Here is a 56,173-nt window from a genome sequence, read left to right on the forward strand (position 1 = left end):
AATTGTTAATATCTAACTAACTTCTATTCAAGTCATATTTCTGGGACTTCCTGGGATAATTATTTCTATTTTTTATTCACTCGTCCAAATTCACACTTCACAAAGTTCTCATCAGGTGAGTGGAAGTTAGAATGGTGGTCATTTCAGATGTTTTTGCCAGCACTTCATAAAACTCTCATAGTTTGATTATTAAATTATTTGTAGGATATTGCTTGTTCACAACTTGAGCTGTGTATGCAAAGACACAGAGTTCAGAGTTCACACATTTTAGATAAAATATACTTTTGGGACTCCCTGCTAATACTTTTGGGAATGCTAAAGTCTTTATTAATATTATTTCATTTGAGCTACATTTTACATGGCATGATGGCAATATAAACACAGCTAACAATGGTATTAAATTGCAGTAGCCTATGATTAAATGTAATGGAATATTCAACTAATGGCCTCCTTACACCAAACAACTTTGAAAAGATTTGGGAAAGATTCTTGAAAGATTGGAGTCTTTTCAGTAAAGCTTGAATGGGGGGCATTAGTTAAAAGACTACAATCTTTCATGAATCTTTCCCAAATCTTGTCAAAGTTGTTTGGTGTAAGGTGGCCATAAGGTAGACTGTTGTTGTTCACAGCACTAAGCTATTTATGTCACAGGTCTAGAGGAACACTAGTGCAGGAGACAGAAGATACATGTTCACAGGTAGTATTTATTTCGTCAGCACGGGTCTGCAGAATCACACAAAAACTTCCAGTACAGGACACAACTCAAGTCTCACAGGTGAACTGGTCTTCCGTAATAAACACAAGCAATCATCACGGGTAAATAAATCAGATCTTAGGAATTCATCACAGGTAAGTTTCACAGGTAAACTGGTCTTCCATAAACACAGGCAATCATCACAGGTAAGTAAATCAGATCTTCGGCATCAAATGCAAGAACCCAAACAGTCTTAGCAGTCAACAATAATTAGGTAACTCAGTCCTTCCACAGGCATTCCGAAAACTCCATAACTGAGGAAACAAGAGTTCGTACAGACCCAGTGCCGGGGCAATCCAAAAATAGTCAGAGGACAGCGTCAGGGATAATTCCGCAAGGGCAAGGGCAGAGACAGCAAGGAATATAGTCCACGAGAATCCACCATGACCGAGCACAGAAGCACAGCAAGCATGGGCTTAAGAAGGGCACACAATGAGCTGCAGGTGATCTCCTTGATCACCTGCCACAGGGTTTCCCAGAGTGTTAGGCAGGGGCTTGCCCTGCCCTGAGCGACTGGGGTTCCCCAGGCTGGCCCCCAGGGGCTTGGTGGACCTGGCGGCCTCTCCTGGCCAACCGAGGCAAGACAATTTAAGGTTACTGATATACTCCGAGTCTCTGGCCCTCTCTTAGAGCCAGGCATAGTGAGCTGGCCCTCGGAAGAAAAAGTTTGGGGACCACTGCTCTAGACTCAGAGATGGTTGATAAACTAACCTAACATTTTTTGCTAGAACTAGTAGACTACCACAAAGTTGCTGAACGTATGTTATTTCAGGTTTGTTTGCAACAATATATAAGTTTAACCAAAGTTCTTAGCTGCTAGCTAGCTAGCGAACATTACCATTCACTTTACGTTTACTGTGCTAACATTAGCTAGCTAGCTAGCTAGCTCGGTTAACGGGGCAAAATGAAATTATTCATTTCGTGTCTGAAAGAGTGTTTCATTGGCATCACACACAAACAATGACTGTAAAATAGTATACAAAATTATATTTATATGTTATTATTACTTATTCAGAGAAAAGTTTATGTTTTGACACGCCTATTTAGGAGTCCGGAACTAGTGCCATTTCGTTCCATTGGCGAATCGTCTTATGATTCATCTTAGAATCTTTGTTACCACCTTAATCAACCGGAAGTCCCGCCCACCTGTCACTTTTTAATTTAATTGAGAGTTAAAGAAAGGTGTGTGCTCTTCTCTCTGACAGCCTAGGCTCCAAAAATATTGAAGGCATTGAATTTGAATTTGAATTGAATTACTCGCAAACCCGTGATCGCATAGATATGGCATATCAGATGAAAGAGGAGACACGGCTATACATTGGTACCATGAATATCGACTCTTTTGGCTTATAAAAACAGACGAAGTAACTGAAAAATAATAACGTCAACGCTGCACACCCATTACTCTCGTTTGAATTACTCGCGGACCCGTGATCGGATAGATATGCCACGCACGTCAGATGAAAGAGGAGACACAGAGCTATCATTTGATATCAAGTACATCCTTCTGGGTTATAAAACAGACGAAGTGACAGCAAAATAATAACTTCATATAGCTGGACTTGCCCCATGTTTACGAATTTTTGTCTGTTTTTGTGGCAAAGCATGTTTATAATCCAACGCTATCGTGTGTTTCTCTATGGCAAAGCATGTTCCTAATCCGGTTTTGAAATCCTAGCAAATTCCTGCATGGCATCCAATTCAAGGCTCACATTGCATCCCAATTTGTTCAACAAAGAAACCCCTTTTTGCATACACCATGCATCAAAATTATATTTTGTGAGATACATGTCAAAATATATGAATTTTTATAATACGCTTTTTGTATTTTTATTATTTAACATAATAACCTAATGGTGATATAATGGTGATAACACTTGTTGGTAGGGCCTCCTAGGAATTTTTGCTTGGGGCCCCCACAGAATCGTCTCTGCCTGAAGGTACTGTCCGTATAAATCGTCTTGTAAATAAACTACTAGTGCTTTTTCAAAGTTCAACCTAAATAATCATGTTGGTTGCTAGGTTGACATTATACTGGTGGTTGCTAGGGTAATTAAGATGGTTGCTAGGATAATTGTGTTTGTTGCTATGGTGGCTGCTAGGTTGACATGGTTTAATGCATAGACATAGAAATGGACAGACTGCATTGGGCTTCCGAACGTATGTTAATAGTCTCACCATCTTGTGGTGGCAACAATCAAGCGGTAAATCACTGGAGGCCAGTAGAGAAACAGGTGTCTCTAATTTGAAATCAGACAGGTATCTCTGATTGCCGGCAAGTGTTACCCATAGACAGTAAGATGTTGCCCCACCAATATGGCAGCAGCTTCAGATTCCTTGGAGCTAACATCTGTGAGGACCTGAGCTGGTCACACCATATACTGTAGGTATGATGACAAAGGCAGCAAGACAACGGGCTCTAATTTCTTCGGCGGCTGTGGATGTTTGGTATGGACGGTGAAATACTGACCAACTTCTACAACTGTACCATTGAGTATCCTGACTGGCAACATCACAGCATGGTATGGTAACAGCACCGTGATTTTAAAGCTCTGCAAAGAGTGGCCAGGTCAGCGCAGCATAAGGACTGATTATAGGCGCCCATTTATGTTTTCATTGGTGGGTGCTCAAACAATTTAATGCCAAATGCCCAACCTAATGCAAAAACATAGCACATGAAGTGTTGTCATACAATTTTTGATAAAGTAGTAATGTATGCATTTCAGCACCTAGGAAATCAACAGCGGCCGACACACACAAAAACGGCAATAGGCCTAAAGTTTGCGGGAGTCCGTGGGTGTCACCCACGAGGAAATTTCTTAAATACTGTTAAGTAAAGGCACAATTTCTGTGCACTTTCAGTCACAGAATAGGACCTGCACTATGCCTAAACCACGCATGGTCCATCGTTTGACTCCTGAACACTCTCCCATTATCCAGACATATGCATGAAAACAGTTTAACTCACAAGGGAAATTGACATGGTCATATGTTACCCACAAACTAAAAACACTTTGCTTTGTTTTTATAAACAGAAATTACATTTTGCGTGGACATCACACCATTAAAGAAATGACATATAGCGAGCCTATTCAACCAGATTTCCAGGTAAAAGTGCATTAGCAGTAGTGGAGGCAAACTGTGCCATATCGCACACACTGGTGTAGCCTAACAGGTGTATGCTCTCATATTTTGTAAAGGTCTGCCAGGGATATTTTTGCTTTCATGAATGCCGTGCCTTCTCACAAAAGCAGTCAGTGTGCTCAACTAGCTAGCTAGATGTAGCTTCTCCTTCACCAACCTGTGAGTCACGTACAGTAAGTGGCACTATCAGGTCCTTCTCATCTGCTGATACAGCAACATGAGTCTGCTATCCTCATTGCCTTAATCCTTTCCTTTTCAGCATGTTCCTTCTATCCAGTAAGTCTCTCTTTCAAGATTCAAGATTGTCTTTATTCTTATTATTGTTCATTATTGTCTTTATATAAAAGCTCCTCAAAAAATAAATAATAAATTAATAGTATGTTGTGTGTGTGTGTGTGTGTGGGTGGGGGGTGGGGTTCAGAGAAAAAGACAAAAAGATTGAACAGAAGCCAACAATCAAGATCTGTGCGCTCTCTCTCCCCTGCGCATGAAGCATGTGTGCGTGCTGTACATTAGATTTGCATGGCTTCTTTCTATCTGCTTTACTTTTGCAACCTCATCACTTCAATATGTTATTGACGTTCTATAGAGAGGGATGAGTGTTTAGCTGTGTCACAAAACAATAGGCTTTGTCAGACTACTTTCAAAATTATATTTGGACTATACTTTAAACATTTGGGACTGAAGCCCTGACAAAATGGCCCTGTGTTAATTCTTTAGGTGGGAAGTGCCTAAAGAGGAGTTTTCATTCGAGAAATGCTCTCATTGGTGGTTAGGATATGGAGCAGGGAATTGACAGCGACATAGGCAATCACATTATGACAGATGCTGCAGTTAGCACCAAATGCGATGTATGATTTTAAATGAATGTAAATTTAGCCGGGACTGTAAGCTGGCACACGTGGGTGCTCAATATTTTCCATGGTTGCTCGATCTCTGGAGCTCCCACAGTATCGGTGCCCATGGATTGAGTTACCAACTATTCAGGACCTTAACAGCAAGTGCTGCAGGAGAAAGACCGTGCCTCACTGACCCGTCATCCCAGCTACAGTCTCTTCACCCTCCTACCACCTGGGAGAAGGTACAAGAGCATTTGGACCTGTACCAGCAGATGCAGAGACAGTTTCTATCCACAAGCCATCAAGATGCTGAACTGTCATACTGTTCCTCATACCTAATCTCATCAACCTCACACCTCAGGGTTTTTTTCTTGCCACTTAGCATGTGAGAATGATCCTTTTGCATGCCAGGTCATGTGTTGGGTTGAGGATGTGTTCACTCGGAGATGTCAACTGTGTGGGTGATTGAGAAGCAGGCAAGGTATCTGTGGATCCTGCAACACAAACGTTGTTTGTCATCTGGTCACTGTGTGCTTAGTTACTTGAGCATCAGCACTGGTAAAGGCCTTTGGTTTTGGACTGGAAGGAACTTGAATTGAGACCGTACAGACTCTAGAATTACTCGAGCGGTCACCCTGTTCTGACCACAACATAAATGACAAAAAGTCAACAGGGTTTATGTCTAAGGGTTTTATTAAATCATAGTAGAATAACAAAAAAAAAACTGGGAGAAAAATAAGAGACGAAGCATAAGAAAAAACAGCAAGGTCAAAAACAAGTGTGGAAGCTATGTCTGGTTGCAAAACTCTCCCAACTGCAAAGGCTGCGGAGGTTTTATAGGACTGCTCCACCCACCCACAATTGGTCTCCCCTGTACACAACATACTCTATGCACAACTCCATTTTGGATTCACTTGTACTGTCATATCAACTTCTTTTTTATGTTAAAAAATTGGCAAATATGTTTATTTTTCTATAGTCATTGTCTTCAGCACTTTAATGGTAATGTTGACTGACTTTTTGAAACTGTGTCCCACTCCCTCTGGCAAACAGGAAAAGGGTTTAAAATGTTCTTAATCAAGCAACTGATGTTACTGAACTGGTTAGATAACTTTAGCTATGTTGTTCAATTAGAAATAGCCTACTATATTAAAACTGACAGGCTAGTAATCTGTCATTTTCTGTCAGGTGTACAGTGTAAACAAGAAGTTACCTAAGCCCAGTAGGAAGCAAATCCAAGTCCTGCATAGAGTCCATGGGTTCAGATCATTTGTCTTTTTGTCCATCCTCCCTTCCTCCTGTCCTAACCCCTCCTTCTAATTATTTTTGTGAAGGAACGATAGGAGGATGGAGAAATGAAGGAGAGACAGATATGAGAAATGAGATGTCCTGCTCACTCACGCATCACTTTTAAGAGACGTCAATTACTGATGATGCAACACATCACCTCTTAGGCTAGAATACACAGACACGCAAATCACACGCAAAATTTGGTATGAATTCATACCAAAGCCTAAAAATATCTGAACATGGACTTCTTGGCCGTCTTGAACATCTCCTGTGTGGCAAAAATCTGTTCTCTGCGCACACACAAAACTTGTTGAGCAGTCATCCACAAACTGACTGAGTTCACACTGTAGCCGTCAATCAAAGCTAATATTGAAAAAAGTGTTATCACAAAATCAGAGGTAGGAGAAGCATAAATGTAACTAGTCTTGTAAATTGTCCAATTTTCCACAATAAACCTAAAAAAAATATTCATAAATATGTAATAGTAAATGTTACTTGGTACTATAGATATCTATATTGGTAAATGGTACTTGGTAGTATACACTGGAATCTGTATCAGTCGTTATCCAACTCAACTGAAACAAATGTTTTTTCCTCTTTTGGTTTTATTTAGAAAAATGAATGAATGAATAAATACTAAATTCACTGGCATACTCAGCTGCCAATCCCTCACTAACTCCCGGCCCAGCCAATTGGAGCTCACCGTGAGAGAGGTTCATTTTGGGCAAATCCCTCCACTCGGCAGCCATATTGCAACGCTTTTTGGGCAATTATCGGGCATCTATTTCGGGAGGAACTGTGTGTGCGCAATGCTTCACGAATCACGACACACCAACCTTGCTCCAGCTGCGAGATCATAACACATGATTGGCACGATGTATTCACAACATACCATGTGATTGGCACTATGTATTCACATGTCAATTTTTGGTGGCGGAAGGGGCGGAATATGTGTCATGTGACGACTGTCATGTTTGCGTTACAAACTAACCCCTTACATTTCTATGAGAGATTCTTTGAGTGCTGTGTCTCCTCATTAGAAAGTCTCTGGCTGAGGCTGCTGGGACGCGGCGGTGGGTGCAGGGGTTGCCGAGGGCTGAGACGCAGCTGGCTGTGTGGGCATCGGAGCCTCCAGCTGGGTGGGCGTGGCAACGGTGGGAGGGGCATTGTTGACTGGCGTGCCGATTGGCTGGCTGGGCATAGGCGGCCGCAGCTTGAGCCCTGCCACTAGGAGCCTGTTTCGAACCGTTCTCGCCGTGCACTTCACCCCAGCTGCCATTTGCCATTGTTTTTGTAGGTCACTTGATGTCATCATACAGTTGCTGAGAGACATTCGAATGAGTTGACGGTCATCCTGGTCAGTGGAGAGTCGTTTTCGCCCTGTGCTGGTCTGTAGCTTTGTTGTCCCCAATGTCTGCTGCTTGACCTTGTTCTTATGAACCGCTGTCTTAGAAATTTTAAGGATGGAAGCAACCTGACGCTCACTGTATCCCTCTGCCAGTAAACCCAGAATTGAACCCTTCTTTTCCTCACTCAAAAGTTCTCTTTTCAACTCTTTTGGCATGGTCAATAGTTATTTTTTGATTCCAACTTCACTTCTTTTTTTAACTTTTACTATTGAGGTACTACTAGCACTGTTTTGCCAGGATAGTGATGACCACAGCAGTGTTTTTTATACTTTTCCTCGTTAAAGAAGATTTGGTTCAGGTGATCACCTAATCAGTACCTCATTAAGTAGAATGAGGTGTGCTTGTGTTGGAATTCAACAGACACTGGAATGGATTTCAAAAAAATTGCAATAGTCTCTTAATTTTTTTTCCAGAGCTGTATATCGCACACCATACGTAATAATCAATTCATCCATGCAAATCAACCCCACAACCAATCAGAGATAAGCGTAAAAATCACACCCCAGTGAGAGCGGAGAGTACCATCAAAACAGTGACAGACATGTAGCAGTGACCACCACACCCTTAGTGGACGGAGCCCTCTCCTCCCAAAAGTCTGAACTGAATAATTAGGCAGTCTGACACTGAGCCACGAAGGCCCGCCTCCTGGAGTCTTTGGTCACCGGGATTCCGGGGATTCCCCCGCAGGAAGCCGATGACGTGCAGGACCGTCAGGGAATTCTTCAGGAAACACACACAAGCACAATGTCTCAGATGGCTGCCACACATACAGCTAATCAGCGGTTTAGAAGAATGGATGGATTAGGCTACACAATGCAAGAAGCACTACTCTAGAGGTTTGAGAGCGTTGCATGGACAGTTAGTAGCCGTCAAACCCATCACTCCACTCCATCCGCTGATCGTCCGACCATTGAAGTAGGCTAGCTATCCCGTGGCCTCGTCTGCTCCGCTGCAACTAGGCTACGGCGATCAGGACACAGCAGAGAAACAACTCTCCTTCTCGGCTCCGCTCCGGTCAGCTCAATCTGTCTGTTTTTATAGAGAAGCACAACCTATCCCAACCCAGCACTCATGCCAAGTTCGTTGTTTAGAAATCAAGTCATTGGTGCCGGGAGGAATCACATGAGCTCGTAGCCCAACACGCAGTCCATGGGCCGAGAGCAATTAGTAGGCTACACTCCAGATAAAACGTAGGCTAAACAGTCCACCAATAGTCCACAAATCAGTCCATCAGCAGAAAACAGTCCATCAAACTCATGCATAAACGACGCCACGCCATGTGTGTGTGTTTGGTGTCAGTTTCTGGCTTCGCTTTGTTCTATTTCCGGATTTGATTCAGGTGGTCCGTGGGCCAATGATGTGGAGGCCTACTTGCCGGTAGTGTGATTGGGGCTACTGCCCTCACGGTGCTGTTTGCTTCTGCCACGCCACACGCTGCTCCTCCGCTCAGCGCAAGCCACACGCTACCATTGCGGTCACAGTCGCTCCTACCCTCTCGCAGAGCGAGAGACTGAAAGGGAGGCCGAGGATTGCCAGGGCCTGGTTTTGAGGCCTTTTTTACTTTGTTTTGCAGCCTTAGTTTCTGATTCCTTTTTTATTTTTGCTATTATTCTATTTTTGTTAATAAATACTTTAAAGCAGCACTTTATAGGCCTACGTTTGTTTTACCCTAATACAAAAGCTACAAAGTCGTTTTGCCGGTAAAATAAATTGTAGGCTAATAGAAAATGCACTAGCATGCTGGCAGCTGGAAAACCATCAATTTGGCTGACGGCAACCCAGAGAAATCTCACGAAAATAGTGGAACCTGGTCAGTAGAGAGATACATAGGTTTTTGGAGATTGTCTTCATCTGTTGCTAGTCCTTCGACTCAAAAACAAATGCACGTGTACGGCGTCCAGCGGCTCAAGCCAAGTCAGCAAGGTAATAGCCTATTCCGCGACTATAGGAGGAGCTCTAGACTCGCCAAAACACCCCCAACTAGGCTACATAAAATTCCTTTAAAGCAACACCAAAGAGTTTTTTGCACCTTAAAATAACGTTTCCAAAATCGTTTCAGTGGTTCATCAACTCGTAACAGGGTGAACGGCACTTCTGCATTCGCTGCGCGGCCCTCTATCGGCTATAACCGCACTATGTAAGTTTGCCAGATCGGGTAGCGGATCTGTAGTTCGATGGAATGAGACATAAGAAACTACAAATTTGACTTGCATCTGAAGTCGCAATACATCGTACTTTCATAAAATCATGCAACATATTCTACCTTGTCTGTGGACATTGTTATTTGCAAAGCTGGTGCTGGATAAACAAATAGTGCATTTGACAGAGGAAAAGTTCTTTGGTGTTGCTTTAAATTTACCCTTTGCGGCCATTTAGCCTTTTGTGCCATATCAGAGCCCGTCTAGACATTCTCTGGCCATATCAAAAAATTTTGCTCATGTTCTGTACCCAGATCGGAGTTAGATCTAGTTAGCAATATGCTTTTGAGGTCCGTAGTCTACCACTAACAACCTGGATTTTTTTTAAAAAATTACATTAAGTGACTTTGCTTTTTACAGTTCCTGCACAGATCCATAGGACATATGTGGCCCGATGCTTGAAGAATTGAAGAATTAAATTCCATAACAATGACTTATTAGGCTACAATTAAACTAGACCTACTACAGTGCTTTGTTGTGCTGTATAAATAAGAGCTCAAGCCATTGGATATAAGTTTTCAGAGTGCAGTGGTGCTGTCATTATATATGTGAAAGTCCTTAAAGCTTTGGCCAAGGGTTTCAGATTTGCCAAGATAGGGCCCTAAATCTATCAATTCTACCATGATCAATTTGTCTGGTAACATGCAACCATTATCATGTACATTAGGCCTGGGCATTTGTAGATAGCTCTCTAATGTATTTTAATAGCTGTGGATCTCGTGAATCTTTTTGTTTTCAACACAAGCAGGAATAAAATAACACATAATACATATTTTTGTTCATGTGACTCAAGCAGCGATGACCACCATCACCATGTGCAACTGCTCTTACTTGGATTCATTACAATAGTTTTTCATCCCTCTCCTTTCACTCTCACTCTTGCCTTTTCATTCACCAAGACTTCTGAAAATCTGAAAGACGTAGACGTGGTTTCTGGAGGAGCCTGGAGTGATGCCGCCTCGTCACAAGATCCACAGGTGGGATGTGCAGTCAATAAAGCCAAGTTCACAAATCAGACACAGCATTCTCATGTCCTCTGGTACCTTATCATAGTAGAACTAGAGATATTTCACAGAGGGTAATGGGTGTGCAGAGATGAGTGCAGAATGCAAATATGATTACATTCATGTACATTTCATTTCATGTAATTTTAATTTTCTCGTGAACCATTTATCACAATGTCTAATATCATTGGAAAGCTTAGATTCCGCTCGTCCACATGATATCTGTGTGACGAGTACTCCGCAAACAATTTAGTTGAACTTGGACTTGAGATTTTACTGGGCCACAGCAGTTCAATACTGGGGCACGTGTCCCAGTAAAAAGGGTCTGGTGACGCCCCTGCTAATAGGGTCGCCTCATCAATGTAGGCTGATTTCATTGAAGCAAGCAAGCAAGCATATTTTTTCTCCTATGCATTCTTTTCAGTTTACTCCAACATACAAGCTCAATGTTGATTTGATTATAAGCTTTGTCTGTCTGCTCCCTCACCTGGAAAATGTAGACTATCCGTTGCATCTTATGCAAGTTTTTTTTTTTACCTTAATCTAACATATTCAAAGTAATTTTGATGGTAAGTGAACTTGATGGCGCGGCTTCGCAGCCGGACCTTATCCATCTAGAGAAACCAGCCTTGTGACTTCGCTATCCTTGACCAAAGAATCATGCTTTATGGCAAGTACAATATCCTATTTGTATGAAATTGTGTAATATTACTTTGGAAGTAGAAATGGCTCTTCAGAGATTATATGTATCTATAGGGGAGCCCAGTAGCAAAAAAGGAGTCATCCATCTGCAATAATATTAGCAGGATGCATTTTCAGTGTTTCCCATACATTGACTTATTTGTGGCGGACCACCACACAATGATTTTCCATGTTGTACTGTTTAAATTGGATGGAATTTGTTCTTTGAAGAGCTATGTACACCTTTGCGCAGCCTTGTCTCTAAACAAACCTACATGCACGTTTAAAGAAAACATTAACAATCCTGCAATTGTTGGCATAAAAGTCGACTGGCTAAATTGTGCTTACATCTGCATCATAACCACGCTGTGTTAATTTGTTAAAAACTGTTGCATTCAAGTTAATTCTGCAAACCTACCACCACAAATAGAATTCAATTCTGTGGGAAACACTGATTTTCTTTACTACTTCTTAAATGTTATACTGTCAGTACAACAATAAAAATAATTCCAAAAATGGACTTGTTCAAAGATGTAGACCCCTACTCACTTATCTGGTTTTGGTCTCTCATACACTTACTTACAGTACTTTAGACCTGTATGAACATGCCTTGAACGAACACGCCTGGAGAAATTTTGCTTTTATTTCTTCCCTTCTTGCTGAGGTTGATAATCAATCATTATGCCAAAATCTCCAGGGAAAAAGTAAATCAGGCATTGATACTGAAACTGACGTTTTTGTCTCTCATTTAGCATTGGGAACATGTTACATTCAGTCTTTTTTTTCCATGTTGTCTTCTTTAGAGATTTTTAGGCTAGGTTGTTTTCTCCAAAAGAACCGGAGCTGTCGAACACAGCGGTTTCACATCACATCTTGTACCACACCCCCTCACAAACATTCAGCAATCCAGAAGGAAGAGGGGTTAAATGTCGATTAAAAAACTGAACAGAAGAAAAAAACAAAACGAACAGGATGAAGAGGTTCTGGAAAGTTCCTTCCCAGTGTTTTTGTCTTTTGGCAGCGCAGGAGCGCAGCAGGGTGGAACCCTCCCATCCACTGGAGCCCACACCCCCCTTTAAGCTTTTGGCCCATGAGTGTGAATGTGTGTGTGTGGTGTATGTGTATGTCTGTCTCTGTATGTATGCACATATCTGAGAGTGTAATTGTAGCTGTAAGTGTGTGTGTGTGTGATAATCTGTACAGTTATTTATCGTTTTGCTTGTGTGTGTGTGTGTGTGTGTGTGTGTGTGTGTGTGTGTATCTGCGTGTAACATAAACATGTCTGTTCAAGTTTGTGGGTTCCGCTCAACTCAGGAGACGTTGGTGATGGGCTTGTACTTCTTGAGGCGGGTCCACTGGCCGGTGGAGTAGTTCATCTCGAACACTGTGTCCACCAGCATGGTGGTGCTGCCTGTGCCGTCCGCCTTGGGCAGGACCTCCGTGTGTTCGCTCAGTTTGATCTGGATAATGTCACCCTGCTCCGGGCACGGATTCTCTGTGGGATGGACGAGAGGACAGGCCAAATGGTTAGATGAGGGAAAGATGAGAGAGATTGAGAGAGCATCAATGGGAGAGTAATAAAAGAAGGGATGGGGGAAGAAAAGGAAAGACAGTTGTTGTGAAGATTTGTGAAACAAAAAATATGTAGAGAGAGAACGGGAGATAAAACAGGGATAGAGAGAGTAGGATACTGCTAGGTTAATTGTGCTACTATTCAGCAGGTGGAGGATTTTATTGCTTTCCAAATAAAACATAGAAATTGTTTTTGGCTGAATGCCATGCATCATTGAACCGGTCAGAAACAGTGGATATGAGTGAAGGTGTGCAAATGCTTCACCTCGGGATCCAGCCATAAAGCCGAGGATGAGAGCTTTCTCTGGTCTTGTGACCTTGTTGGCCGTCTTGAACATCTCCTGTGCGGCATACATCTGTTCTCTCTGCGCGCACACACACACAAAATATGAACCAACAAACATGTTAAGCAGTCATCCACAAACTGAGTTCACACTGGAGACATCAATCAAAGCTGATATTGAAATAGTCTTGTACATTTTCCAATTTTCCACAATAAACTTTACTTTTAAAAATGTTCGTAAATATATAATAATAGTAAATGTTACTTTAGATATCTAAATTGGTAAATGGTACTTGGTAGTATAGATATCTTAAATGCACTGGAATCTGTGTATCAGTCGTTATCCAACTCATCTGCTTTTTTTAAATTTTGGTTTTGGAAACAAATGGTTTTTCGTTCTTTGGTTTTATTTTGAAAAACGAATGAATGATACAAGGATTCACTGGCATACTAAATCACCGATTCATCAGTAACTCCCAGCCCAGCCAATTGGAGCTCACCGTGAGAGAGAGGTTCTTTTTGGGCTGAGGCTGCTGCGGGGCAGCGATGGGTGCAGGGGTTGGCGAGGGCTGGGCCGCGGCCGGCTGTGTGGGCGTCGGAGCCTCCGGCTGGGTGGGCGTGGCGGCGGCGGGAGGGGCATTGTTGACTGGCGTGCTGATTGGCTGGCTAGGCGAGGTGGGGGTCGAGGGGCTGGCCGTGCTGGCGTTGTACATGGGCGGCCGCTGCTTGAACTGTCCGGCCAGCTGGGCACCGCCCCCAGGGGGCGCCGTTTCCTCAGGCTGTCGACCGGCCTCGCGTGCGACACCACCTGCACCTGCTGGGATACAGGAAAAAGCGAGTGAGTATGAGATAGAGGAGAAGGAACAGTAGGGAAAACACAACAGGAAAAACATGCATTTCAAAAGTAGAGGTGAACACTAGACTGCTAGTATAAGGCTGTGGCGATAACCAAATCACCGTTATACTGCGGTCATTACTGCCATCACCACATTTGTATTTTTATTTACCTTTTCAAAGTTACAATCATAAATACGAGACATGAAATAAATACAAGAAACCTTAGCAATCACAACTGACCATCTTCCAAAGGCAAAACTACAGGTAAATGTTGCTTTTTCATCACGGTGAGAAATAATCCACACCGTCACAGCCCTAGTACAGTACAAGATCAGAGATGAAATGCCGCACAAGCAAATACTAGCCTGTTACTACACCACAATAAAGGTGCAAATGTAACTGGGAAACTACCACGCCACACAAGTAGAAATGTAAAGTTAACAGAGGGCAAAACTAGACCAGTAGTCTGCCACAGCAGAGCGGGCATGCTAGTCTCACCAGGCTGTGACTCGGAGCTGGGAATGTAGGAGGACGAGGGGACCATGCTGGGTGTGGCTGGTAGGTAGCTGGTGGAGGGCAGGGCGCTCTCGTTCAGAGCCCCCAGTTTCTGAAACACACCCAAGGAATTCACTCTGATGAAACTCACCATGTAGTAAGACTTGTTTCTCTCTGGTGATATCTTACAATTCAGTTAAGTGTAGATGCACTAATTGTGAGATGCCTAATTATTTTGGTGGTTTATTAGTCATAGTGTGTGTGTGCAGTGTTTCCCACAGAATGATTTAATTGTATTTGTGGTGGTAGGTGGTGGGGGGGGGGAGGGTTGAGCAAACATTCTGTGTCGGAGTCAATAAAATGAATAGCCTATAGTTATACTTGCCTTGCACGACAAGTCGATATTGACAAGTAGCTGTAACGTTATAGTGTGCTAACCTCGACAACCCAACAATATTCTAATGTAAGCGTAGGGATACTGCTTCTTATATGCTTGCACATAACTTAATTAGAGAGAGAGATTAAAAAAAGCATTTCATCCCATATAAATTAGTACATAAAAAATCATTGTGTGGTGGTCAATGTTGATATCGTGGTGGGCTACCACAAATAAGTCAATATGGGAAACATTGGTGTGTGTGTGTGTGTGTGTGTGTGTGTGTGTGTGCGTCTGCATGCAGGCGTGATCATGTGTGTGAGGTCATGTGTCATATGTGTAAAAGTCTGTTTCACACCTGTGTGGACACCAGGCCAGCAGCGTAGTCAGGCGTGGCATTCTCAACCACGGCTTCCTCTTTGGCAGCCTTCTCTCCGGTCTCTGTGTCTGTGAACAAGGAAGGCATGAATCTTTGGCCTAAACTCAACAGCAAGAATACAAGCTAAAATAACAGCCCATTTCAGGCTCTGAGTGTGATGTGTGCAATACAGCCCAGTGCAGAGACCATCTTTCCAGACCCTTGCTTTAGTTACAAGCCAAGTTGTTTTCTCAAAAGAATGGTGAATGCTTTAAAATGTGTATATTTGTGTATATTTGTGTGTGTGTGTGTGTGTGTGTATGTGTGTATATATATATATATGTGTTTTACCCAGTGTCTTTCTTCTCCTCTTGGCTTCTCTGCCTGCTCCAACCATGTCCAGTTCTGAAATGTCTAATAACTACAGGGAAACAAAAAAGCCCACAAAAATTAGCATTAAATTGCATACATCAGTGCTTTGTCTTTAAAAGCTTTAATACATGTGTATAGTACGCTTCGTATAGCAGTACAATATATAGCAGTACAATATATATGTTTATGAATCAATATGTCTGTGTGCACTGTGAGCAGATGATTACCTTGACGCCCCTTTCCTTGCGCAAGGGGGTGCGTGCAGGAGCGATGGGTGTGCGTGTGCTGGGGGGACTGAACATGCTGGGGGCAGTTGGGCTACGGAATGGGGCCTTAGGGATCCCCTTTAAGGGAGCTGAGAGAGAGAAGAGAAATTGAGAGACAAATGAGCAAGTGTGTATGTATTGTGTGTCACAGAAATGGTGTACCTTAAGATTGATTGTTTGCTTGTTTAATTTAAGGCCATTTCAGCAACTAAGGCTATTTAATGGTCAGAGCATTGTGTGTTAGAGAAACTTAAATATGTTTTTTTTAAATCTATGCTAGTAAGATATTCTAAAACCTTCAAAGGTGGGACCTTACTAAAAACATCAGCTATAGAATTTTGGTGATAAAATTGTTGTCTTTTGGTTTCCAAGGCAGGGCGTGTACCTTAAGAAGTGAGCAAGGGTATGTACTGTATGTGTGTACAACCCAAGCCACAATTAAAGCAAGACACGATAAGCATGCATTAGATCCTAAGAGAGTCACCATTAAGTTAGACAAAGAAAGACTGCTGTGGACAGGCATCGAGAAGGGAGAAGAGAGAATAGGACCTTGAATAGAGAGAGAGGGAGAGAAAGAGAGAGAAAGAGAGTGGCTGACAATTAAAAGAGAGGCAGAGAGAAGGAAAACTCACTGGTGGTGTCTATTTTCTTGACGAGGCCTCTGCCTTTGGCGTGGAAGGGTACTCCTGCAGTCTTCTTCAGCTGCTGCGCCGTCTCTGTGGCTTAAAGTAGAAAACACACACTTTCAAAGTACAGTTTGCCTTTGTGCTTGCTCATAGCCACATACAGACAGCAGACAGCTTGAAGACCGTAGGAAGAAATTTGTAGAAGTTGACAAGAACTGTACGGGATAAGAATTGCAGACTTCATAAGTGTGTTTCTTATGTGCTCTTTCTGGTCATCAAATCTGTAACCGTTAGTGGTCATCACAATCTAAGTCTATCAATCCATTTGAGCAACAGGAACACTTTTGGGGCTTACATTTCTGTAGCAGCTCTGCCCTGAGGGTGGCGCTCTTGGGTTTCCTCTTGAGTTGGAAATGCTTGATAGGGGGGTTGAGGGGTCCCACCAGTGTGGTCAGAGCACTCTTGTTCAGGTACTGGCACTCCAGCGGCAGCATGGACGACGCATCGCACTCATTCACTGTAAAGAATGCGCACAATCACACATTTACACACTGGAGTAAAACACACAAGAACAGACCAACAGCCAGCCATAGGGCTGCTTTCAGGAGGTTTAATTTTACATTTTCAATTTAATTTCACTCAGAGAGTGCCAAAACATTACACATGTCTCATGGCGCTTTACAGAGTATTAAACATTCAGAGAGAGCCCATGAGCAACAGAGGCGAGGAAAAACTCCCAATTATTGGAGACACATATAGGAAGAAACCTCGAGCAGATCCACGACTCAAGGGCCTCACCCATCTGCCTAGGGTCACTTACAGGGCAGTAAGGTCTGTATACATGATAAATGAATAGGTTAGTTAGGTGTAGAAAATAGAACATGGTGTTTAAAGCCACCTGAGGTATATGTTACAAAGAGGTAGGATGGTTACATATCCAGTATGATAATGCATGAATCCTATTTAATGTCAGAAAGTTCAAATAGTCCAGTGTAGGGAATGAATTGTCCATAGGGATTAGGAGTTGTCATAGGCCAAGTAGTGGGTCGCTAGGCTGCGTGGGCCAGGAATCCAGGCAAGGGGACAGCAACAGGCGATGGTAGGGCAGTCATAGGGATGGGACTTCAGGTGCGATGAGGGCCAAACACAGGATGGCTGTTGACCGGTAACGTTTACATCACCAGTGAGGTAAGGGGGAAGTTTACCACTTACTCTGACTTCCCTTACACATACTACTTGATATATACATTTAAGAACAAAATTATTCATACCCCTGGCAAATACTGATTTAAAGTTGATTTTCTCTTGACCAATAATATGTTTGTTCTGACTGAAAATGACACTGCCACATGACAAAAGGTTGTAAGACAATGTGGTAGAAGCATGGAATCAAAAAAGGAGAGTTTTTGTCTTTTTTAACATTTTTATGAAAAATGGTGTCCAAAATTATTCATACCCTTTTTTAACAATAACTGGAAACATCTTTATTTGCATTCACAGCTCTCAAAATGGTTCATATAATACCTACCAAGCCTCTCCATGTCTCCACAATGATTTTAGACCGCACCTTTTTAACCCGGGTTTTGAGGCAAGAACAATTATTTGCCATCACTCTGGCCTTGTGCTCACTTTTTTGACGGATTGAGGTCTGGTCCAGACTCTGGGTGGGCCACTCTAAAATGTTGATATTGTTCTGTTAACTATTTCTTGCCTTTTTTGGCTGTATGTTTTGGATCATTGTGTGGTTTAATGGTCAAATGCCGCCTTTTGTGGCAGGTCTCTCGGCACACTGCCTGATATTTTCCTCCAGAATTTTAATGTAGCCTCTTGTTTTAGTGTTACCGTTTACTCTGAGAAAGTCACCAGGTCCCCCTGGTTGAAAAACATCCCAAAAGAATAATTTTCTCACCCCCACAATTGAAATAGAGATAGTGTCATTTGGATTTAATGCTTACTTTTTTATGGCAATGTCAGGCCAAGTCACTGGGTCAAAAGAAAATACAGCGAAAGCTAAATTCTTTGTCCAGGTGTGCCCATACAAAGGTTAAGCTGAGTTGTTTGGAGAAGAGTTATCCATGATCAGCATCCACGATGACCAAGTGATCCATTTTGGGATGGGGTGAACATTTCATAAAATGTTTCAAAGTAAACAGTAACACTAAAACAAGGGGCTACATTAAGATTTTTGGAGGAAGAGTCATATTGGCAAAAACAGTATTTGCATGGTCACGTTAAGGGAACACTTCAACCATACACTGGATCGGTACTCTAACACTGTTTGGTTCTGAGCACAAGTAAAACTTTTGAGGTGAGTGTTTTATTTTGCAAGAACTGTCAGTCATTCTGTGAATGTAGTTTGAGAATGGAGAAAAGGGTGGAAGGTTTCAAAAATTGTGTTTCAACTATTGTGGAAAACTGTAAGAGCAGTATATAATCCCGCAGTATATAATCCCGCACTTGCACATATGGACAGATGTAAAAAGCAGGACAGTCAAATCAAAACTGTGTGTGCTTCAGACTGACCCTTTTCACGGAGCTCTCCCAGTATGTCCTGCACATTGGGGTTCTGCTCCTCCAGGTCCAGGTTGAGTGACCCTGTCTCTGGGAAGGTCTTGAGTATGTCGGCCACCATCAGGACCCAGGGCTCGGAATCCACCGTGGCAAGCTGAATGATCTCCGTCAAAGCCTCCTTCATCTGGGAAACATAGTTGGCAGACACAAAAGAAAATCAGTAAGCCGTGGCCTGGAAAATCAATCAAGCTGTACAACAGCACTGGTTTTAACTGACCATATCACATTTCGCAAACACTTTTATCCAAAGCAAATCAGTCCTGCAATACATAATTGAATCAGTGTATCTGCTCCCTGGGTACCAAACACATGGCCTCCATGTTGCTAGCATCTTGCTCTACCTGCTGATCTAAGGCTATAACACAGTTATATTTTCATGTAGACCTTATGCTACTTAGTATTGTAAGACAATGTGTCTTATTTATTGCAGTTCACACTCTCTAGTGAGATTCTGGCTAGTAAGTCCCACTAAACTTGTGATTTTTCATTTTATTAAGTTCTTTTCACTGAAAAAAAAAAAGCTTTCAAGTCATTTTTCATACTTCAGCTGCAGACATATTTGCATGCATGCCTAGAAAGATTAATTTAATAACAATAATAATTATTATTATTAATAAAACACTGGAGGAAAGTGATGTTAACTCAAGATGATTCTGTTTTTTCCCATATATATTTAGGCCATATTACTTGACAATAAACTGTTAGTTATAATGTTCATGTAATGTTTACTGTAAGTCGCTTCTGACAAAATCGTCTGCGAGGAGCCATAAATAAACAATAAACAAACTCAAGCTGGATTTCAGGAAGGTCGAGGAATTTCACATTTGAGTCGGGGCGGGCAGGCAGTGTAGACACCAGTGTGGCGGGTGACTGGAAATGGATTTGAACAAGATAGCAGGTCAACCTTAAGCTGCGGAGACCGAAACAACTTCATGTGCGCAAATTTCAGCATGTGAGAAAGTCTACTGGTGCCTGGGCAAACTCGAACTTGAATACACGCTTTGAGCAGACGCCAGACGCCACGGGGTTAGCATATGGTTGCATTACTCGCCATGCCATTACCTGGACTAAGGCTAGTTATCCTAAAACAAAAGTGGATATAGACAGCCTGCAGTCATGTCACACTTTTTTCCTCCCATACGCATCCAAAAACTGCTTCGGACATTAACGTTAAATATCTAACGCTGTCGTTACCAGCTAACTAGCTAGTAATGTTACTACCAAGTAACGTTTGGGCTGTCATAACTTATCCGTTAACAAGCACCTGCCCTGACCCTAACATTTCCATCCCTAACCCCATTGTTTAACACGTAGCACTATTCAGTCAGATACTTTGTCCGTAAGTACATAACAGGACTGTCTGTCTGTGAGCTTTAACATCATTGGGTACATTAGAACTTAAGGGCTATTGAACACGTAAGTTAGGCTAGCTGAGGTTGTGACAAGTCCTTACAACCAGCAGCTAAGTTAGCTGATGTGTCTTGTGTGACAAGTGACGTTAGCCTACCATATGCGTCTTCTCTAAACTGTCAACATTGCTGTTGTAGTACAAATGTATAGATCGCGATCCCGTGTCTTGGGAAGACAGCAGTAATAGTACAGGCAGGCAACGTTACCACTAACTTTATTGCTACCTAACTTGCAAACTATGGCTAGCTAATAACGTAACATTGCTAATGCTCAAGTGCTTCCAGCTAACATAACTTAGCTAGCTTGATGTAAGCGGGATTTTCCCACCGATGCTGTCTGCCGAATGCAGGACAACCAAGATCACTAAAGATAGCATCAAACTACCCTTCGATGCTGACAGGTCTTGTGAGCGACCAACTGACAGAAGGTTCACCATTCTACAAGCAGCTAGAAGACAGCAACGTAACCGTGCACTCTGCAGCCAGTAGTTGGAGTTCATTGCAACTCGCAAACCCACCTCATCAACAGTCCGCCGCGGCAGATGCAGCATCCCAAGCAGCAGTTTCAGCTTCACTGGCGGCGACAAACTCGAAAAACATAATCGTATGTTGTCAATAACCGACACTGTGAGCAACGAAGCAATGCTGGGAGGTGCCCAGAGTTCATCTGTTGAGCCTAGTTTGTTGTGAAGCCACAGGCCGGTGTCGCTATCCCTCATCGACGCCATCTTGGAAAAAGAAGTACTGTTAGTTCGGGCATTTTAGCAGGCTACCTAAGAAAACATACGGTTCAGGCTCACGTGACCACCGTTTTGGAGGATCAGAGAACTCAAGAGTAGCCTAGTTATACTGTATCATATCGCAGTTGTCCGATTGACATGAAAGAAAATAACTGGCTTGTTTCATCTGGACTTGTTGGAATGTTCAGTAAACTGCAAACTGTAGCATTGCGGGCGTAGTGATATCATTAATAAAATCATCGTTTTTAATTATTACTATTCATCTAGGCTACATCATTAAATTCCATAATATCAACGATGCCTATTCAGACAAACACAGACTCGTGAAGTTCCTTTTAAATCACTATTGCACTGTTAATATTCATGTCTTAAGTCAGGAGATCCAGTTCCAAAACGTAGCCTAACCAAAATCAGAGCGCACTCAGCGCAGATGCTCATGTGATCTCTTCGGGCGAATCAGAGCACACGGCAACTGCAGAATATATAATTTTAAGCACTAGCGTACGCATTTATAAAGGACAACCTGGATGTTTGGTCAATGCACGAGTGTCTATAAAAAACGGAGGTTAGTTGTTATAATTCTATTCGGCAGCTGTTGTAGACAGTTTGAGTAGCATCAAGGTGCTTTCCGCATCAGAGGCGAAAGGTAAACACATATGGTTTTATATTAGCCTATTGTTCTTGTAGGCCTATTGTAGGCCTACGGAGGTCCTGCACATAATGTAGCCTAGTATATGCATTACCAAATATTAGCCTATGTGATTGATTTGAAATATATATATATATGTTTTACTGTTAACAGTGAGCATAATGCAAATTATGTCAGATAGGTAACGCTTCCCTCAGGTCCTATCTTATTATTGCAGAATTAATGTTATTGCGTTCATGCACCACACCACACCACAAACATATTTTGCTTTTATTTTTTCAGGATCTTAATCCGAATCAGTGGCATGTTGTGTAGCGGGATGGTGTCGAGTGCAGCTCTGCGGGCGATGATGCTGCTCCTGGCGGTCCAGCTTCTCTGCCTCAGACCGATCAGCGCCGAGCAGGAGGCTGGTACAGTCATTCCTGCTGAGAGTAAGCCATTTTCACTGAATATTAGGTTGTGGCCTTTTTCTGCATCTTACAACAACAAGGTGTAGCCAACAGCACCATGCAGTAATTTTGCTATCCTAGACTAGGCCTAGGAACATCATGAGGTTTAAGAGGTTTATAAGTCTGGCAGGGGCGTAGCCAGGATTATTTTATAGGGGGGGCCAGCTGGGTCCAGACTTTTTATTGGGGTGGCACTTGGGAATCAAAACTACTATTTGAAAACTACTCAAAAAGTTTTGAAGATTAGGATAGCCTATTTTAATAATGGTAATAAATTGTGCAAAGCAAACACTGATACACAGGTCAGTTTGTTGGCCACTCCAACATATTTTCCATAAATAGGTCAATGCCAATAAAAAATATTATGATAATGCACCTTACTTAATCAGTTTTATTCAAATGATGTTAACTCAAAGAACAATAATAAATACTACAAATATTGTATGTATATATTTGATCTCATACTGATGGCCAAACTATATTTCTTTCTGATATCCACTCCAAGTACTTGGCTGTAAGTAACATGGCTCTGAATTAAGAAATTAACCCGTAGAACCCTAGACTGTTTTAAGGGCTTTTTCACTACCTTAGAAACATTTATCCTGGTCAATGTAAGTGCCATACACACATGCTATATATTGTTTTTAACAGAGTCTAGGCTACCCAGATCTGCCACTATTTCATGTATTAATACTTGCATTGATTTCATTTAGATTTTTAAATAATAAAAATACAAAAAGTGTATTATAAAAATTCTTATATTTTGACATGTATCTCACCACTGCAAGCTGGCACATGTGTGCATAGGGCAGACTGTTCTGAATCTGGCAATATCATTGCCATGGTGGAGGGATTCTCGGGGGCTGAGCAAATGTGAAAAATGTGTGGTGTGTGCCTTATGGAAATAAATGCCTTTTTTTTTTATTTAGCCCTATGGCTACTCTATTTTTACCATTCTCACTACCTTTAGTTATAAGCAGTTATCCTGGTCATTGTAAGTGCCATTGACCCAGTAATGAAAAATGCCCTTTCTGCGCTCCATATCTGTGACACGAACTGATCTGACCTGACTGAACCCGAGTTTGCATGTTCTGTGTGTACACTTGATTTGACATGATGATTGTAAAACAACTTTTTACTGCATTGCCATGAACAAAGTGAAGGCAAAAAGGTGTTTCTTTGTCGAATAAATTGGGATGCAATGTGAGTCTCGAATTGGATGCCATGCAGGAATTTGCTAGGATCTCAAAACCGGATTATGAACATGCTTTGCCATAGAAACACATGATAGCGTTGGATTATGAACATGCTTTGCCACCACAACACACAAAAACACGGGGTAAGTCGAGCTATATGAAGTTATTATTTTGATGTCATTTCGTCTGTTTTATAACCCAGACGGATGCACTTGGTATCAAATGATCAAGTGAGTAGGGCCTAATTCAAACGATAGTAGGCTAATGGGTGTGCAGCGTTGGTTTTTGTACATGATTTTATTTTGCAGTCACGTTGTCTGTTTTTATAGCCCAGAAGGAACGATATACTTGGTACCAATAGATAGCCCTGTGTCTCCTCTTTCTTCTGATATGCTTGCCATATCTATGCGATCACAGGTTCGCGAGTAATTCAAACTAGAGTAATGGGTGCGCAGGTGAACTGTAAATATGAATCAAATTTATTTAATTACATTATATTTATTTTTATTTTCATACTTGATCGCACAGACAAGTGTTTAGTCTCGTTGGAAAGCCCCACTTCTGCTCTGTCACGCAATTAAGGTTTCATCTCGCTGCGATGAACAGTTCCGGAGCAATGTAACAAAGAATTCAGGCAAAGCAGCCTGCCTCTGCCTGCTATGGCAAGAACCACACACAGTCAGCAAATTATGTATTTATAAAGTAGCCTAGGCTAGGCCCTATTAGCCTAACTGGAATCTTCTGGAGATATGTGCCTAATATGCTTGCATTTCACCCGAATTTTATCGAAATATTCTTGTAACAGCGTTCCCGCGGGCATCCGATTATTTTTGATCAGCCCCACACATCAATGTCAGAGCCAAGGCTACCTAACAAGGACAGCCCAACGCAGCTCACTTGGCTATGATTCGTGACACATTCTAACATCTTATTAGAATTAATGTTCCAACTCATCAACTTACCTGTTGTAACTGAGGTTAAGTAGTAGTCTACTGTCAGTGTTTTTAACAGATGACTTGAATTGTCCCGCTGCTGCTGCTGCTGCACTAGGCTATTCACGATGTGATCAGGCTACACTTCCTGACTGGGCCAATGGTCGTAGATAGAGTGCAGTAATTGGTTCAGTCCCTGCTTTGCAAAGTGTTGTCGAAAACGGCAGCAATTCTTTTTTTTTTTACTTTTCACTGAACGGAGCTGGGGGGGCCAGCAGGGTGGCCAAGCTTTGACCAGTGGTGGCCGTGGCCCCCCCTGGCCACCACGTAGCTCCGCCCCTGAAGTCTGGCTTTCATGAACTGTGTAAATGGCCTTCACACACACGAAAAAACAGTTGAACAAATCGACTAACCTGTTAAGAAATGGCACATTCACAGAAACTTTAAGGGTAAAGTGTGTGGTGAACACATGCAAATCTCGCTGCATGACTGTCTTGTTAGTCCTGTCAGTTGTGGATGGTGAGACATCAGAGTGCCTCAGAAAAGGTTATTGGAAACAGCTGATAGGAAATAAGACACAGGAGGCAATCTGTGCAGCAAGTAACCCTGCAACACTTGCACCTTCTCTCTAGGCCGGCCATGTGTGGATTGTCATGCCTTTGAATTCATGCAGAGGGCTCTGCAGGACTTGAAGAAGACAGCCTTTAACCTGGACTCCCGGGTGAGACACTCATTCCATAGGACTGAACAGGTTGTGTTATTTGAGTTTTGATGGCTGTTGGTTATCTGCAAACCTTGCTTTGTCAGTCGCTGCATGTGTTCTTCAAGTGATGGATTATTATTATAGCATAGTTTGTTGATGTCCAATTGGACTGTAAACCAGAAGCCATAGTAATCCTTGTGGGTAAGATTATTGCTCCCAAGGTAATCCACAAGATATGATGTAAGGAAGACATCATACAATTTGGAGTGCTCTATCAATAGAGAGCACAATTACTGTGTGTGTGTATGTGTGGGTGTGTGTGTTTGTGTGTCTGTGTTCTGTCATGTAAATACAAATGCTATCAAATATCACTCCGTTTTTGTTTTTCCTCTTAAAAACGGTCCGTGTCCTCTTTGCTCTGTCCATTCCTCTCTGCTACCTTCTCTGCTGTCCTCTCCTCTCAGACGGAGAGCTTGGTGTTGCGGGCAGAGCAGAGGGCCCTGTGTGACTGCATGCCTGGCACCACACTCCGCTGAGTAGCCAACCCTCCATCATGGTTCCCGGTGCCAAGTTTGGGCACCTCTCACCTGGGCACCCACCAAGACATGACTCATGACGTTACTTCCTCACCTGACTAGAAGATCTCATCCACCAGCACCTTATCACTGCAGATACTCCATTCACAACAATCATTCCATCTCTCTCTCTCTCTCTCTCTCTCTCCAGGCATATCTCTTTTTATTTTCTCTCTTTGTCCTTTTGCTCCATGCTGAAAGAGGACTTTATATGACCTCACTTCACTTTTCCCCATCTACATTTCATGCTGACATAATGGAAACAGAGCTCGACCCAAGTAGCCACCTCTTTTCATAAGTGTCTGCCTTCCTCTACTTGTCAACTGGAATGTCAGAAGATTTTGTAGGTCAACATGTCTCACCATGCATATTATTTGCACAGTAGAGTAGGTGTCTTTGCACACTATGTACGTAAAGATAGAGATGTATGTTCAGATCAATGTATTAAGAAACTATTTAGATTATTACTTTATTCCACTGTCATTTTAACAGAATTGTATCTGTATCTGTTACTTCATGAAAGACCACTTACAATGTACTAATGCATTACAGAAATTCAACTCATAATGTGATTATTTTAAATGTAGAATAGAGATAGAGCATGGAAATGATTTTGTCTAGTAATGGACATATGTCCTATTAAGCCATTTGGGGTACATTTTATTGGGTTGTAGGACACAGAATACCACTATTTCTTTTTTTTTCATCAAGGTTTGGGGATTGGTGGGATTTAATCTTTGTGGTACAGCTTTAAGATAAAATGTGTAATCTGTATAAAATATGGTTAAAATATGGTCTTAATAGTATTGGTATTCTGCTAAGAAAAAATAACTAATTGTTCCAGAAATAATGTTCTGTTAGTGCTATCTTGTAGTGATCAGTAAATCAGACTGTGAACCCTCTTTTAGGTTGTACTAGCACTGAAACAAAGTACATGGCTACAAATACTCAGTGGTAGGGGGTCTACCTGAATGTTAACCATTGCAGTGCTGAAAGGCTGATACAAACAATAAAGTACCTGTTTACCATTGCAGTGCTGAAAGGCTGATACCAACAATAAAGTAATAGTTTAGAATTTAAGTTTCCTATGTCACATTTAGCAAAATATGCATCCAATTAAAAATATCAGTTAAATGTTATCTGGTGGTATACTTGCTCTGTGGAACTTATTTTCAAAGTTGGACATCAAGTATTAGGATGACCATTGCACCCAGACACTTCTATGACATCCCATTCTAAATCCAGGTATTAATATGGAATTGGTCCCTGTCTTTGCATCTGTAAGAGCTTCAACTATATTGGGAAGGATTTCCATGATATTTTAAGGAATTTGGACATTTTTCTTATTCATTCAGAAGAGTATTTGTGAGGTTATCTTGCTAAAATCCCCATTTGGGAGATTATGCTTTACCACGTCCAAAGTCAGGTAATTTGCCTCTGCCAAATACTATAAACAAAACATTAACATTTTGATAATATGTCATGTCATGGGCCCATGATTTCCCCTTTAGGGATGAATAAAGTTTATCTATCTATCTATCTATGACCTCAACTGAAAGGCAACTAGCAACAACACATATAAACCATGTATTCTTGTGTGTGAGCCTTAGCAAAACCTTAAGGAAACCAGTTACCTCTGAGGTCTCTGACGCATGCTTTCAATCTGAAGGCATGGGAGAACATCTGAAGCCATGGAAACATCCATTCCTGTGCCTGCCAGCGGAAGTGGTTATGGTTATGGTTATGGGATTTGGCAGACGCCTTTGTCCAAAGCGACACACAAATACAAAAACAACATAATAATTAAAATTGAACAGGGAACAGATTGGAATGTTGGTCAAACTATAATAAGGAGAGTAGCAATAAAAAACAACAATGTCAATTCAATCAATTAATAAAATAAGCAATGCAAATGAGGGGGGAAAAGCAATAAAACAATAATGTCCATTCAATCAATAATATAAAAACAATGATTGTTGTAGAATGTTTGTTTTAAATGAATGTCTTAGATTCTGAGATGTTGCCCAATAAGCTCCAAAGCGGAGCTTAAGAGCCTCCCGCATGGTTTACTCCTGTGCAGAGGAGGCCATCAAGAATTTGCTTTAAGTCACATCCCCATCATGCAAATTTAGTGATGTGACTTGTGAATCTGTTCACTCGAGTGATGATGACCTTACAGGTTATGGATATGGTTGATTCAAAGCTGGAGAAACATCAAATATGGACACAGCTACGGAACTTTCCTCCACTCAAACCAGCCCTGATCACATGGAGGTCCATCCCCAAGTCCATCAAACTGCCTCTGCCGACATGATGGAATCCTCCCAATAGGATTCAGAAAGTCCTCTCGGAGTTCAACACCCAGTAACTCCAATCCTCTAGCCATATCAAAACAACACAAAGATTCAGACTGTCTTCAAAACCATGGACAACATCTTGGTGACGGCATTGAGAAAGGAGCTGCTGCACCAGTGTGACACAGAGGCCAGTTATGTCCCATCAACTTTTCGACTTTTTTTGACCCTTCCCTGAGCCTTTGCCTGGAGCAGCAACTGGGCAAACCACCAGGAACAGGAAGTGGCTCAAAATGAGGCTCAATATAAAGGTACAATAAAATGGCTTTGCAATCTTTTACCTTTCCCACTGTTCTTTTTTGAGAACAATGTTTTCCCCCCATTCCTCATTCAGATGCCAAAAAGAGGCAGCAAGCAGGTGGCTCCCAGTGCCTTTTCTGAAGTAGGTTTTAACACTAATATTAACTTTTCCCTTCTTCAGCAGCTGGAGAGAGCCCAGCCCTTCGTACTCAGAAGACTCCTAAACATTCCTTTTTCATCAGGATGTTCGCTTCAAGGCACATCTGAATATTGAAAGTACAGTAAACGGTAACAGTAAAACAAGATGCTACATTAATATTCTGGAGGAAAAGATCAGGCAGTGTGCTGAGAGACCTCTCCCAAAAGGCAGCATTTGACCATTAAACCACAATGATCCAAAACATACAGCCAAACAAGGCAAGAAATGGTTAACAGAAAACAATATCAACATTTTAGAGTGGCCCAGCCATAAGCCATTTGGCAAATAATCGTTCCTGCCTCAAAACCCGGATTGCTGCTAAAAAGGTGCGGTCTGGAATAATTGTGGAGAAATAAAAAAGGCTTGGTAGGTATTATATGAACCATTTTGAGAGCTATGATGGCAAATAAAGATGTTTCCAGGGATTGTTTAAAAAGGGTATGAATAATTTTGGACACACCAATTTAAAAAAAAGAGATGAAAATGCTTCTTTTTTTGATTCCATGTTTCTAACACATTGTTTTACAACCTTTTGGCATTTTCAGCCAGAACAAACATATTGGTCAAGAGAAAATCAACATTAAATCAATATTTGCCAGTGGTATGAATCATTTTGTTTTTAACTGTACATATCGGATCCATTCACTGACAATATGCAATAATATTTTGTCAACTTTAAACGGACTGAAGACAACCTGCATCTGAAAGAGGCAATAGAATCTTAAAGAGAGTGAGATCATGAGGCTTAGAGAGATTCTGCAGCAAAAGTTTGGAGAGCAGGAGGACCCCAAATTGTGCTTATCAAATCAGTTGAAGGAAAACAGGAGGCTCAAGCAAAAAGTTGAAGAAGAAACAAAGAAACTGAAAAACTGACAAAGGACATGGAGGAGAAACTGAGAGACATAACAGGAAATCCTGCAGTTAGGAGGGGATTCAGCTGCAAACAAAACTCAAAGCAAAATATGAAGAGATCCATTTGTCAGATATTATAGCCTACTATTTTGGAAAATCAATAAATAAAGATCTGAGCAGAAGGAAATAGAACAGATTCTATATAATAAAGCTGAAAAATCATACTTAAAAGAAAAAGCAAAATGGATGGGGAAAGGGGAAAGATGTAATAACTTTTTTCTGCAATTACAACAAAGAAACACTACCAAGAAAAATATACAAAAACTAAAAACAGAGGGATCAGAAATCATTGAAACACCAATGGACATTATGAAAGAAATAGAAACATATTATACAAAAATCTTCTCTGAAGATTTGTCACATCATAATGTTGATGGTTTCTTCCCCTCACATCAGGTTAAAATATCAGATGAGCAAAAATTAACATGTGAAGGGCCAATCACAGAAGTTGAGCTCCAACAAGCAATACAATCATTTCAAAAAGGTAAAACGCCTGGCCTGGACGGGATACCAATTGAAATTTATCAAGCTTTTTTTGAACAGATTAAAAAACCATTACTGGAGTGTTTTAACTATTCATATAAAATAAGTAACCTCACTGACACTCAGAGGGAGAGTGTCATATCCTTGCTGTTAAAGCAAGAGTCTAGTGGCAAATATAAAGATCCAATACTTTTAAAAAATTGGAGGCCGCTAACTCTGCAAGGTTATGACACTAAAATACTAGCTAAATGTATTGCTACAAGAATTAAGAAAGTTATATCGCAAATAATTCATCATGATCAGACCGTTTTTTTGGAAGGAAGAAATATCTCAAATAGCATTAGGCAATTATTAGAAATAGTCGAACATTATGACTCTACCAACAAAAAAGGTCTTGTGTTTGTGGCTGATTTTGAAAAGGCTTTTGACAAAATAAATTGGGAATACATATACAAAACTTTAACTTATTTTAACTTTGGAGACTCACTAATAAAGTGGATAAAAGTTATTTATAAAAACTCTTCAAGTCGGATTATAAATAATGGATACCTTTCGGGTCCGATTAAATTGCAAAGAGGGGTTAAACAAGGCTGTCCCCTATCATCATATCTTTTTATTATCTCAATTGAAATACTAGCAATGAAAATAAGAAATAATAATAAAATTAAAGGTTTGACCCTTCAAGGTATAAACACAAAAGTATCTATGTATGCAGACGATACAACTTTTCTACTGTCACCAGATGTTGCATCCTTGCAAAACTTAATAACAGAATTGAATAACTTTTCAAACATATCTGGTTTAAAACCAAACTATGAAAAATGTTTCTTGTTGCGACTTGGTCAACTAAAATATACAAATTTTACTCTGCCATGCAGTATACCAATTCAGTGGACTAATGGAAATATAAAGGTATCATTATACCAGACAATATAAAGAATGTAACAATACTTATAATGAAAAACTAAGTAGGGTCTCAAAAATCCTTCAACCTTGGCAAGGAAGTAAATTATCTATCTATGGGAAAACAACACTAATTAATACAATGATTGTCACCTAATTCATATTTCTGATGTTAGCCTTGCCAATACCTGGAGAAGATTTCTTTAAGGAATATGAACGGCAAATATTTAAATTTATATGGAGCAACAAAAAAGACAAAATAAAACGTTCATACCTGTATAATGATTACAGTATGGGTGGAATTAAGCTTTTGAATCTGAAGGCTTTAACTCTATCATTGAAAGCTTCTCTGATACCAACATACTACCATAATCCTGATTGGTTTTCAACAAAACTCATAAAATTAGTTCATCCATTATTCAACAGAAGCTTGTTTCCTTTTTCTACAAATACAGCCTGAGTACTTTTCAATGATCAGTCATATATCTGCAAAGATGTCTGTTTTTCAGTCGGAAGCACTTCAATGTTGGCTTTATTTTCAGTATCATCCACCGGAAAACAGCGAGCAGGTAAGACAGCAGCTGCTATGGTTCAATTCAAATATGTTAATAAACAAACACACATTTTGTTTTGAACAAATGCTAAGAAAAGGAATAATATTTGTCAATGATATAATTAATGAAAAAGAAGAAGTTATGACATTTAAAGAAATAACAGAGATTTATGGAACAACTTGTACTATTCAGCAATACAACCAATTATTAGGATCTCTGCCACTAACGTGGAAGAAGATCATTAAGAAAAAAAAGGAATTCAACTTAGTATGTAGACCCAGTATGAAAATTACATCATGGATTAAAAAGAAAAAAATAAATAAGCTGATATATAATTTTTACTTGACAGAAAATAAATTAGTATCTATTCCATACAGGACATTTGAGCAATGGGAAAATGTTGTTGATGCACCTATACCTTGGACTCGAGTATTTAACATAATATATGAGACAACACTTGATGTAAAGATTAGATATATGCAATACAAATTAATATATAGGTTCTTAGAAACTCGACAAAAGTTAAATACTTGGGGATTAGTTGCGTCATCATCTTGCCGATTTTGTCAAGAGGATGATGAATCTGTAGAACATTTATATTGGTATTGCTCCATAGTTGCCCTTTTTTGGACTGAGGTTACAAAATGGTTGTCTTCATGTAATGAAGATTTTCAGTTGGATTTGTGTACAATGCTACTGGGTGACTTGGAGAAAAATGGAACTAGTATAAAAAATATTGTTACCTTATTGGGGAAAATAATAATTAGAACAGAGGAGCTAAAATGCCTTAATCTAGCCAGATTTAAACAATATGTTAGGTCTTACTCAATGACAGAGTGCTTAATGGCATATGATATGGACAGGAAACAATATATGGAAAGATGGGTTAAAATTAAAGAAGTAGAAGGATGGGATAAATAGAAGATCTGGGTAAGATTTGCGATAATATACATTTTGATATCTGGATGGCTGTTTCTTTTTGGGGAGTAAAAGGGGTGGGGGGTTACATCTTTTGTGTGTGAGTGTGGTTTTTTTTTTTTTTTTTTCTTTGTCCTTTATGTTCATCTGGCTTTGTTTGTAATTTGCTGTGAAAAAAATAAATAAATAACAAAATAAATAAATAAAGATCTGAGCAAATTTGAGCAAATTTCTTGAAAAATGTTTTGCTGTGTGATGGAAATGGACTATCAGAATAACATGGCAATTATATATTGACAAAAAATCATCACATCATCAGGACAGGTTTCTAAATATAGACTAAAGGAAAATAAACCATCGCCTACGAATATAAAAACATGAAATGTTGCCGGTCAAACGGTAGCATAGTTGAAAATGTACACTTGAAATTTGTATTTTTTGAAGTCTCTCAAGCCCCTCTGCACTTCTCTATTAGATCAGTAGATGGCAGTAATGCACCAGAAATGTTAGGGCGAAAGGAATTAAATGGGATTGGCTTTCGGCTTTTAGTCCTCTCCCGCATTCCGTACAGTGATTTCTACGGCGGGAGTTTGATTTTGTAGAGGTAAGAGCAATCTTTGGTAAGAGATTTATGTCTCGGTATTCACTGCAGGCATGTTAGTAGGCCTATTTTGGACGTGGATAAATGTTTTATCTGTTTGAAGGTATTGAAGCAATACTGTTAACGTACGCTACTGAAAGTAGTCATAGCCTAGAGTTTACAAGTAGTTAGCAAGTTAGCTGACGTTAACGTTAGTCAAAGATCGGAAAAATTGCGTTAATCCGCAAAAGACAGGAACACTTAACATTAACTCAGAAAGCTTCGCGCTAAGTTAAAAGTAACTTTAACGTTGTCTCACGATTCCGCTAACGTGTAACTTACGTTTAGGCCTGTATTATTATTGTAACGCTATTAGGCGTTTCGTGACATGAAATGTGATTCTGACTTCCAAGGGCGGGGGAGGCTGTCTTTTTCGCTCGCGCAAGCAGGGAACATGTCATGTCAGAGGAGTTGGAAGACCACAAAACAGAACGCTTTTTGGTTGGTGGTTAAAGCTAAGGCAAAGATTGTAAGGGTCCGCCTTAACAATCTTTGGCTAAGGTAGCCTATTTCAGGGGTTCCCAAACGTTTCCACGACAAGGCCCCCCAAATACCACTAGGTTCTGGCCAAGGACCCCCTTGATTTTTTATTAATTAAACCCGTCGACAATACTACGGCAAATGTAAAAATACATTAAGCTAGCTGCTAATCTAATAATTATTTTAGCCACAACCACATCGCGATGGAGCATACGTATGTAAAAAAAATATTTGGGGCTTTCTGCTATATGAGAGCCATCACTCTACTATTATTCCCAGTCATTATCATGGGAAATATGTTCAGATATGCGTCACATTATTATAATGGCATTGTATAACAACCCTCATAGTATATTTTAAATGTTTCAAATGTATTTATTTCTTGCTTTTATTTTTCCCTCCAACTTGCTGAGTCCCCCCTGGCACACCCTCGCGGCTCCCCAGGGGGCCCCGGCCCCCACTTTGAAAACCACTGGCCTAGTTAACCGCCATTAAACTACATCATATAATATTCTAGATATAGAATACTATAGATAGATAGATAGATAGATAGATAGATAGATGGATAGATAGAATACTATATATCCCATGAACCCTTCATTATTCTCAATTGATAATGCTACCTACAAATGAAAACTGACCGTTAAAACTATGTAGACCTGTTTTCACAGTGTCTACAACTGAGAGGTAAGGTTTAGCACTGCTGTGGCATTTCGATATTCAAATGGGTAAGTGGCGTGGGTAATAGTTTTATGGCAGATAGCCTAGGCCTACAGGCTGCCCTAAATAAAACTTTGTACAAAAGTGCACATATGCCTACTGTCTTCACAGAAAAATAAAAATATGAGCTTGACACAAATTGAAAACTGACAGTCAAGATGCATAACAGCACAAGACTGCAAGTAGGGCTAAAACCCATGTCTAATAGTAATGCATACTGACCCTCTGCTGGCAATTTTTTTGATGGTTGTAAAGGACAGTGAGCCTATAGACCTAATTGAAAGTTAGATCTTTATGAAACATGTTTTAGATAGCCCATCATACCTCAGGTCCACTTGTAGCCTTTTAGGCCTAGTGAACTGCCTTAATACAAATTTTACTAAACATTTTAGCCTTAATGTAAAAGTGAACTTGTGAGACTTGCTCATTTAAATATTTAGGATTTAAATAGCTTAAATCAACCAATCTCGTGATAATAATATGTCCTGCTGTTTATGTTCTGTGTGCTTCTCTGGCACGACAACCATGCTTATATAATCACAATGTTTACGTTTTGTCATAATGTCAATGTTGTTACTCGAACGGTGAGGTGAGAGGATTCATTTTGTTATTTAATGTTAGGTGCATATGTGTAGGTTCATCTTTCCGTGTGTGCCTGGGAGTTAACGTTGCAGGTGTCCAAACATTGCCTTCTCTAACCCAGACTCTTTGTTTTGCTACTAGTGAGTAACAAAGTATTCCAACAATTTTAACTCACTGATCCACACACAACAGAGCAGAGGTCCAGTTAATTCCCCTCCTTTTGTGCTCTTCAGCTTGTGTTTGAGTATGTGTGTGTGTGACTGAAATAGCTTAACTGCACAATGAGCGGGGTCCACTTTGTGGAGACTTTGTTTCGCCTGGGCTATCCAGAAGCCTCTACTCTGAAGCCCACAGAGTTTGACTGGATGTTTGATGACACCGCGGAAACCCAGGAATTCCTGCACTTCTTCTGCGGTCTTGGAGCCCAGAATGTTCTGTCTGAGGAGGAGGAGCGTGGGTACACAAGCCTAGTTGAGTTGGGCAAGCCCATCCTGACCGAGCTGGAGCTTGAGAAATTGGAACAGCTGATGAGGTCAAGGCAACTGGAGTTAAACGAGGAAGATGAGAGTGATGAGCTCGTGGATGTGGTGGAGGACACTGCTGACGAGAGTCTTGTGGGGCTCCAGCAGGAGCTGGAGAACCTGCACAAGCAGAAGCGTCTGAAGCACCAGCGTCTCCTCCAGCTCCAGGGTCTGGGGCAGAGGTATGCTGACGGCGCCTCGGCTCTGTCTGAGCGCGCTCAGAGCCAGGAGCAGGACGACGGAGGAACGGAGCCCGTGGCGGTGGCGAAGGCTCTCGCCAAGGAAAACGTGACCACTAACGTGGTGCTGCAGGACCTCCAAGGCGAGGTGAAAAAGCTGCAGGGCCTCGTGTTTGCAGAGAGTGATGCTGTGGAGAAGCAGCAGGAGTACCTGCAGATGGAGTGCCACTCCCGCCGCTCGGCTGCCCTGCTCTCCCTTCTCCCACTGCAGCCGTACCTGCAGGAAGTGCAGCTCGCCCTCCACAACATTATGGGTCACTACAAGGTAAGCCCTACAGTACATTACATTAAGCACACACTGGGAACAGGCCTACACCACCACAACATTATGGGTCACTACAAGGTAAGCCCTACAGTACAGTACATTAAGCACACACTGGGAACAGGCCTACACCACCACAACATTATGGGTCACTACAAGGTAAGCCCTACAGTACATTAAGCACACACTTGGAACAGGCCTACACCACCACAACGTTATGGGTCACTACAAGGTAAGCCCTACAGTACATTAGCACACACTGGGAACAGGCCTACACCACCACAACGTTATGGGTCACTACAAGGTAAGCCCTACAGTACATTAGCACACACTGGGAACAGGCCTACACATTAGAAACACCTGTACCAGATCTGATTATTTTTCTGCCACTGGTCCATTTGTGGTGGTTAGTAGCTACAAGATTTTAACTAGTGCTCATATTCCTCATATAGTCTGACCAGGTTTAATCTTTAACATCTCTTCTCTTTTTAGCTATTGAACACAAAGTAATTGTTCACCTTTTTTGAATTGGTTGAAGTATAGCCCCACCATAACAAGAGTTGCTGGTGCTCATTAGCTGTTGCCATGGCCCTCATCAAATACTGTCATTTCATTATTGCAGAGGTGCCTTGCTGAGGAAACGTCCATGTTGGATGAGGAGGGGGATGATGGGAAGGAGGAGGGGGATGTGGTGGAGAGGAACAAGGGCGAGCTGGCGCGGCTGCAGGCGGCCTTCCTGCTGGTCCAGGCGCAGCTGGTGCAGGCGCGGGCAGAGGAAGCCGGAGCCAGGGCGTCCAAGGAGTGGCTCTCACAGAAGAGGAGCTCCGATGCACAGGTGAGACCCACACCTAACACACACACACACACACACACACACACACACACACACACAGAGACTGTCATAGTCTCACTTGCTGGATGATCACACCTTATCTCACAAATGCATCTGTCCCCTAAACATATGGACAAGACGGATACATCCTTGCTTTCACAAACTAGTGAAACACATGTAACTGCTCTTTCTGTCTTTTTTTCTTTTAATGTGGGCTTGTTTTTATTGTGTGCAAAGAAAGTCGTTTTTTTTTTTTAAATAAAGAATAAAGTCTTTCTTTCTCCTTTCACCCCATCCTCTTGTAGTCTGTGCCCCCCGACCCCGACGCTACCCCTACCGTGCCAGCGGATCGTCTCCTCGCCCTCCTTCACCATTGTGCCAAGGCGCTCTGCCTGCCTGTGCTCCAGGCGGACGCGCGGGATCAGGCAGAGACGGTGAAGCACGTCGCCACTCTGCAGGAACACTTATGGGGGGCGCTGCTGAGCCAGCTCACCCAGCTGGAGCTGCTGCGGGCGCTGCTGGGGGCCGAGCGGGACGCTCACGTCGCCGCCCTCACACGCACGGAGCGACTGGCGCGCACCCTGGAGGAGGAAGAGGCCGCGTGGACGTCCCGGCGGAGTGAGGAGCTGAGGCGTCTGCAGGAGAGCGTGCCCGGTCCTCAGAGTGAGCCCATCCTCAGCACTAAAGACCCCACCGTCAAGAGGTGAGAGGCACGAGGAGTCCAGAGATGGGGAAAGGTTATACTAGGTGAAGGGAAGGGTTAATGGATGGAAGGATAGATGGATGGATGGATGGATGGATGGATGGACGGACGTGAGAGTGAATGGGTAAATGGATAGATGTTTGATGATAGAAGATAGGTAAAAGGAAGGATTAATGGATAGATGGATGGATGGATGGATAGTTGGATAGATCGATCTGGATAGTTTGATAGATGTGAGAGTGAATGGGTAAATGGATAGAGGTTTGATGATAGAAGATAGATGATAGAAAGTTGTTGTGGTACTGTGTGGGAAACGGAGTAGACAGGAATGCGGACCAGTATGGCTTCGTAAATCTTCATACTCATACTTCATACTTCAAATCTTCTTAATCATAATCATAATCATAGCATAAATCAGTGCAATACTTTAAAGATACTGTTGTACTGTACTAGTTAAAACAAAGTAGAAATGATTGCTGGCCCATAGCACATAGAATGAGGGGGACCATCCAAGACAAGCCAAATGTAATAGCGTAGTTAATACGCATTAGAAGAAGTAGTCTAAGATATTTAGACTACTGCGGAGCCGCCAATGTTTCAGGACACTCCTCGTCCATCCCTGCAGGTTGCTGGCCATGCTGGAGTTCCCTGAGGAGACTGACCGCTGCTTTGACTGTCTGGTCGACCTCACAGACTTGATCTCTGCCCAGTCGGCTGAGGTCCAGCAGCTGGGTGGCTCTAAGGGCTTGGCCGTGGCTGAACTGCAGAGTCTGCAGGTTGGTCTGGAGGAGGAGCATGAGGCTCTGAGGCGGACTGCTCTCTGTGAGGCCGGCCAGGTGCAGCTGTCCCCGCAGGTACGTGCTTATTGCTGCTGCTGGCTCCTCACCTGTGCATTAGTAGCTGGATTTCCCTCTAGCATTTTAATGTGAATTTTGAACATTAAATCACATAAACTAAGATCTGTCCGATAAATTTTTATTTGCAATCACAGTCAATCTTTTGCCCTGTCTCTCTCTTTCTCTTTCTCTCTCAGGACATGTCTGAAACCATGCTAGAGTTGGAGAAGCAGACTGCCTCCTTCTTCAAGCAGCTGCAGCAGGTGACTGCTGAGCTCTCCTCGAAGCGCTCCCTGCTGAAGCGGAGCGCCCCCCTGAGGAGGGAGAGGGAGCTGTATGTGCTCTTCCATCTGGACCCGTCCCAGCTGAGCAGAGTGCTGGAGGACTGGGAGGACCACGAGTGAACCAGACGACACAGCGGCCTCAACACAACTTATCTCTGCCAGCTCTCCTTCTGCCCGAGCACCCTCACCCCCGACACACACACACACAGACCCACTGCCGCAAATTACAGCTGGTGAAGATGGCGGTTTGGTACCGCATTAGAAGTGGGAAATCCCATATTAGTTATTCGGTCCACGTTTTGACCCGGTGGCTCTCACGTCATGCACCTTAGTTTACTCTTTTTCTTTGTTGGTATGCGTGCAATAGACTATCTCTCTGTGTATGCTCTAATTCTAATGCACTTTCTAATGTCTTTTGTGTTACTAATATGATGTTGCTTTTAGACTTTATATACTATGTCCTATATTATGCTTTATAAGTGACTGAGTGGAAGTTGGATAGCAATCCTTGAGGTCATCCAAACATGCCCTCACTGTGGTGTTTGTTTTGTGCAATAGGTTGGTCAGAGGAAAGGGGGAAAAGCACTTTAAATTTTGTATTTAAAAAAAATAAAATATGAAAAGCATTTAATCATTTTCTTTTCCTACTTTTTGTATGCCTGCTCCGATTTGGTTCTCATTCTGCCTACTGAAATTAACAGTCTGTAGTGGTCATTCACCTGGTTGCTTCCTAATGGCTTAGGTTTGGTTTATTTCTTACTGTGTACAGTGTAGAGACATGACATTGACTGCAAATCCAGTGTGATATCCGGTTCATCGAGAATTGAACTGAATATTGGCACTGAATAAGTTTGGTCGAGTTTGGCATTGTTGATATGCTATTTCAACCTTTTCCCTCGAGCTGAAGTGGGGAAATGTGCTGGAGCAAGAGAAAGCAATGTTTTCAGTGAATCAAGAGAGTAGAGCCTCCCTAACGTAACATCTTACACCCTGCAGGACGACCAGTAGATAGAGAGAATGGGAGCGAGAGGGACAGAGATGGAGGATCAGTTCAGCCGTCTGTATGCAGGCCCACTGTCTGCGTCCGCACAGAGGATCGTGGCAGCGCTGAGAGCCGAGTATGCAGATAGGCCCGGCAGGAGCCACAGCTGTGAGTCAGACAGGCAGTCACACACACACCAAAGGACACTCATTGATAGAGGATAGAGGATGGTATTAGACCAACAAAAATGTACCTACACGACCACACACATACAGTGCAACTGGAAAGTTTTCAGACCCTTTCAAGTTTTCCACATTTTATTATGTTTCACATTTTCTTTCACATCAGTCTACACACAATGCTCCAATACTCCACAACAAATCATAGCGACCATTGGGTCCTTGGTTACCCATCTGACCAAGGCCCTTCGCCTTTGTACTCAGTTTGGCTGAGCGGCCAGATCTAGGAAGACGTTTTTCCATTTGAGAATCATGGAGGCTACTGTGCTCTTCGGCACTCTCAATGCTGCAGAAATGTTCTTGTATCCTTTCCCCTGATCTGTCTTCACACAACCCTGTCTCGCAGGTCTACGGACAATTCTCTTGTGGCTTGGTTTTCACTCTAACATACACCATCAACTGTGAGACCTTATATAAAGAGATGTGTGCCTCTCCTAATAATGTCCAATGAATTAATTTAGGCACAGGTGGGCTCTAATCAAGTTGTAGAAGCATCTCAAGGACCATTGGTAGAAGTAGGATGCACCAGAGCTTAATTACAAGCATGAAAACAAAGCAGTGTTTTCCATACATTGACTAATTTGTGGCAGCCCACCACAATATCAAAATTGACCACCAAACAAAAAATTTCTATGTTGTGGTATTGAAATGGGATGATGGGATTGACAAAAGTTGTCATTATCAACTTGTCGTGCAACGGAAGTATAACTAGGCTATTCATTTTATCGACTCCGACACAGAAACCCCCCCCCCCCCCTTCACCTACCACCACAAATACAAATAGTGGGAAACCTGAATTCTTATGAAAATTGAATATTTCAGTCTTTTATTATTTTTTTTCATACATTTACAAAACACTCTGCAAACACATGCTTTTTTTGTAGTGTTTGAGTATTGTGTGTAGATTGATGAGAAAATAAATTAATTGAATCCATTTTAAGATGAGTCTGAAACAACACATTGTGGAAAACTTGAAAAGGTCTGAAAACTTTCGGGTTGCACTGTAAATACAGAGAAAAAGTTACATTACCTCAAAGCAACCCCATGGATAGCACAAAGATGGTATCCAGTTTGTCTAAAAATGACGAAATGGGTCGCAGTCCTACCTGATCAACAATGCTACATTTTGCAATATCAAGTGTTGGGGCTGTATTGGCAGTGTCAGCTTTGGACTAAAGTGTCTGCTAAGAATTGTGAACATATGAGTTGTGTATGCATATGGGAAGGCATCAAACTAAAACATTCATGACCACACACACACACACTGAGTAAGAGGTGGATATGCATATAGGACGGTGTCAGATAAATGAAAACATAATCACATCACCACGTACGGGGAAAGATGAGTAAACAAAATGGGACAACATGCAGATAGCAGTGAGTCACACAGCAGAAACCTACGCAGACGTGTGTACACATTTACACACACAGTAAGAGCTAATTATGAAGATGGGGACAACATCAACTGCACTAGTGAGTCAGACAGACAGCAACACTCACATCCGGCGAGGGCTAAGTAGGCAAACAGGGACAATATGAGCCAGCATGGAGCAGTACACACTGTCCCAAGTGTTGAATGAATAATCTTTTGGCTATGCATGCATGAGTTTTACCCACAAGACATTACCCCGGTGGCTGGTATTGCGCACGGATGCATGAAGTGTGTTTTGTTGCCAGTCGCAATATTACCGGTACTCATCTGATCAATTCAATTGAAAGAGAGCCTTTTTTTATGCAGACATATTCACAAATGATAAACAAATCCGATCCGAAAAATTTATCCTAAGATGTTGAGACTCATCAGCTTGTTCTAACACTGTCTTGCAGCTTGTTAAGTATCGTTTGTGATGTTTTGCAGAGCAGCAATCATATGCTCATATGACAGTATGTAATTGGCTCATTAACATCAAACTGGTGAGGGACACTGAACTAATCAGGAGTAATTGACCTGTGGGATATATTTTAGTGAAGGCAATCTTAGGGAAACTCAGAGGACTGAAGTATATAATAACTTCTATAACTTTGCTGTTCAGTATAAAAACTGTTAACTATCATGACTCACCTTCAAATGGTCTTGATATGTGTAGAATTCTGGGGTATAATGTAAATGTAATGTAACAAGCTATAATGTAAATTGAATATATATTGTAACAGGTTTAGGTATGGTTTGGGGAGATCCTCTGTGATTGTAGGAAGTATAGGACAAGATGCATGTATGTTGTATTTGTCTCTCACATGCTTGTAGATTCACAGCGGAGACCTATGAACCCGTACCCATCTCAGAGCACATGGAGCCAGAGCCAGAGCCAGCACAACCATTCTTACTCCAACAGGTGGGTCAGAGCATGCTGGGTACACGTAAACACACCAGGAGATTATTACATGTGGACAGACATACAGTAGTCATTTCAATTACACACCAGGAGATTATTACATGTGGACAGACATACAGTAGTCATTTCAATTACACACCAGGAGATTATTACATGTGGACAGACATACAGTAGTCATTTGAATTACACAGCTTGTGTTTTAGAGACGGCTTATCTTTTGTTCATAGTGTATTACTGCTTGTAGCATACGCTTAATATGGATCAGTGCTAGATAACCTCATATTATTTCACTACATAGATGTAATGGAATTGTGCATCGTACATATGGTATGTGTAATTCCTTATCACCCGGAGAGAAGAAATACTCTTTTCTGATTTGCTGGCGGGGTGGCTTTTAATTCTGAATAACGGGACACCTATGAAGTAGATCTGGTAAAAAAAAGTTTAATCGCCGTTCCATATCAATGCTTATGAACAACGATAGTAGGTCGACGGTTGAGCCTGGAGGCAGGCTTCGCAACAATGGAATTTCTATCGCTGTTATAGGGCCAACGAATGTTGTACAACAAGCTGAACTAGTGAGCTTCTTTTTAAACAGAACCGCGTGTTTCCTTTGCTTTACAGTGGCCACCGGGTGATAAGCGGGATAACGGCCTTCGAGGTGTGTCCACCTCCGTTGCGCGTCGGGGAGTTCTTTGCCCCTCGCCCTCGTCCATTAATTCCGTATAACAGGACACCTCGGCGGCCGTTATCCCTTACATAAAGTATGTCAATCCTTGTTGCAGTAATGGGATTTTTGAGACACTGATTGTGAAAGGTCTGTTTAAATCAAACCAAAACCCCTGCATATAGGTCATGGCCTAGGCCTTACTCCAGTTTTACTGGCACCCAGGAGGAGTCTGACAGACCCACCCTCCCAGCCTCGACTACAGAGAGCGGCTCCTCACCCACTCATGCCACCCCTCTGCCTGCCTGGATGGAGTGAGTGATGAAGGGCACGGGGTGGAGGGGCATGGTTGTCATTAAAGGAATACTTTAAATAAATACCAAAGATTCTCATAGCCATAGATTTTCTCATGTGCACAGACATGTATTCTTTTTAGGTAAAGTCTTTCAATATCCCCAAGAGATTTAACTGGTGTAGTTGAAATATATTTTTTTTAATTACATTTGGTTGTGTGTATATGATTTGGCTGCTAACATCAAACAGAAATGATCCTTTGAGTCAATGGATTCATTGTGATATCTTTTTGTGCAGGGCCAAAATAAATGAGTATCTGTGTAGCATAGCCTTTGGCCTTCGTCTTAGCTTCGCCTGTCTTATTCACCCTTACAGATCAGCAGAGAGGGAGCCAGGTTTCCCTTCCTGTACGCAGGACAGACGGTCCCCAGTGCAAGCTGAGTTCTCCCTCCGCCTGGACTCCCCTCAGAATGAGCCCTCATTCCACTTCCACTCCCCGCCTGCTAAACACTCCTCAGTTCTTTTCCCCTTTCCCCAAACAAAGCCCCCGTTCCCCCTTCCATCTCCCCAGAGAGGCTCACCATTTTCCTCCACCTCCCCTCTGAAGGAGCCCCCTCCCACCCCTCTCTCCATTGGCAGGGGCCAGCTGGGGTATTCCGGGGCTCTGTCTGCTTTCAGAGGGGCAGTTAGAAGGCTGAAAATGCCCCAGTCCGAGAGCCAGACAGACATGGTGGCAGACCATTTTCAGACTCAGCTGGAGAGTGGGTCTGACCAGGCCAGACAGCAGATGATACCGGCCACCCACACCAGACTGAAGAACCGCCAAGACCTACGGTGTATGCAGCACACCAGACCTGAAACAAACCAGACTGGACCCGGTACACTTCACATGCAGCCTGAGAGCCACTGCGAAGAGACCAGACAGCGGACCAGACCAGACACCCACGCCGGACTAGACAACCATCACCAGGGGAATTTCTGTCACACTGCAGCTGAGATTGGGCAGGCTGATCCAGACAACCTCCAGACCAAACCAGAGATCCATCAGGCGCAGGGTACTGAGGGTACACAGGGTTCTGAAATACACAGTAACACAAGAAGTGATTTAACCGACTTGCAAAAACACGATCCGTCCGCCACATCACCTTTGGTTACAGTGCCGTGGATTCCCAGCGACAGATCCAGACAGAGGGGCTGGCATCTGTCAGTGATGCCCAGCAGAGAGGCCTCGGAGAGGGGGGAGCAAGCAGAGAACGTCCCTTCACCAGCTGATCCAGCTAAGAAGGGGGAATTTGGGTGCTTACTGGTGCCATCACACATGACCACAGCAGAAATAGAGAGCTCAGAGTTGGACAGACACAGTGCTGGCCCAATGAGAGAAGAGAGTAGCGAGATGGAAGTGGATTTGGGTCATAGCTCTGCCAGAGTGGTAGAACAAGAGGATGGGCATTTGATATCCACATCTCCTCCACCAGGATCTAGAGAGGCTACTGAGACTGTGACTGAGGCTAGTGAGAGAGGCGGTGATCTGGGCTCACCATCTGAGGAGAGTTCCATTCAGGCACATGGGAAGAGAGGTGTGGAAGAGACCCACATAGGTGGTGAGGACATGGCTGCCACACTGGCACGTGACCACTCCAGCCATCTCCATGACGCTCAGCTGGAGGCAGAGTCTGTTCCAGACACTCAGCTGCCCAGTGCCCAACCAGAAACCGCCTCCGTGAATGGCGGCCTATCGGCGTTTGAAAGTGGCGAAAACGCATTCGCCTTGAGCAGCACTTGCACGCTTCATTGTGACAACCAGCATGAACGTGAAGCTGATGACTTGCTCGATCAGGGTGACCAGAGGAATTGTTGTGAACAGAATGACCAGGGTGGCGGATACAAGGAAATCGCCGGGTTTGACGGAGAGACCTGCGTGACTGAGCCCAACCCCCAGGGGGTGCTCTCACGTACGTCCGTTCCCGCCGCAAAGGAAAGCCAGCCTGAGCTGAAGAGGCAGAGGAAGATCAGTCTGACTGAGGAGGATGAGGAAAGGAAAGCCAGAGGTGAGTGCAGTTCCCAGAGCACACACAGGAGGGCATTGCAGTGTTATTCTAATGATCTGTAGCATAGTTTGTCAACATGAACAGAGTTCATTTGAGGTTGCTGTAGTCATCAGGAGTAATTGGTGTGGAGTAACTGGGTGAAATTGAGCCTGGTGAAAAGATATTGTTCTAAAATAACCAGACATATAGTACAGTATGTATGAGCGGAGAAGTCATTCATTATTCTGAATATACAAATATAATGTAATCTGACACTCACTCAATCAGTTGCCTTTATTTGAACTATGAAGAAATAATCTAAGCTAAATCTAAGTTGTTAATTTCATTTTATACAGTGTGCTAATTAGATTCTGAGTCAGGCACCTGCCAAACGAGTTCTCAGTAGTTGTGAGGTTCAGGGGTAGAACTCTCTATCAGACTGCTTATAGAAATGCAAGCAGACAGATTTTAAAACTTGGTTGAGTTTTAATATATGCGCATGTGTGATGAGTGATTTAACATTTTGTGTGTGTGTGTGTGTGTGTTTGTGTGTAATCCAATACCTGGAGAGCGCTGCGGCTTCTTTTTCATTTTGAAGGCGCTTCTTTTGCTTTCTGTTAATGCTCTTTCGCCTCAGGATTATCTTTGGTAGTTAAGAGGCCTATCGGTGTTTGATGAGTGCATCTCAGGGCACACGTATTACTCTTATTACTATTACTATTACTTATTACTTATTACTGTCAAAGAACTGCTGTGGTTGGAGGTAGCTCTCTTGGTTACCCTTAGGCCTCTTTCTTGTGCTTGCCTTCCCAGAGTGCCGTGCGGTAGACCCCGCTGGGTCGGAGGAGCATGGCCAACAGAGGAGACTTGGCGTGAGCAGAAGAGTGCTGCAGTTCAGAGCGCCCCCTGCTGGCCGCACCCCACTGCAGCTGTCCCAGCCCACCTCTCAGGCACGCCAGCACAGCTCCTGTGTACTACAAGTATACTTATACTTATATATATACTATACAGCTCATGTGTACTACAAGTATACTTATACTTATATATATACTATACAGCTCATGTGTACTACAACTATACTTATACTTATATATATACTATACGCACCCCCCCCCCCCCCCCCAACCCACCTCTCAGGCACGCCAGCACAGCTCCTGTGTACTACAAGTATACTTATACTTATACTTATACTATACGCACCCCCCCCAGCCCACCTCTCAGGCACACCAGCACAGCTCCTGCACTGTCCTCACGTCTCCCTCGGCCCACTCGCACTCTCGCACTCCAGCTCTCAATTCAGTTCAGTTCAAATAGGCTTTATTGGCTTGACAAATCCTATGCTACATTGCCACCACATTAACAGGGACAATAGATAAACAGCACACACACACACACACACACACACACACATACACACACACACACACACACACACATTAAATACATTGTTATATACATAATCATATACTATGAATACAAAAATCTCTCTTTCTGTTAATTCCTTTTCTTTTCCCTCGTTAACCTTGTACCTCTTCCCAACCTATCCCCTCACTTTACTCTCTCTATCTCTTTCGCCCTGCCTCTCTCTTTCTCTCTCTCTCTCTGCCTCTGTCTGTTACTCCCTCCTTTCCTCACTCCGTTTCTGTCTCTCCATCTCCTCTGTTAACCTTCTCCATTGGAGCAGCTGGGCTCAAGTGAGGCTAAAAAGCCCTGTTAAGGTGAAAGCCTTTAGATGTGCACTCTAGTGAGTTCACAAAGTGCTGTTAAAGTTTTAGATTTCCAAGACTCTGCTTCTGCAGGGACATACCTTGGTCCCTTGTGAAGAATAACGTAGGCATTAGGTACACTAAGGTGAACACAGAACATTTCAGTGCCTTTTTAAGTAATCTATGCTAGTGGTTGCTAATGTTTAAGATATATAGTATACAGACACTTGATGATGAAAAGCTCCCAGAGAGGATAGCTCATTCATAGAGTTGTCCTAACCTGAAATTAGAAGATGCTCTATCGCTGCTGTGTTCGGGATGCATTACATACACAGACACAGACACAAAGACACTCATTCACTCTCAGACACAGAGACTCACTTCACTCACTCACTCACTCACTCACTCACTCACACACTCACTCACACACACACACACACACACACTCACACACACACACACACACACACACACACACACACACACACACACACACACACACACACACACACACACACACACACACAGTGCTCTGAATCAGTATAACTCTCACTGACTAACTGTGAGAAACATTCAAATGAGGCTTCTGAAGGTGAGGGGCTGCCTGCTGAATAATGGAGCAGAGAGACTGCGGGCGCCTGCAGATGTGCTTTACGTAACGGCAGCTCCCTCTAAGGGGGTCACTCGCTGGTCGAGCTGTCCTTGCCTGGGAACATGACGGAACCCTGCGCGCCTGTCAGCACCCTGGCAAGCCCCTGACGCTGCGCTTCTCTGGAGAAACACTCCCACCAGCGACAGGCAGATCCAGCTGGTTTAGGCAGCTCTGTCTCACCACCTCTCTCTCTTTCTCTCTCTCTCTCTCTCTCTCTCTCTCTCTCTCTCTCTCTTTATTCTGGATCTTCCTCTCTCTTGCTCTCTTCTTTCCTTTCTCCCCCCCCGTTTCTCCCCTGTCTTTCTTTCTTTTCAGTATCTCTTTATCCGGATTCCCCCTCTACTTCTCTCTACTGCTGTCAATTATAAAAACATGCCCCCAGAACTCACTGTCTTCACCTCTCTGACTGCTGCTAACCATCAGCCTCTCTCTCTCTCTCTCTCTCTCTCTCTCTCTCTCTCTCTCTCTCTCTCTCTCTCTCTCTCTCTCTCTCTCTCTGGCATTGCATAGAAATTGACAAATACAATAACTCAGAACTCATACATAAATACAAATCGGTTTTCTCAATCTTGTATGTCTTCCCACCCTCTTTATTTTAGTCTATTCCTCTCTCTCTCTCTCTCTCTCTCTCTCGCACTATCTATCTCTATCACACGTCTGCACTCTTATCATCTCTTCCTCCATTCCCTAATCTCAGGGGGATTGTTGAGGCGTCATGTTTCATCCGGAGCGAGTGGCGTAGGAATCCGTTTGGCAGGACTTCAGAAGGAAATGGGAGGCGGGAGGGACATGGGAAAGATGGGAGAGGAAGGATGGACCGCTTTGAGCGGCAGGAAGGCAGGCCAGGGTATCGATTCTGGGATCTGTCCGCTAAACTCCCCCCTTTTTGTTCTTTTCTCTGTGAAGAAAAAGCCCTTGTATTGTGTGTGTGTGGGTTTGTGTCTGTGTGTCTGTGTGTGAATCGGGAAACTGCCAATATGTTCCTCGCCTCTCAAGCTGCATGGTAGTTTTGTGTCTGCACCCCAGGTTCTCCAGCGTATTGAAGACCACTTAGGATGTTGTGTTGGGATTGATTTTTCACCCTCCCAGGTATTCAGCAGAAAGCTCACTGTAGTATCCTGTTTGTGTTTGTGTGTGTGTGTGTGTGTGTGTGTGTGTGTGTGTGTGTGTTGGTGTATGTGTGGTAAGTCTGTTGTAGGGCATGGTAATGTTATACATTTATAATGCATATCTAATTGAATGTGTGTGTGTGTATGTGCGTATGCGTATGTATATCTCCAGGTTTTGGCTGGGAGTTCCAACAGAAGCTGCGGTCCTAAAAGGCATCTCTTGACTCCCACAGCAAAGGGAGCCCTGGAGTCCCCCAGGATGGCCCCCTCTCCCACCCCTACACTAAGGGCACCTCCTACCACCCCGACCCCCAGGGCACCCCCGACCCCTATAGCAGAGAGGGGAACGCCCACCAACAGCACCCCTTCCCAGCAGCCCCCTCTCTCCTCTCGCCGGCGGCCCGTACGTTGGGAACCCCCACGGTCCTCCCAGGGCGAGAGAGGAGGCGGTGTTGACCCCTCGGCCCAGGCTGCAGCCGCCCCCCGCTGCCCCGGACCACCGCACCCCGACACCACTCAGCCCTCCGCTCAGCACCGCTCCACGAACCCCCGTCCTGCCTCCTCTGCCCCAGAACCTCCTCTGCCCCAGAGGCTTCCCCAGCAGAGCCCTGTGCCTGGTGGGTGTCCAGCGACAGTCAGAGCTGACCCCTCTGGTCATGCCCGCCGCAAGAGGCCCCGCAGCGGCGCCCAGGAGCCGTCAATCAGCAACCGGCACGGCCACCCCGGGGCCACCAATCAGAAGCAGGCTGCGACGGGGCCTGAGAGGCCACGGATTGGAGGATCCACAGAAGGGGTGGGAGCAGTGACCCCAGTGTCTGCAGCTAAGCCCAAACCCAGCCTGGCGTTGACCTCTGACCCTCGTGTGTGTGATACGGGGCGTCTGAGTGCGGGGGAGAGGGAGCGTGTCCTGGAGGAGATGAGGACGGCCAGAGCACTGGTGCTCACGCTGGTGCTGCAGGACGGGAGCACACAGCTGGACGTGGAGCAGGTACTTGTGTGTACGTGTGTGTGTGTGTGTGTGTGCATGTGGTGTGTGTGTGGTGTGTGTGTGCGTGTGTTTGTCTGCGTGTGTTTGTCTATGTGCTGTATGCCATATATTTGCACTATGTACTGTCTTATACACATGTTTGTGTATTTGTGTATATGCTCCTGTGGGTAGCTGTATTCCGTTACAGTGTGTGTGTGTGTGTGTGTGTGTGGTCATTCAAGTGTGCATATGTGTGTGTTGGTGCCTGTGCTGTGTGTTGCAGAAGAACAGTCCATCTGTGTGTGGTATCTTGATTCTGCTGAAGAGGGCGCTAGACCTGTCTCGCCCACAACCCACTGAGGAGGAGAAGCTGCTCTTCCTGAGACTGGAGCAGAGGCCCGTCTGGGTCCAACATCAAACTGACCAGAACCATGAACAGTTTACCAGGTGTGTGTGTGTGTGTGTGTGTGTGTGTGTGTGTGTGTCTGTGTGTGTCTGTGTTTGTGTGTGTTTGTGTGTTTGTGTTTGTTTTTTGTGTGTGTGTGTTTGTGTGTGTGTGTTTGTGTTTGTGTGTGTGTGTGTGTGTGTGTGTGTGTGTGTGTGTGTGTGTGTGTGTGTGTGTGTTTGTGTTTGTGTTTGTGTGTGTGTGTTACTTAAAGGAGAATTCCGGTGTGATATTGACCTAAAGTGTGTTGAAACATGATACCGAGTGTGAACGTATGTCTCATAGCTCACCTCAGCTTGTCACCTGCACTCAGAAATCTGGCGCTAGTTAGCCAATGCTACCAACACAGTGTTTCGTTGTGGTACCTCGGGCATCGGCCTAGCCATGCAAATAAATCACTGTTTTACACCATTTACGAGGCTCAAAGTAGCTCCATACTTCATTGGTAGACTTCCAAGGGCCTTGACATTTAAAACAAGACATGGAGAACTTTGAAAAAGCACTGGTAGTTTATTTACAAGACGATTTATACAGACAGTACCTTAAGGAATTTTACCGTTCGACGCCATCTTGAATTTAGTCACGATAAGTCGAGCGACGAGTATGAACGAACAGGTATGATAAGGGATCAGATTCCAAAAATAATTAAGTGGAAATGCATGGATTCAGTTGCTTCCAGTAGCAGCAACTGGAATCCATGCATTTTCACAGAATTATGCTTTTTCAAAGTTCTCTATGTCTCCTTTAATGGGTGTTGGCTCCTATGAGGCAGTGCACAATAGTGTAAGCGAAATCCTTAACCCCTAATCCTAAATCCTAAATTTTAATTTCAAATACTGACAAAGGAAACGTCAACTCCTAAAATCAGACCTTTGAAAGTGTGTGTTTGTGTGCATGTGAGAGTAAGGCATCAGTGTCTGGTAAGACCAAGGTCATCTTTATCTGAAAAAAGTCAAGGTTGTACCTTCACAAATTGTGCCAAAACAGCCAAACTGTCACTTCCTATGACAGTGAATGACTGTCATTTTGACAAACAGGTTTTACGCTTCTTGAGTCAAACATAGTTTTAACAGAGTCTGATCTTGTGTCCTCCATCCATCCTTAGAAGTGAAATTAGTCAAATCCTTTTCTTTAGGCTTTCAGGCTTTTGTTTATCAGTCTGAATGATGCTGATTATTATTATTGATTCTACCCAGGTAGGCCTGTGTGTGTGTTTGTGTGTGTCTGTGTGTGTGTGTGTGTGTCTATGTGTGTGTGTGTGTGTCTGTGTGTGTGTGTGTGTGTGTATGTACTGTGTGTGTGTGTGTGTGTGTGTATGTACTGTGTGTGTGTGTGTGTGTATGTGTGATTAATGCTGCTCATTATTGTATTTCTCCCAGAGAGCTGGTTGTGCTGGTGCTGTCGGGACAGAGGCAGGTGGTGTGTTATAAAGCCAAAGACCTGCTGCGCACCACCCTGCAGCATCACACACACACGCTCAGTTGGAAACAAAGTAAGATTCTGTCTCCAACACACACACACACATACACACACACACACACACACACACACACACACACACACACATTACAAAATCAAGTTCACAAGATACACAGTTGATGTATAGTAGATCACCAGATCTGATTTGCAGTAATGCATCTTTACACTTTAAATGGTCTTTGCTCAGAGGCTTCTCCAGTATTGGATTTGATTTAGTTGTCGAGGATGTGAGAGGATGTAATTTGATACTTTTTGCGCGTGTGTACATTTGGTATGATTTTGTGTTTTTTAGGGATGTAACAAAACAATCAACTCACGATTCAATACGATTCAGGATTTTAAGTTTATGATGCGATTTTCTCATGATAGTTTTAGTTGAATAAGATGCAGTCAGTGTTTCCCGCTAGAAATATGTTAGTTAAGGCGTCTGACCGGGGGAGAGGGGGATACTGGGCTATGTAGTCTATGATATTATTATAATATTTGTGATATTATTATTATTATTATTATTATTATATAAACTACTGATAACCCATAAAAATATATAAAAAATACTGTACTTCTGATTATTTATTCATGACCGTACACATTATGCAGATATTATAGCCTAGGTGCCGTTACTGTTAATAGTACGGTGTCTTGTGTAATTCCGCTGGATTTTCTTGTAAAAATTGATTTTTTTGCATATTTTGCTAGTATTGAGTCTAAGGAACAAGATTTTTTTTGTCTTCAAATTTTCACGATCCATTTTCACACTTAGATGACATCATCATTTATATAATGCATAATTAAGACTGGGACTACTGTCACTTGGGGGTTAAATGTGAGAAAACACTGGTAAAGAGGGTATTCTGCCTAATTTTTGGGTGCTGATTCTGAATATCATATTTACTTAGCTGATTTTTTAGTTTTAAACCTGCTAATTAGCATTTGCGGCCTAAAACTGGCCTCCATAGGCAACATAGAATGGGTGAATAGGGTAAAAAATGTAACTCTTTGGTATTCTTATGAAACTTTACTAGTTGATTATTTATGTAGAGACAATATTTTTTTGCATTACAAGTTTTCTGAAAATATATGTTTATGCATGTAATTTAACAATATCTCATTAATTATGCGCTAATTTGCATACATTTCAATTACAGACATCTGAATATTGGATAGTTAACATTAAATGTAGTGACGTTCAGGTTTGCCTTCAGAACTTTTTCTGGATTCAGAGCCTCAAAAGAATGGCTTGTTCAAGCACCAGTCCTAGGTTATGCCGATTTCAGTCATCCCTTTATCTTAGAGACGGATGCATGCCATGCAGGATTGGGGGCAGTTCTGTCACAGGAGAAGGATGGGTTACAGCGACCAATAGCCTTTGCTAGCCGGGGCTTGCGGCCAAGTGAGAGGAACATGTCAAATTATAGTGCCATGAAACTCAAACTCCTTGCAGTCAAGTGGGCAATCACAATCAAAATGGCAAGTATCTCCTGGGCAACACGTTCACCGTGTACACTGACAACAACCCCTCCAATACCTGCAGTCAGCGAAACTGGGCGCTCTGGAACAGTGCAGGGTTTCTCAGCTTGCCCTCTTTATTATAACATCAAATATCGTCCTGGGACAGCTAATTGCAATGCCGATACCCTTTCTAGGCTTCCCACAACTCTTTGCGATCTGTGTCACACAGCCTGGACGTCCCCCTGCCGCTTGCCATAGCCAACATGCAAGCCTCGAGTGCACCTATCCAAGACTCTTGGATGACAGAATCTTGTATGGTGGACACCATCCCTGGTCAAACCAAAAGAGACCTGAAAGTCCTGCTAGGTACTGATCCCTGTATTTCCAGATACCTGTGGTTTTGGTGACAGGGACGACCACATACCCGTTAAGACAAGTGGAGTGAACCAAGGGAAGTCCGCAGCTGATAAAGCAGTGGTCCCAGATGCAGGAAGTGGATGGGACCTTGTACCGAGCGATCTAGGCTCCTCCTTCCAGGGATCCAGTGCTGCAGCTTTTGCTGCCAAAGGTGTTGCGAGTTGAAGTGCTCACTAGCCTACACAACAACCACGGCCATCTGGGGGTGGACAGGACCACAGATTTGATATGACAGAGGTGCTTCTGGCCCCAGATGTGGCATGAGATGCAAAAGTGGCGTTCTGAGTGTGAGCACTGTGTGGTTGCTAAAGCAAGACAACCCAAGCCAGAACCTTCTTGGGAAATATGTTAGCCTTTGTTAAGCCTTTGTAGATAATCTCCATTGACTTTACTCTCTTGGATTGGGCTAGCATAGGAGAACGTTCTGGTAGTCACAAATGTTTTCTCAAAGTTTACCCAGGCCTTTCCCACCCCTTATCAGAGAGCTTCCACCGTAGCTAAGATTCTAACTGAGAGATGGTTCTATGTGTATGGTGTGCCAAGGAGAATCCACTCTGATCAGGGGCGCAGCTTTGAGGGGGAGCTGTTGAAGCACCTGTGTGACACCTACATCATAACAAAGACTAGAACCACCACTTTCAACAGGACACTTCATGACTTGCTCAGGACCTTACCCCCTGAAAAGAAGCGTAAATGGCCCCAGTTGCTCCCTCAGCTCCTGTTCGCCTATAATACCACCATGTACCAGTCCACACAGCACTCCCCATACGAGCTTATGTTCGGTCAGAAGCCACAGTTACCAGTCGACTACCTACTTGGAAATACTGGAGGTGACCACAGGGACAGTCCACCGACTGATTGGGTGGTGCAACATCAAGAGTACCTGACTTCTGTCTATGCTAGTGCTAGGAGACACTTAGAAGAGGCTGCGGCATATCGTAGGCATGGTGGTCCTAACACTGTAGTCCTCTTCAAAGTGGTTGTATGCACATCCAACCTCACTGAGGCCAGGTGCAGGACAAAAAAGCTTATCAAGGAAAGAAGAGTAGTTGTCCGCACACTGCAATCATAACACATAACGCAACGTTTCGACCCACCAGGGTCATCAGTTATGTTTTTAACTCAGTAAATGTAGTTCTTCTGGGAGATTGCAGTGTGCGGTCCTGACACTGTACCCATATTACCACCTGGCACTCTAGTCTTTCAAGTGGGCAGTGGTAGTGTAGTGGTTAAGGAGCTGGGCTAGCGTGCAGTAGCCTGAAAGTTGTCGGTTCAATTCCCGGCTTTCACTGTTATGCCCTTGAGCAAGGCACTTAACCCCAAGTTGCTCCGGGGACAATGTGATCCCTTGTAATATAGCTGACATACAGTATGTAAGTGACTTTGGTCAAGAAGTGTCTGCTAAGTATAATGTACAGTGACTCTTTTGCAAGAACCATTTTAACGGTCGCCACAAAATCCAGGATACATGGGTGTCTACCAAGTATGAAATTGTGGAGTGTCTTGATAGAATTGGCACACACTATAAGATCAGGCCGTATGGGGAAGAGACCTTCCACTCATAATACTGCCGGACAGCATTCAAACCCCTTCCACCTCCCACATTCTGTTTCACATGAGTTCTCTGCCAGTGTAGCAGAAGTAAATATTCTCCCCGTCCCCTTCAGGCCTTGGCAGTAGATAGGTATGCTACCAGGAGGGTGAACTTTAAAGCCAGATGTGTATGTGGAAAGGCTGACCTGCAGCGCTGGCTTACACGCCCACCCGTGGGTGGTGATCATATACGTAGCTTTCTCTCTGGGAGAACACAACCGGTCATTTGATATTTTTGCCGCATGGGTGTTTGTGGTTGTTGTTGTTGGAAGAACATGGCTTCATTCTTAATTCTAAAACTTCATTGCTTCTCTCGCACGCCCGGCCTGTTGGCTGTGGATAACCCGTTGCTTTTAAAGAGAGCAAATGCACATGGTTTAGTGTCTAAGCAATGTTTTCCCTTGAGTTTTTTTTTTTTGTATTAGTTCAGGCTGTGAGAGGGCCATCCGTGGTTTGTCTGTTTGTTTGTACCTTATATTCTTTTGTTTCTTAATTTTGCCTACTGTTACTCAACTACCCATGCCTATGACACCTAGTGGTGTACTGTGTTGCCTGTACTATTTTAGATTATTTCCAAGACAAATTTATCTTAAGGTAGACAATAGAATGACATGGCAGGTCAAGGAAAGCATCAAGAAAAGCAAAGATTAAGAAATCGTTTTTGACATAGGCAACAAGGGTGGAGGTGTTTTTACACTTTTCAGACACTCAAAGTTTGAAAACTATGGATATTGTTTTAGAACCAACAACCTTTCTACATTATCTGGGGGTTTTGTGTGCAAAAAGTGGAATTAATTGTCAAAAAAATAGAAGAAAATGTGAAAATCACTTTTCGTACTAGATATAATCACTTATTTTAAAACATACAGAAAAAAACACTAAAGATGGATCGTGAAAATTTGAAGACAAAAAAAATCTTGTTCCTTAGACTCTATATTAGCAAAATATGCAAAAAAATCAATTTTTACATGAAAATCCAGCGGGACCCTATTTTCCAAACACAGCGTACTGTACTATAAGCTACATTAGGCTCCAACAGCTCTTTCTACCGCTTTCTGTCTCTTGCTGCTTCAGCTGTCAGCAGCACTGGTTGAAGCCTGGAAATATTGTAAACAAAGTAACCGAATGGGCTACCTCATCATAGTCTACTGGTTGGACTGTTCAGTTCCAAAGTGATACTTTTTCACCTTGGGACAGGCCCTTTGGTCTGGGAAAAGACATTTACATTTACATCGGGATTAAGATGATAATAACTTAGCAGTCAACTTGAAAGCAAAAGTTTTGAACAAATTTACGCAGCGTGCTAATAAGTGTATCCGGATTTAATAGCAATTTAGCAACAACGGTCCTTGCTTGCACGATTGCGAATGTTGGATTAAATGTGCGTGTCGGAGAGAGAGAGAGAGAGAGAGAGAGAGAGAGAG

General features: G+C 42.8%; 3 protein-coding genes across 6 annotated transcripts; 2 read left to right on the forward strand and 1 right to left on the reverse strand.

Moving 5' to 3' along the window:
- Positions 1-12,011: 12,011 nt before the first annotated feature.
- nelfa (negative elongation factor complex member A) lies at positions 12,012-21,373 on the reverse strand. Its single transcript, XM_076289403.1, has 11 exons — positions 21,003-21,373; positions 19,028-19,199; positions 16,860-17,021; positions 16,511-16,600; positions 15,840-15,967; positions 15,592-15,661; positions 15,241-15,329; positions 14,510-14,618; positions 13,675-13,991; positions 13,157-13,256; positions 12,012-12,814 (listed from the first exon to the last, which is right to left on the reverse strand). Exons 1-11 carry the CDS (start codon positions 21,210-21,212, stop codon positions 12,630-12,632), a joined length of 1,632 nt encoding a protein of 543 aa, XP_076145518.1. The 5' UTR covers positions 21,213-21,373; the 3' UTR covers positions 12,012-12,629.
- On the forward strand, positions 21,016-26,867 carry nicol1 (NELL2 interacting cell ontogeny regulator 1). 3 transcript variants are annotated; one of them, XM_076289406.1, is made up of 4 exons: positions 21,016-21,088; positions 22,156-22,304; positions 25,083-25,171; positions 25,618-26,867. In XM_076289406.1, exons 2-4 carry the CDS (start codon positions 22,178-22,180, stop codon positions 25,687-25,689), a joined length of 288 nt encoding a protein of 95 aa, XP_076145521.1. In that variant the 5' UTR covers positions 21,016-21,088; positions 22,156-22,177; the 3' UTR covers positions 25,690-26,867. The 3 variants fall into 3 exon arrangements, with proteins under 3 accessions (XP_076145521.1, XP_076145520.1, XP_076145519.1); XM_076289405.1 differs by lacking the exon at positions 21,016-21,088 and adding an exon at positions 21,570-21,870; XM_076289404.1 differs by lacking the exon at positions 21,016-21,088 and adding an exon at positions 21,570-21,789.
- Positions 26,868-32,874: 6,007 nt separating this feature from the next.
- On the forward strand, positions 32,875-38,961 carry haus3 (HAUS augmin-like complex, subunit 3). Of its 2 annotated transcripts, XM_076289793.1 has the most exons (6): positions 32,875-32,895; positions 34,947-35,738; positions 36,358-36,570; positions 36,873-37,270; positions 37,896-38,124; positions 38,304-38,961. In XM_076289793.1, the coding sequence occupies exons 2-6, from the start codon at positions 34,995-34,997 to the stop codon at positions 38,508-38,510; spliced, it is 1,791 nt and encodes a 596-aa protein (XP_076145908.1). In that variant the 5' UTR covers positions 32,875-32,895; positions 34,947-34,994; the 3' UTR covers positions 38,511-38,961. The 2 variants fall into 2 exon arrangements, with proteins under 2 accessions (XP_076145908.1, XP_076145907.1); XM_076289792.1 differs by having other exon boundaries at positions 32,886-35,738.
- Positions 38,962-56,173: the final 17,212 nt, after the last annotated feature.

The sequence above is a fragment of the Alosa pseudoharengus genome, unplaced genomic scaffold (assembly GCF_046254945.1).
Source record: "Alosa pseudoharengus isolate Yale_2024_CS ecotype anadromous, Long Island Sound unplaced genomic scaffold, YU_APseudo_1.1 YU_APseudo_1.1_scf_17, whole genome shotgun sequence".
In the NCBI taxonomy this organism is placed as follows: domain Eukaryota; kingdom Metazoa; phylum Chordata; class Actinopteri; order Clupeiformes; family Clupeidae; genus Alosa; species Alosa pseudoharengus.

What these genes read in the sequence shown, in the direction of transcription:
- nelfa (XM_076289403.1), bottom strand. Translation starts at nt 21,212, where the DNA reads ATGGCGTCGATGAGGGATAGCGACACCGGCCTGTGGCTTCACAACAAA. An exon ending in GGCAGAGCTGCTACAGAAAT is followed by an intron (nt 16,601 to 16,859) that starts GTAAGCCCCAAA and finishes TTCTACTTTAAG; the next exon opens with CCACAGAGACGGCGCAGCAG. An exon ending in CAAGAAAATAGACACCACCA is followed by an intron (nt 15,968 to 16,510) that starts GTGAGTTTTCCT and finishes TCTCTCTCTCAG; the next exon opens with CTCCCTTAAAGGGGATCCCT.
- nicol1 (XM_076289404.1), top strand. Translation starts at nt 21,752, where the DNA reads ATGTTTGGTCAATGCACGAGTGTCTATAAAAAACGGAG. An exon ending in TACAGTCATTCCTGCTGAGA is followed by an intron (nt 22,305 to 25,082) that starts GTAAGCCATTTT and finishes CCTTCTCTCTAG; the next exon opens with GCCGGCCATGTGTGGATTGT. An exon ending in CCTTTAACCTGGACTCCCGG is followed by an intron (nt 25,172 to 25,617) that starts GTGAGACACTCA and finishes CTCTCCTCTCAG; the next exon opens with ACGGAGAGCTTGGTGTTGCG.
- haus3 (XM_076289793.1), top strand. Translation starts at nt 34,995, where the DNA reads ATGAGCGGGGTCCACTTTGTGGAGACTTTGTTTCGCCTGGGCTATCCA. An exon ending in AGAGGAGCTCCGATGCACAG is followed by an intron (nt 36,571 to 36,872) that starts GTGAGACCCACA and finishes ATCCTCTTGTAG; the next exon opens with TCTGTGCCCCCCGACCCCGA. An exon ending in AAAGACCCCACCGTCAAGAG is followed by an intron (nt 37,271 to 37,895) that starts GTGAGAGGCACG and finishes CCATCCCTGCAG; the next exon opens with GTTGCTGGCCATGCTGGAGT.